Here is a 60948-nt window from a genome sequence, read left to right as displayed (position 1 = left end):
GTAAAAAAAATAAAATCATTAAATCACATACAGACATATTTATTTTTTTATATTTTAAGTATGATAGCTGGCTATCAACAATTGACAGATGGACACCTCCTGTTCTTTTTTTATTTATTGGTTTCTCAAAAAACATGTAATCGGGTGCTTTCCTCTCCATCTGTTTTTCTGTTCCGAGCCCATGTGGCGGGCTATTATTGGTAGGTGTAAAAGAGCTGGTTTACACTACGACCTAATGAGAAATGCTAGACTTTTCAACATTTATTAAAATAATAAATCATATGAGATTGTGACACACCATTTGAAAACCAAATTTTATTTTATTATTATTATTTTTTTTAAATGTGTAGCATTCTTCCTTCCCAATAAAGTTAAAACTCTTAGGTAAATGCATCCGATGAAAACATTATTTAACTGATTTACTAAGCAGACCAGCAAAGTGAGTGGCAATTCCTTTCTCCAATAATCTTAAAATTATTATAAATTTTGATCTAATTTTAAGTGCTACATCAATTTTGAGGATAAAAGAATGGCACAAAGATGATATGGGAGAGAAAGAGAAAGACCTTTTATTGGGTCTCATGGGTACTCTTGGGCTCATGTGTCTATGGGGCCTTATTCAAGGCTTCCTTCGGCTTCTGTTGGGCTTTTCCGGGCCTTTGGTGATTGTAGGCTTTGTATTTTGACCGGTTCTGTATCGTGGCTGTGCAAGGGTGACTGAGGGTGGTTATTCTGCTGCTTTGTGCTGTGTGCAGGGGTGGGGGTGGTGTGGCCGTGCGAAGAGCGGTACGGTAGTTGAATGGCGTTTTCGTCTCCGGTGGTGGTGAGCGGCCGTGGGAGGCGTTTGCCGTGCGCTAAGGTGCTGAAAGTTGTTGCGATGGCAGTGGGCCGGGCGTGGGGGAGCGAAATGTGACCGGTGAATCAGCATCCGTGCGAAGCTGACCGGCGCTGTGGAAGGCCGTGTGTGGCGGCGCAAGGTAGGGAGCTGTTCAGCAAGGTGATATGCGGTTTTGTGAGAATTTGGAGGAGAAGACAAGTGGTGTTTGGCTACAGGTTTGAGTTCTTACCCTTGTTCCAGTTTGAGGATAGCCTATTCTAGTTTTTTTTTTATATATATATATATATATATATATATATATATATATTTTTTTTTTTTTCACTTTCTCTTAAAAAAAAAAAAACATCTCCTTCAAAACATTATAATTTTTTTTCATTTTTTACATCACACCAACAATTTTTTATTATTATTTAAATAAAAAATCCACTACAATACATTATTATTATTATTATTTTTTTTTCATTTTTCTATATAAATTCTTTCACTTTATATCACATCTATCACTTTTTACTATTGCTAAAAAAAAATAAAAAAATAAAAAAATTTCTCCTCCTACTTGAGGGGAAGGAGTTGCCAACAAGGCCCTGATTTTGATTTGTGGTGATACTTGGGGTTGTTTGGCTACAGGATTAAGACGGTTGTTATTTAGGTTTTCCTGAAAATTAGGAGTGAGATGTGTTGTTTGTGAGGAATTCGGCATGTCACATAGATGTTCATCAAGTGTCCATTAAATAAGAGTAATGATTCACTACCACCTAAATATACAACTTTTCACCACCTTGTCTATGTGGCAAGGTGGTCCCCCACTTTAATTTATTTTTAAAAAATAAAAAAACTCAAAAAGTAGTGGGGGACCACCTTGCCACATAGGCAAGGTGGTGAAAAGTTGTATATTTAGGTGGCATTGAATCATTACTCATTAAATAATGATGTGGCTTTTAAAATCATCGTTTGATCATTTGATTAATCACATGCCCAATATTGATTTTAAAAGCCACATAATTATTTGATGGACACTTGATTGACATTTATATGACATGTAGAATTACTCGTTATTTATACACAACACATTTTTTTGTACACACTTACATTTGGTGTGAGATTCATGCATGTGAGATGGGTCTCACATGCATGAGTCCCAAACCAAATGTGAGTGTGTATAAAATGTGTACAAATTTCATTTGCCTTTGCCATTAGGAATAGCTTTGTTTTTGTGAAGGAAAAAAAGGAGAGAGAGAGAGAGAGAGAGAGAGAGAGAGAGAGAGAGAGAGAGAGAAAGCTTCACTCAAGTTGTGAATTAGCTTGAAATATATTGAACAACTAAAGGAATTGATTGATGACTCCATTAAACGAGCCATCTACTGATCCCTTGACCGTCAAGGGATGGGAGCGAGTTTTGGGACAGTCGGGCATCTAGTTTCACCAGAAGTACGATGGCGAGAAGAGCAAGAATACAAAGTTTCACATGTAAAAGTGGAGTTCCCATGTTGTGATGGTAGAGATCCCTCTGGTTGGGTATCGCAAGCATAACACTATTTTTGATTTTATCAGACGTCAAAAATATCAAAGGTTGACATTGCAGCTAATAATCTTGAATGGAAGGTATTAGAGTGGTTTGATTTGTTGGTAGCATGCCATGGAGAGTCAAGTTGGAAGGTATTAGAGTGATGATAAATTGTTTTCCTTAATGAGTGTAGGGTGCACAGTTAATGAAAAACTAGTTGAGTTACCGCCTCTACAATCTGATGAAGAAGCATCTTATGATGGGATTTGGCAAGGATTTATTGGAAGGGAATTGCTACAACAAAGTCCAATGACTACAAAGAAGTGCTTGCTCCAAATTGTGAGAGTCGATTACGTGTATAGATTCTTCTATGGTTCTCCTGATAAAACAAGAAATATTAAAAAAAATTCCTTTGGTTCCTCTTCAATGGCGCTTCATTCCTGAGATGATGCATTTAATGAAGACATGGTGGCCGCCATGGGATCGAGGACAGGATCGGAGACATGTTTAATTAATAATCAACATTGAGAGCAATGTTGTTTTCAAGGGTGGGGGAATGTTAAGATTATTTCCTTAATAAGTTGTATTAGTATATTTGATTTTATTTCCCTAATAGGCTAAACCCTAGATTTTCTTACCTAAATACGTCCTGCTTTATTCTATAAATTCAGTGCAGATGCCATATGGCAAATCAATCAATAAAAACATCAATTACTTTATGCAACAATTGGAGGTTGATCCCCTCAAAGTGATCAATTGGAGGTTCGATACCCTCGAATCCTTTAATTTCTATATTTTCTTATTTTCAATTGATAGAAACTCTTGGGTTCCTATAACCACAGCACCCTATACATGGTTCTTACTGGGTTTAGTGTGGAAAAAAAATCAGTGTGAGTGATATCCTAATTTCGAATAAAGAACCCTTAATTGAGAGAAAATGGCATTTAGAATTTTGTTTGTCATCAATGAAATGTGAGAGGAAATGATACATTGAATAAAAAGAACTTGATTGGGTGATTTTGTATGAGATCAGAATAGATAAAGAACCCTTCACTCTATATAATTTAAAAGATGTTGAATTTCTAATTACTTCTACATTGGAAATGACACATTGAATAAAAAGAACTTGATTGGGTGATTTTGCATGAGATCAGAATAGAAGAACCCCTCACTCTATATAATTTAAAAGATGTTGAATTTCTAATTACTTCTACATTCTTAGCGTGTCTTTAATGTGCTTAATAATTGGCAGATGGGGGAGCTTGTAGCTGAGAAACATGTTCAATACATTTTATCCGTAGAAAAGGTTTGCTTCATATATTTACTTTGTTTTTCAGTTATTTAAGTACATCTTGAATTGCTCACATGACTCTGTTATCATTTATACCTAAAATTCTTATTTTTTTTTTACTCAGAGAAAGGATGATTTAGTATCTGTTGTGATGGAACATCTGAGAATGAATGGGACATATTGGGGTTTGACAACTCTGGATCTTCTAGGAAAGCTTGACACCGTAGATGTTGATGAGGTTGTTTCATGGGTCATGGAATGCCAGCACGAGTCAGGTTTTATATGGGTGCCTTTTTTTTTTGATGAATGAATTTCTATTAACAACAAAACAAAGTACACAACACACTCCAGCAGAAAACCTGCTAGAACTCTAGATGCCAACTAGGCACCTTGCAAACCAACGTCAAAATTCCAATACAGACACCAAATGAACCATTCAGCTAACAATCAGCCTACAAAAAAAGGTCACCAGCAGCCATACAACTCTGCAACTACGAACCAATTACAATTAGAAAACATACAATTCATTAACAACTCGACATATCAACAGAGAGCAAAATTCAAAAAACTGCAACTAATCTTCACATCAGCTGAAAGGCTAAACTGCACAGTAGCACATTCTGATGCCTCTGCATATTTTGATTTGCCAAGCAACAACTCTGCACAGCAACATTCTGCTTCCTCTACAGTTTCTGCAGCCACTTGAATCTTCATCAGCAACCAGACAGAGACCATCAAACAATCCTCTAACAATCAGAAAAGACAGGATAGCTTAATAAAAAAAAAAAAAAGCAACATGCAACAGCTACAAAAGACTAGCTATTACACAGGTTCCAGAAACCAGATCCAGCAGAGGCCATCCCTGCCTCAAATTCCAGAAATCAGCTACAACAGAAACCAACAGCAAATCAAAACCTCTTGTTAACTCAGAATAGTTGATGGAATACTCCAACTACTACAAATGGCCACATTCTCCTCTTTCATCTTGAATTTACCCTTTCCCATAATTCTAATTCTAACTTCCCAAAAAAATTTCTTTTAAAATTTTTCTTCCGAGTTCAAATGATTTCCAAATTTCACATCATTTTGATGTCTCCATGTGCTGTACACTGCGGAGCCCCATGCCAATTTACACACCACAGCCTTCAACTTTTTACCTAGCCATTCTCCAATGCCTTTCCTTAAAATATCCTCCCAATTTATAGGAATATTAACCTGTAGGCATCTCTGCATTACTGCCCTCCATATCCTCCTACTAAAACCATAACAAAAACATAAATGATCACGGCATTCAATAATATTTCTACAAATCAGACAATTGACATCAACTTTTGCTCCCCATTTTAGCAATCTATCCCCAGTTATAAGTCCATCTCTTATTGCCACCCACAGAATGAATGCATGCTTATGTATTGCCATTGAGAACCATACCAGTTTCCACCAATCTTCACCCTTAACTCTTCCCACGTCCTCGTGCTAGTGCATTTAGTTGATTTTGAAGCTAACCATATAGGGATATCATTATTTACCCTCCTTACCATGGTTAACTTGCTTTTAATGTAACAAAATTTTCAGATTTAGCCAGCAACCAATCCCATTCTTCCCCTTTAATAACACTTGACAATTTGTCAAGTTGTGTTCTGTTGCATGTTTCATGAGTTAGAATTCGTTGTCCGATGGTTCCCCCTTAAGATTTCTCTTCTTCCTATATGAGAATTTTGATATCGCTATAACCATTCAATAAGTGGAACTAATCATTAAATTACAAGCTTTCTAAAGCCTGTAAACAAAAAAAAAGAAAGAAAAGAAAAATGTAGATGATTATAGTGATGAAGCAGATGATGACACTTAGCTTTGCTGGTGGGTTTGGTGGTAACATTGGACATGACCCTCACATACTGTATACTCTAAGTGCCGTACAGATTTTGGCCCTTTTTGGCAAGCTAAATGTTCTTGACGTTGATAAGGTGACTAATTGTATCCTCTGGCATACTGATCGGTGGACTTTAAAATTGTTCAAACTTGACGAGAGAACTTCTATATAATATCATATCATATTAAATAGTGCTTTGTTTTTATTTTTTTGAAAGTTTGTTGTAGCTGCAGTTTTTATAACTTTTGCAACTCTTTGTACATCCAGATATCCATGCTAGTTAACTGTTAGTTTCAATTTGTGTATCTTGTTGATATTTAATGTTGGGTGGAATTTCCAGTTTTACTGCTCAGGTGTGAAACAGAGACATAGATAGGCTCTATATAAGAGATTTTAAGCATTGACAATACTTACTATTTATACCAACAATATAAAGCATTGTATATCTACTGTTTCTTGTGGTTCTTAATATTTAAGTCAGATATTGCTGGGCTGCAAAATGAAGATGGATCTTTTTCAGGGGACATGTGGGGTGAAGTTGATACACGGTATTCATTGTAGTTTGGGAGATATTCCCTTCTGCTTCGTTATTTGGCATGTCATTGTTTTGGAAGTTAGCATCTTTGCAATTATATTTTACCAAACCAATTCTTTTTCCTACAGGTTCTCTTATATTTCTCTTTGTTGTCTCTCAATATTACGTTGTTTAAATAAAATCAATGTGGAGAAGGCTGTGAGCTACATCGTAAGCTGTAAAAATTTGTATGGTGGATTTGGAAGCACGCCTGGTGGGGAGTCCCATTTAGGGCAAAGTATGTTAGACATTTAATGCATAATCTGTGTGAAGTTTAACTTTCTGACTAGTACTAGATGAATCAAGTGTGTTGTGTCAGTCTTTATTTCTTTGTTGGTCGTATCAGGGTGGAACAACTGTTCAGATTTTGCATCTATTTGAAAGAGTGTTTGTAGCTTTTGCTCAGAAGATTCTTACTGGTTTCTCAGATTCAATCACTGACAATCAATTTTAAATTTTGCATCTTGTTAGTGCAAACCTCCATGCTTGATGGGAAGCCATTTCCTCTATTTTTTCTTTTCTTTTCTTTTTTTTTGGTCCAACAGTAATCTACAATAACTCATGCTTCTGTCTGAATAAATTAAAAGTGGAGGTTGCTTAGGCTCACATTATTCTGCCTATAGATTACTAGTATTGCAGAAAGCTCTGTGAAGTGGAGGTTGCTGTAAAACGGTTTCTTATTGTGTAGGGATGTACATGAGCTGTCTGCTCAAGCCACTTGTTTATCTCACGAGCAATGTTGAGTTAGCTGCTTCTTGAGCTAGTTATGGTAGAGCTGACTACCTTATCTTTTTAAGATTTGAAATTAAGTTCAGTTCTTTAGGTCAGAGGTCAGTACGTAAGTTATTTTAGTGCTCCATGCCAAACTGAGATTGTGTGAAGTTTGAGTAGCTTGGTTTGTTTTATAACCCTGTCCCACATACATCACACAGTAATTCAGTAGCTGGTGCTATAATCGAAAGTATAAGTAATGAAATAGAAGAAACACTAGAAAACATGTGATTTCTCTCTGCGTGACACCATTCACAGATAAATCTCAACTGAGCTTGCACTATAACTTTAAGCTGCAACTTTGAAATAATGGACATTTTTCCTCTTTTCCTTTACCAAGTGCCTCACTTTTCATTGGAGTTGGATATTTGAGATTCAATCAAAATGCTTGAAACTCTTCATGTCATTTCGGCCTGTGTTCTTAAAACTTTTTAAACTAAATAAGTAGACTTAACAGTGTTGAACATCAGTCAATTCAAGCTGAAGTTGATACATAGGTGGTAGTTATTAGTGTTCTCCTGCATAAGCTGTGTAAATGTAAAAATTGAACGGTTATTTTTTAAGTTTTCTGCATGTCAAATTTAGACTTGAAATTATGCCCTATATTGTCTGCACATCAAACCTAAGAGGTAATTTGCCATATCTATAGTGTTAGGTTCTTAATATCCTGTGTACAATTATGCTTTTTTTTTGTCTGGATGTCAAATCTAGTACTTGGACTCTAATGAAATTCTTCTCACTGTAGTTTTCTGTTGTGTGGGTGCACTTGCATTAACGGGATTGTTGCATCATATTGACAAGGACCTTCTTGGATGGTGGTTATGCGAGCGGCAAGTTAAATCTGGAGGTCTGAATGGCCGTCCTGAGAAACTTCCTGATCTGGGTTTATTTTGTATTTATTTATTATTTATAATAATTATCCTTTTGATTGAGACTTAATTTTCCAAACATAGGACATTTTAGTAGTCTTCCTCATTGATTCTGTTGCACCAATTCAGGTCTGCTACTCGTGGTGGGTTCTTTCTAGCTTGATCATGATAGACAGGGTTCATTGGATCAATAAAGAAAAGCTTGTTCAGTTCATCATAGACTGCCAGGTCTGAATGGGCTACTCTGTAGATTCAGATTGTACCTGTTCGGAACTCTGGGCTGTTAGTCCTGTGTTTTATTTCTGCATGTTTGTTTGAATGCTTTTAAGTTCTCTGAGATGTTGTACTTTGTCAAAAATCTCAGGATACGGAAAATGGGGGTATATCTGATAGACCGGATGATGCCGTGGATGTCTACCATACTTACTTTGGGTTGGCTGGTAACTAAATGCTGCCTTACTGCCTTTTGGGCCTCTCATTTTCTGTTTCTGACCTATGCATATGGCATGTGTTGAATCTTTGAAAATGTTTGTGATGCTCATTTTGAATTTTTTGTTTTTGTTTTTTAAGTATGTTGAACTTTGAGTTGAATCACCATTTCATGTTCCCGCTCATTCATTCATTAAGGACTAATAGAACCTGCTTAAAAATGGGAGATCTTTACGGCTAGAAACTGATACAGTTTCTTACTATTTAATCTATAGGGAGGGTTGGGGTAGGAGACTACAGAGGTGTTTCCAAATCCTTCATAGATTCATTATGTACAACTGTTCTGTATCCATTTTTCCTTTCACATGATGTTTGGCTTTTTTATTAGAGGTTGCTAGTTTCTGTAGTCACAAGGTTTTAGGTGTCATTTAAAAACGCACTCCTTTACGTGCGATTAGAAAATGTAGATTTTTCAACGTTTTCAAACCGCTATTTTTTAAAAACATACTCTCAAATGAGACACTTTTTGCGATTTTGTTTAAAAATACACTTTTGGCCTACGAAATTGCAAGGCCAAAAAACTCTCAAGTCGTTTCAAGTTGTCTATTTATCAAATCTAGAGTCATTCAATTTATCAAATCTAAAGTTGTTCATCTTTGTTGTTGCAGGACTTTCACTTCTCCAATATCCAGGATTGAAAGCCATAGATCCAGCTTATGCATTGCCTGTTGATGTTGTAAACAGAATTTTCTTTGGCAAATAACTCTTAGTCACTTGAAGCAATTTGGTACCTTTTTGTTTCTCTGATAACATTAAGGACATTAAGATTTTATTGCTACATATTATATAAAGCTTCTCCTGTGCTGTTTTCAGTATATTCACATGTAGATGGGCCTGAAACTATGGTTTTCGCTGCTTCTTTCTAGCGCTTGGCTCTTGAAAGATAACTGGTTCATGTCTGTGTTATATATATTGATGGTTTTCAAACCAATGTAAACACTTCTCACCTTAAATATCACGTTAAAACACTTTTTCAAATGAAAAGTTCTTTCTAATAAGCTTTATTTTTCAACGCAGTTCCAAACAGGTTCTTAACATTTACGGGCTTCAAATTAGAAAGCTTAGAACATAGCTAATCATACCATAAAATAAGGCTAGTTTGAGGTCAATTTTTGCATGACTATACACTCTGAATATACAATGAGTAGATGCAATTTTTAGGAATTAGGTTTTCAAGGAGAATCAAATTCTTATTACTAGTATTGATAGTAATTGTTCCTAATATCACTATTATAGAATTATTGTTATTTTTTGGCGTGCTCTTGCCTCACAACTACAACGGTATGGGGCAGCAACTCCTGCCAACAATTATATTCTCCAAACCAAACAAAAGGAGAACTCATTATTTCTAAGTTTTAATTAATTGACATGATATTCAAATTCAGCCATTCAAGCCAACATTTTTCTCATCTTATTTAGCATACTAAGTTCACAAATATTACTTATGTGAATAAAAACTTAATCATTATTGAGTGTTGTTAAGGGATTGCAATTTTTATTACAAGTTCTTTGCAATCTGACGTGGTAGTCCACGTGGCACTACCATGTCAACCATAGTCAAATTAATACAACAGATATTAAAGCAACAATCTTGGAGAGAAAACTTACTTGAAATAATTGATCTTTATTGGTGGAGAATAAAGTTCATTATACAATACTTGAAAAATTACAAACAAAAGGAAAGGATTTTTTATATACTACAGAGGAGAAAGATTGAGACAAGGTTTGAAGGCTTTGGATCTCTAAATATTTGAATTCGTGCTTCTTTTATAATTGTAAAAAGTGTTAGATAATTGAGCTCACATGACAAACAATAATTTGATACGTAAATAATTGTAGAGGATCTTGATCCAATTGATTTTGTCTTTAAAAGCAAAGATGCTTCATAATTGGTTTGAAAATGTAGATTTCTTGATAATTGCGGAGAATAATTATCTGAAAAGCAACGGTAATTGCTTGAGGACTGAAAGGAAAAGAATTGCCTGAAAATTGGAGATTTTTTATTTTATTTCCATAATTATTGGCGGAGACTTTTATCCCATATTTGCTTCATTGCATCTAATTCAAATGATGATAATCTTCTATTGCCAGTAATAATCCTCATATGGGTCTTGGAAGTATTGGAATAAATGAATAATTGCAGAATTAAAGAAGCTGTTGAGGCCATGGTGATTTCTTCATCTCTTGAAAATTGTGACACATCCTTGAGTAATTGTCTTTTGTATTCTCTTTTGGCATTGCATAATGCATAGGTACATTCTAATTCAACTCTTTGAATAACGTGATAAATTTGATTTTGACAAACGTGCTAATTTTACATGGACTGTCACATCAATTTATAAACAGTTATAGTAAAAACTGTATTATTCCAAGTATTACATTCTAAATCAACTCTTTGAATAACGTAATAAATTTGATTCTCCTGGACGCACTAATCTCACATATATAAACTGCCACATCAATTTGTAAAGAGTTATAGTAAAAACTATAGTATCCCAAATATTTTTTTACGTGAAAAGATTTTTTTTTTTTAAAAAAGATAAAAAAACATATGATTAAAAGAAAAATTATGACTTTTTAAAGTTTTAATTTAATTCAATTTCAAATTTTTTTTAACTCTAATTTCTCGTTGTCAATGAAATCATAAAAGAATTTTGCCTCAAACAAACAATTGAATATAAAGTTATGGTCTTGGAAATTGTTTTACTATTTTTTTTTCTCAGCCTAAAAAAAAAAAAAAAACTTAATTAATTTTGCAGTTTAAACCCACTGGTCCAAAAACCCTAAAAATGGTATGCTATAAAACCCCAACACACTCTACTCCCACCTCTCTCTCTCGTTTGCCCTACTACGCTACGCCTCACCCACACAAACCCTAATAAACCGAAAATGGGTCGAGTAATCCGAGCACAGCGTAAGGGTGCCGGGTCGGTCTTCCGGTCCCACACCCACCACCGCAAGGGTCCGGCCCGGTTCCGATCCCTCGACTTCGGCGAGCGCAACGGCTACCTTCGCGGCGTGGTCACCGAGGTCATCCACGACCCGGGTCGGGGCGCCCCTCTGGCCCGGGTCCAGTTCCGCCACCCCTTCCGGTACAAGCTCCAGAAGGAGCTCTTCGTGGCCGCCGAGGGCATGTACACCGGCCAGTTCGTGTACTGCGGCAAGAAGGCCAACCTAATGGTCGGCAATGTGCTGCCCCTCGCGTCCATCCCAGAAGGTGCGGTGGTGTGCAACGTCGAGCACCATGTGGGCGACCGTGGGGTCTTGGCTAGGGCCTCTGGAGACTATGCCATTGTGATCAGTCACAACCCTGATAATGGGACTACCAGGTATATGCGATTTCCTCTCGCTTTTTGAATCTGATTTTTTGGGTTTTTGTTGTTTCGGTTTGATGGGTTCGAATCTGGTGATTTGCTGTGGGCAATGTTTACTCATGATTATTTGGATTTGTGATTTTTTCTTGTTAGTGGGTTTTGGTTTGTACGTATATTTTTGGTTGATGGTTGGGATTAATAATGTGATCAGGTTGTTATGACTTTGCTCGGTTTTCTCTGTTTAAAAGCTATGCCTCAATGTACAATCACGGGGGCAGAGGATTTTGGGATTACAGATGGAATTTTAGTCCTTAATTGTTGCTTGATGCTTATCTTATGTGAGGCAGAGGTCGTTATTGAAGAACTGAGAACGTCACTTTTAAATATTATAAATTTTTACAGTCAAAGGCTCTGAATTTTAATGACTCTTTGATAGATTCCAAAATGAATCAAAAGTTGAAAAATCCTGTAAGTGCAGGTTGGTGGGTCCTAAGTTTGATAAGGCAGTATTTGAGTTTTTGGTTTTGTGAGTTAGCTATGTAGCTGGTAAGCTTTCATATCAACTTGTGGAATGATTTGCTGTTCTAATGCAGATTTTGCTGTGTAACATTCATTCTATATTGAGTAATTGATGCCTGAGAAAAAATTGACGACATTCTTTGTTTGTAGTTGGCTAGTTAGGATTGTATTTGGGAATGCATCAGTCGGTAACTCTAGTTAGAGTTGGGAACATGTATACTCTGTTCTTATAAGCAATTAGCTGTTACTGACATTCTATGCGTTTCGTTTGCATCACAGTTATCTCACAATCTGTTTTAAGCCTTTTTACTCTAGTGTTGGATAAATTGGCATATCAAATAAGATGGGATTTGTTGGTGTTGATTGTTAAAGACACCATACTACTATTTCTTTTTGATGGTTCTTGATTTATTTTATTTTTTATTTTTGGGTATTCCTCTAGAATCAAGCTTCCTTCCGGCTCGAAGAAGATTGTTCCAAGTAATTGCCGAGCTATGGTTGGTCAGGTTGCTGGTGGAGGCAGGACTGAGAAGCCCATGTTGAAGGCTGGAAATGCCTATCACAAATTCAGGGTGAAGAGGAACTGCTGGCCCAAGGTTCGTGGTGTTGCCATGAATCCTGTGGAGCATCCTCATGGTGGTGGTAACCATCAGCATATTGGGCATGCAAGTACCGTTCGCCGAGATGCTCCTCCCGGGCAAAAGGTTGGTCTTATTGCAGCAAGGAGGACTGGTCGGCTCCGTGGACAAGCTGCTGCCACGGCTGCTAAAGCTGACAAGGCTTAGAGAATGTCATTTTCTAGACTTCTTTTTCATCTTATCAAAACCTTTACAAATGTTGCGAAGTTTATGTTTCCAGTTTTGAGAGTCACATTTATGTTGTGGTATTGGGTCCATCATTTTTGATAAAGGATTTATTTCAAACTGGTTGCTTTTGTTAGTTTGTTCTGAAGGGAATGATTTCGTGTTTATTTTATAGGTTTTAAGGGAACTATACCTTATAGATTATGAGGAACTTAAATATTTTCAAACATAAGGTTTGTGATTAATTCTGCTTAACTCTTTATTAATTGATGATGATTACATGATTTAAACTAAAAGGCTTGGAGATAAACTCCTACAAGGACTTATAGATCAACTCCTACAAGGACTCAATTAAAGATTGCATGGCAGTACTATAAATAATAGATAATTAAAAGACTTTGACTTAAATAGGTAACTATAACTGTCATAATTTAATTAAGGAAAAAATTGTAGTTTAGGTTCTCAAACTGTCGGCTGTTTTGCAAGTAGCCCAACGAATTACTAACGTTTGGACTCTGGCCCTCCAAACTACCAAAATGTTTCAAAAAATGCTCATTTTGTCAAAATATGCACATAATACTCATGCCATGTGTTATTTTTCAATTAAAACTATTAAAAAACAAAAAAACTAAAAAAAAAAAATTAAAAAAAATTAAAAGACTAAAAAAAACTAAAACTTTATTTTATTTTATTTTTTTAAAAAAATAGGTGTTTGGGGGTGGCCTGCGAGCCACCCCAGAGGTTATTTCACCCTAAACCCTAAAGAACAAAAAACACCCTTGAGTCTCATCTCATTCTCTTATTCCATCTAACTCTCAACCTCTCTCTCACGTCGCCAGCATCGAACTCATTTCTCTCTCTCTCTTTCTCTCGTCGCCGCATTGCCTCCTCTCCCTCGCCGAACTGCGCATCCCTGCATCCAAGTATCAACTGATTGCATATCTTTTAAGTTCAAGGCTGAATCTCCATTCTCTCTCTGTTTCCTCTCTTGGGTTAGTTGGGTTTTTATGCTTTAATGTTAAGTTTTGAAGAAGATCTATCTGGGTTTTGTATGTTGACGAGCTTAATTGATTTTTTGAAGACTATATGATGTTTCGTTTATTTATTTATTATTTTTGATGTTTCGTTTAATTTGATTGTTGAGGAATGGTTGTTTGAATCTTTTGGGTTGAGCTTAAATGGATGATTTTGATGTACCCATTTTATGATGAAGTTAATTGCTAATAGATTATGGAAATTGTCCCTATCTTTTTGGATGTTACGAATTGGTCCCAAGTTATGGTTAGAATATGGATAATAGTTTCGGATTGATTCTTTTTGGTGTGGCCGATCGAAAGAAAAATGGTAGAGAGTTGGGTGTACGTAATTGTTGTGGGTATTGGGATTGTGAACTTGGGTCGGTTTGATTGTTTGTGTTTGGTGCTAAATTGGAGTTTTGGGGGGCTTTAAGATTAAAGCTTTTGGGGTTGATTTCTGTATCAAAATGCTGTCTTTTGGGTCTGCATGGTGTAGTTACTTGTCATCGAGACTAATTCACTTGTCAGTAGCATGTGGACTGCAGGAAATTTAGCCAAGTGGTGCACTTTATTTAGCAATTTCAGTTTAAGTCAATTCTTTGCGTCGATTTATGGTGCTTACTTGTAAGTAACACTAGTTCTAAGTTGATTTTGTACTCACTTAAGATAATCACATGTTAATTAAGGATATTTAATTTAGCATAGTTCCTGCACCCTCTTAGCCGATTGCAGTTCTAGTCAATTCTTTGGGTCTATTTGAGGTGTTTACTCGTCATGACTAATTTACTTATTGGTAATATTAATTCTTGGTAACATGTGTGTGTATGTGCACGCTGGCCTTTTCTCTTTGCTTTAATTATAACTCCAGGTTGTACCCATTTGATATGGTTATACAGTAAGTCCAAAACTATGTTAACCAAATTTATCCTAGTCGATTCTGTGGTAATACTAATTTGACATAATTTCTTTAACTTTTTTGGTCTTTGATCTTGCTTTACTTTCTTTCAGTATTTTTGAATTGATATGTGGACTATAAAACAAAACTACCTGTCTTGAAAAATGCAGAAATTAGGACTTTATTATTAGAATAGATTGTATCTAATATGTTTTTCTGGTTGATTGTTAAATATATTTTTGGGGTAATTACCTTTTCCCCCTATGAACTACCAAAAAATGCGCTATGCCCCTATGAACTACCAACTCGATCAAAATAGAGCATTCAACTACCAAAGACAACCATTTTTCCTCTTTCCGTCAGTCAAAGGGGTTAAAACAAATGGTCAACGGGTCATGTGCCGTTTTACATGGGGGCATGTTGGAAGATGGTGGTAGTTTATGGGAGGAAAAGGTAATTATCCCTATATTTTATTATCTATCTAATAACATTGGAGGACACTTTAGTTATGCAACCAATCCTGTTATGGTAGAGGACAATCCTGAAACACATTTTTCTGTAAATGTTGGAATCCCCGTATCTTCCCTCCAGTATAACAGTTACAATATAAAAACCACCTGTGAATCAATTCATTGTATGGAATCACTTCAAAAGAGTGGAATCAGTAGACAAGGAGAACCTTAAAGTTATGTGCAATCACTGCAATAGGTTGATAGGGTGTCACTGTAAGAGAAATGACACTTCACCCATGATGACCCACCTTACCTCTAATTGCCCAAACATTATTGCAAATGTCATTTAAGAAAACGGTAGAAGGCACTAGTGGTAACCAAATGGGATTCATGAAGTATGATTCGAACAATTTAAGAAATTTGGTTGTTCAGTATTGGATCCCTTTAGGAGTTTATTGTCTCTACTTACCGTTGATGCCTTGATTTGCACACAAGATTGGTTAAAGAACCATTCAATCAACAATGAGGAAGAGTTGGAAGACTTTATGGAAAGATATGATGAGCATGGTAAATGTTTATGGATTAATTAATTATAAATTCATTTCACTTCATTTTCATTATTTATTTAACTCAAACTTTTTCTATTGTAGATGAGCTTCACAATCAACCTTCAAATTCAAGGACTGAAACATCTAATGTCTAGAGGAAGGTTATCATTTTTTGACTTTTCATGTTATTTATATTACAATACAATTGCTTAGTTTGTCAATTTTTTTAAGTTTATAATATTTCTTGTTGTTATCTCTATAGGATTTTGCTAGAAGGCCAAATGAGAGTCATATCGTCGTTTTTTTTTTTTTTTTTGTTATTGTCTTATTGATTAAATTTCTCTACTAAACTTTATTTGTTTGTATTTGTTTGAATCCACTTGAGTGGAAGTGGAAGTGGAAGTGAAAGTGGATGGAAGTGGAAGTGGAAGTGGAAGTGAAAGTGTTTATGTTGGGTTTGATTATTTTTTCATTTATATGTTGAGTGTGGGTGTGGACTATAGATATAATTGTTTTGGGTTGTTGATTTTTTGATGTTCTGAATTTTCATGGATTATGAATTTTCATTTATATGATTGTCAAGTAAATAAACTAATATTACCACTCATAATATATAGACATTTTGACACCAACAAAAAAAATATGTATCATACATTTAAAGCTTTGAAAACTGAAAACTAAAAAAAAAAAATAGGGCCAAAAAAAGTCCAAAACAGATCCAACACAAAAGGCCAAAAAAAAGAAAAAGAAAAAGAAAAAGAAAAAAAGGGTTAGCGGTTATAACCTCCAACCGGTGGTTGTTAACTTTTGATAACCGCTTTTTCACCCCTAGTTTGTCCCTCTCAAACCTTCTACGAGTAAATGACAATCGTTTTGTCCACTCCAAACCTTTGTTCTACATAAACTCTCATTTTGAACTCTTAAGGCGTGCCTTGCAAAGATTTTTACCTTTACTTTTACTTTTACTTTTACTCTCTTTCTTTTTTTTTCTTTTTTTAACTTTAGAATATTATAATTTTTTTATTTTTAATATCACAACAATCACTTTTTATTTTTATTCAAACAAAAATACTCGTTACAAAATAAAGCTGGTAAATTATGTATAGCCAGTGAGAGAATGAATATACTTTATGCATTACTTGACAATAATGGATTTACATGATGAGGAGGCATACACAAAAATCCTAGGTTTAATAATTAACCTAGTACATATGTTCCCTATAGGACATTCACTCACAAATTATTGAGGTCCTACAGATATATAGATCGAGCTTCACGCCTTCCTATGGAAATCATAAGCAAATTATATCTTAAGCTTCATGTCACTAATCCACCTATTCCCCTTATCCCACAATTTCTCCTTGCCTCATAATTTTCCAAAATATCCCATTACAAAGAAGAGACCTCTTCTTCTCCACCACAAATGTGGGCATCACTACTTCCGATGCTTTGCCACTATACCAACTTCCCATTTACAAGTTTATCAAAGAAAATCCACCAATTACCAGCCAAGCTTATGGAGTTATGATTTTGTGCAGTCCTTGAAGAATGATTATGCGGTAATTAACCATGCACATTTCTCAAACCCCCCCTCCCTTTATTTCTCCTTCTAAAGTCGAAAAATGTTTGTCTATAACTACTAAGAGACTATATTTGAACAATAATAAGATGAAAAAAATCACCAACGTCGTACGCTATATATAAATATTTATCTCAAATTGTGATTATGCAGGATGAACGATACAAAGATAGGGCAAAGAAGCTGGAGGAGGATGTGAGAAGTATGATTACTAATGAAAATGCGGACCTATTGGAAACACTTGAACTGATTGATGATATTCAACGATTAGGTTTGGGATACCGATTTGTGAGGGACATAACAAGAGCCCTTGACAACTTCGCATCTTCAAAATGCTGTAATGAAGGAATTGAGAAGAGTCTCCATGCTACTGCTCTAAGCTTTAGGCTCCTTAGACAACAAGGATATCATGTCTCTCAAGGTAATATATATATATACCTTCTATGATATCATATATGCTAATTCTCTAAGTTTTTTTTTTTTTTTTGGATGAATTAAAATGATTTCATTTCCCATGTTGATGGTACGAATGGTCATCTTAATTATAACATATTTGTATGAATTAAACACAGATGTATTTAACAGTTTCAAGGACCATAATGGCAATTTCAAGGAATGCCTTAGAAAGGATGTCAAAGGAATGTTGGGTCTATATGAAGCTTCTTATCTTGCTTTTGAAGGAGAAAACGTCTTGGAAGAGGCCATGGCATTCACAAGAATGCATCTCAAGGAACTCAAAGGAGATGTGAGCAAAAGCATGGCAGAACAAGTTAATCATGCATTGGAGGTTCCATTGCACCGTAGAATGCTAAGGCTAGAAGCTCGGTGGTATATTGAGGCATACAATAAGAGGGAAGGTGCAAATTCTCTTCTACTTGAACTTGCAAAGTTGGATTTTAACATAGTGCAGTCGGTGTTTCAAAGAGAACTTCAAGATATGTCAAGGTAAGAACTGTTTGATGTATTTATTCACATCACTAAGGCAGTCTTCTGTTAAAAGATGAAAATTGACTTTGCCATGGCTTGAATGTTAAGCCGAAACTTATTTGGCTTCACCTGGCCTATGCCATTTAGGTGGTGGGAAGAAATGGGTCTGGCAAACAACTTGAGCTTCACTAGAGATAGACTGGTGGAATGCTTCTTTTGGACAGTTGGAATAGCCTCTGAACCTCAATTAAGTAATCTTCGTAAAGGGTTAACAAAAGTGGCTGCTCTTGTAACCACCATTGACGATGTCTATGATATTTATGGTACCTTGGACGAACTAGAGCTGTTTACAGATGCTGTTGAAAGGTTAATACTTAATAGCTAGCTCTTCCCCTTCCCCTTCCGATCCCCATCCCCCTCCCGAAAAAAGAAGAAGAAAAGAACAATATTTTGTAATGACATGGAATCCCTTTTCTTTAATTGGATGAATTGACATGGAATCTCTTACTTCTTTTATGTTATGCAATTAAGCAAATCATAATTTTAATTTCCTGATTGTGTTTTCAGATGGGATGTTAGTGCCTTGAAAAATCTTCCACACTATATGAAGTTATGCTTCTTAGCTCTCTACAACACTGTTAATGAGATGGTATATGACACTCTTAAGGAGAAAGGAGAAAACATCCTTCCATACCTAACAAAAGCGGTAAAAGTAGCCATTCTATATTTTTCTTTTTCTTTTTTTACATGAATTGCATTTTGTTTGAAATATTAAATCTAATAATTTTGGAGTTTCTTCTTTTATGTTAGTGGGCTGATCTTTGCAAAGCATTCCTACAAGAAGCAAAGTGGTGTCACAACAAAGATATGCCAATCTTTAAAGACTATATTGACAATGGCTGGGTATCCGTTTCGGGGGTGGTCTTCCTTGTTCATGCTTATTTTTTCTTGAATCAAAAGTTCACAAAGGAAGCACTTGAGGGCTTAGAAAAACACCACGACCTTTTGTGTTGGCCATCAATTATTTTTCGACTTTGCAATGATTTGAGTACTTCAGCGGTATTTCTTTTTTACAGCATTTCATAGTGTCTTTTGTGTCAAATGAATTTTAAGGTCTATATCATCATTATATATTGGAACAACCACTTCACACTAACATATTTAGTTGTTTATTTGAAATACAGGGAGAGTTGAAGAGAGGTGAAACTGCAAATTCAATCCATTGCTACATGCGTGAAACTGGTGTTTCTGAGGAAGTTGCTGAGAAACACATCCGTAACATGATTGATAGGACTTGGAAAAAGATGAATGAAGAGCGAGTAGTTGATTCTCCATTTGGAGAAGGTTTAGTGGTAACAGCAATCAACCTTGCTCGGATTGCCCAATGCACATACCAATACGGCGATGGGCACGGAGCCCCAGACGTTAAAGCAAAAAATCGAATCGTATTAGTGATAATAGAGCCTGTTTAATTCAATGAGAGATAGACCCTTCTCTATCAATTACAAACATGAATGTGTGGCGAAGATGTGAGATGTCAATGAAAAACTTGTTTCCATATGCGCGTGCACATATCACATATGAAACTCAGAACATGTAGAAAAAACGTCCATAGAAATGTTGGGCACAAGTTTAATTTGCCCGAGCATTAATATTTCCGTAAGTGTAAGACATGAGTTTTAATCACATTCTAGTTTCTGTGAAAACTAGGAGCCAGCACTACAAAAAACCAAGAGTTTTGAGTCGTTTGTGGGCATAAAAATGACTCAACATGTTGCATATTAATTCTAGGTTAGATTCGTTTTAGACCTAAAATGACTCCAATTAGGTCTAAAACGACTCCAACTGCTTGGATTCATTTTAAACCAAAACAACTCTAATATGTTGGAGTCGTTTTGTAATAAAAATGACACCGAATATTTGGAGTCGTTTTCATTTAAAACGACTCTAAACAATTTGTATCATTTTGGTAAAACGACTCTAACAGTTGGAGTCGTTTTAGGGATAAAACGACTCCAAAAGTTAGAGTTGTTTTATATGAAAACTCGACTCTAAATATAAAATAAATAAATAAATAAAAATTAATTTCATTAATTTTGTTTTCCTAGTTATTTTTACTGGCATACCGATGCGAGTTAGTTCCTCCAAATACTGGCATACGCATATTTAAGGAAACAGACGTTCATAATTTACATAGTCACTAAAACTCAAAAAGAAAACACCAACAACTAGCCTCCTCATCAAAGGATATGATACTTTAACACCAATTCCTAGACGGTAAGATGAGTAATATAATGCAGAAAATAGCATTCTTATAAATGACCAAAATGGATGTTATAAGGAAATCTAAAGCTCAATCAAAGAAGAAAGCACTTTCAAATTGTGTTCACATTATAAGCACCTTAAATAATTGAAGAACAATGAACAAAAAAAATTTCATTTTCAGCTAAAACCCTTGACATCAAAATCTAAAAAACAAGAAAACTACAACATTTCAACTGTTAAAAACAAAGAAAAAAGATTTCATAAGAGAATGTGTGTAGTTGCTGTTACCACCACTGATGAACAAGAACCCCACTTTGCCTCAAAGAAGTGAAAAGCTCCAAGCATTAGCCATAGGTTTTCTCATACTTGGGACTTCTCTCATCAGGGCAACATTTCTGCCACCTATTGTAATGAGATTATAGAAATATCTCGTTGATCAAACAAATTGCCCTGGTCTCAAACAACCTTGGAGTCAAATCAAATTCAGTCCCTTCTACATCCATCTTCATCACCATAAATAAACGAAGGCTAAACACCAAGTAGCCTGAAAATATCATATGAAGTTTCCTGCATGTGATACAGTATATTTTTAAATGACATGACAAAACTTAAACAAATCAATTTGTGTGATGCTGCATAAAAGCGCTACTTAATTACAGTATTGAAATCCACTTCCTTCAGAATTTCAACAACTACAACATGCATCTCCTGACCTTCAGAATTTCAAAATACATTACATGACCCAAAGAGCACCCACAACTGCTACTGCAATAATTACCCATACAACTTCTTTATGTACCATTGGCCAAAGCACCTAGAATGTCATGAGCATAAAAACAATGGCATTGCTAAATACTTGTAACATGGTCCCAATTATTGGAGCTGCTATTTAAGTCTACCATGCTATTACATAACCATGCTTAAACCACCTAGAAACCTCAAACAATACGAACATAGGATCTTCATCAAGCAAAATTCATGGGTTTAGCACAAAATTTAGTGATTTTTGTTTCAAAATGCTTTAGGTTTTGATACCATACCACTCCGAACAAGCAAATTTTTTGAAAGATATAATTAAATACATCTAACAAATCAAAAGTTTATGCGTGTCTAAATCAACCACTAGAGGCATGGACCTCCAGTGAAGTAGTAAGCCATAAAACAAACTATTGGAGTCTCACTAGCTCACAGGAAAAAGGGGGTAAAATATAAAATAGATTTTATTTTATTGTATTTTATTTTTTTGGGTTAAATACCCCAGAGGTACCTGAGTTTTACGTGTTTTTAAATTTAGTACTTTAGTTTCATTTCGTATCACAGGTAGTACCTGAATTTGGAAGAAAAAAACCCTAGGTAGTACCTGTCAGATTTCTCGTCCAAATTTCAACTTCTCGCCACGTGTCAACCGCTGAGGTTGACAAGTGGCACCACATAAAAAAAAATTTAAAAATTAAAAATTACAAAATTAAAAAAATGATTAAAATTAAAAAAAATGAAAAAAAAAGAGAAAAAGAAAAAAAAAAAAGAGGGACCACCCCCATTTTGGCCAAGGAGGTGGCCCGGCCACTCCCTTGGCCGGTCTGGCCGGTCTGGGGTGGCCGAACCACCCCCTAGGGCCATGGGGGTGGTTCGGCCACCCCCAGACCGGGGCTGGGCCACCTCCTTGGCCAAAATGGGGGTGGCCGGCCACCCCCATGGTGGCCAAGGGGGGTGGCTCAGCCACCCCTCTTTTTTTTTTTTTTTTTTTTTTTTTTTTTAATTTTAATCATTTTTTTAATTTTGTACTTTTTAATTTTTAATTTTTAATTTTTAATTTTTTTTTATGTGGTGCCACGTGTCAACCTCAGCGGTTGACACGTGGCGAGAAGTTGAAATTTGGACGAGAAATCTGACAGGTACTACCTAGGGTTTTTTTCTTCCAAATTCAGGTACTACCTGTGATACGAAATGAAACTGAGGTACTAAATTTAAAAACACGTAAAACTCAGGTATCTCTGGGGTATTTAACCCTATTTTTTTTTAAGCGCATCAAGCGCTTTCCTATGATTGCATAACTTCAGCATATTTCCTTCAAATTAAATATTGTTGGATACAGCCACTAAAAGACTGTGCCAGAGAATAGAATAGGACCTTTTTTTAAGGTCTCTAACCACTTGCAAAAAAGAAAAAGAAATAATGTACCCTAGATTTTATGGTTGATAGGCTCGATGATATAGCTCAGCAACACAACTCATTATCACTACAAGAAATTGGCTTAAAATAGTTGATATTATTGGTTCCAAATATTATTGAAAAAATGAGAGAGAGAGAGAGAGAGAGAGAGAGAGAGAGAGAGAGAGAGAGAGAGAGAGAGAGAGAGAGAGAGAGAGAGAGAGAGAGAGAGAGAGAGAGAGAGAGAGAGAGAGAGAGAGAGAAAATCTGTCCATCTACAAATCTAGTCTAATGGTCAGATGCATTAAGAGGTGCTCATACTAAAATTCTAATCTAACTGGCTTTAGAGGATATGCCCTTGATACATTCAAAAAATAAATAAATCAAGTGACAGCAGTAGAATAAAGGGTAAAACCAGACGGGTAGTGATACATGCATTATGAGTGAACAACTCCAAGACATATTGAGGTGGAGTCCATACATGTGAATTCCTTTCAATGTGCCTTAAAGTTGTACACTTGTAGTGCACTTAGGCCATCTCCAGCAGTTGGAGTTAAAATAGCTACTCAAAAAGTATCAATCTCTACTTTAACCACTGGCTATCTTAAAAACACTCCAACAATAATCTCTATTCCATTCTTCATTTTCTTAAAATATTATTTTTTATTTTTTATTTTTTTATTTTTTATTTTTTATTTTTTATTTTTTATTTTTTATTTTATTTTTTTTTTTTTTCACTTTTCCCTCTCACTCTCCGGTCTCCCCCAACCCCCAAGTGCAGTTGCCAAAGGGCAACCCTTCCCAAATCTGAAATCCAAACCCTTCCCAACAAAAAAGCTGCAGAAATCAAAAAATCAAACAAAACCCATTGATGCGATGAGAGATCCTTCCCTCAGTTTCACCAAAACCCACTTCTCATAACCCCCCATAAAAAACCTGCCACTTCTCCTTCTTCTCTCTATGATTTTCTGTACCAATCTTGACCCCTCAGTTTCACCAAAACCCACTTCTCATAACCCCCCATAAAAAACCTGCCACTTCTCCTTCTTCTCTCTCTGATTTTCTGTACCAATCTTGACCGAAAGTCTGTGCAAAACCATAGCCGCGAGAGTCCAGCTCTTTGGCTGCTCCATTCTCTATGAGGTTTCTGGGTTTACTCAGATTTTAGGCATGGAGTTGCTCTACAAGCTGACATGCGGGGCAACAACCGTGGCCGGAAGTGGGTTTGAGGAGAGGAGGGACACTGCGCTTTCGGTGCTGGAAAAATGGGAGAGTGAGAACTTGGGGGTTGTAGTGTTGGGACGAACAAGGAGAGTGAGAAAATATTAATAAAAAATGTTTGTAGTGTTGAACAGTGAATAGCCATTGTTGGCTATTTACTGTTCACTGTTAAGAAAAAATGGTTAAAGTAACTAATCTGCTGGAGAAGAAAAAATGTCAAAAATAGTTAAATTTAACTTTTTGGCTAAAGTAAAGCATCTGTTGGAGATGCCCTTATTATAATTCTAGCATTTTCCAAAATCAGACAAGCTCGAATCCCAATTATTTCACGCTAAATTTGTTGGATTCGGATCCTCTCCAGCTCATTAGAACTGGAGAGCAGCCGGTTTCTAAGCCCAAAAATAAGCCACGTGGCTTTTGCTTTTTTATTTTTTTCTTTGAAAACAAAAAATCTCTTCCTCTGAAATTTCTCACTTCCCTGAAAATGGCCGGCCGGCCGTTTTCTTCTTCTAGCTGTTCCTCTCTCCCACCGGTGCCGTCTCTCTCTCCTGCCGGCTCTCTCTCTCTCTCTTTCTCATTCTTCTCTCTCCCCGGCTGGATCCGAGTGTGAAGGTTGGTGACCAGTTTAAATTTCCTCTCTGTGTTTCTCTCTCTATCTCTTTGAAGAACAAGAAGACTCACTCTGTGACTCAAGTTCAAAGATTGTGTGTTGTGGTGCTATAAAAACCCAAAAAAGGAAGGAAGGAACGAACAAACACACGTAGGCACAATAGAGAAAGTTAATAATTGATAGTTTGTGTTTGAAGACGACAGGGATTCATGGGGCTATGGGATCATCGATCTCCGTGACTGGGGGTCTGGAGGCCCGAACGACGCCGTCCCAGGTGAGCGCGGTGGGGAAGTCCGCATCGGAGAAGAAGATGGCGCTATTTTCAAGGTTAAGATCTCTATGGCAAAACACAAAGAGGACAAAGCAGATTCTTTGAAAAATAAAAAATAAAAAAAAATTAAAAAAAAGAAAAAAGAAAAAAGAAAAAAGAAAAAAGAAAAAAGAAAGAAAAATAGGAAAACCCAGATTGAAATATGCAGCAAAAAAAGGAAGTGAATGGAAAAGAGAAGAAAACCCACTGGAAATTGAAGCAAACAGAAAATGACCCAAAATGGGATTTGGTACAGAAAAATGACAGGGAAAAATGGGCGACAGGGAGAAACGGTTGGCTGACCGCTCCTTTCTTCCGGCCATTTCTTTACCTGGATTCGTTGCGTTATCTTGCTGCAAGACAACACAAGGTAAGCTTCGCACCTCATCCTTCAAGTTTTCTTTTGATTTCGCATTCAATTTCTTGGGGGTTTTGTTTTCTCATTTATATTCGAATAATTTTCTTAGCTTTGTTCCTTTGGAGTCTAATTATTCAGTTTTAGGTTTTTCTTTTACAGCTGGCCGGCCTCAGGGAAGAGAGAGATTTTCAGGAAGAGAAAAATGAAAACTAAGTTTTACTTTGATTTTTTATTTATTTATTTTATTATATATATATATATATATATATATATATATATATATATATATATATATATATATATATTGATGACATGTCTTATTTTAAGGCTTTGATCTCTTTAAAGAGATCCCAGCCATAAATCAGCTGCTCTCCAGTTCTAATGAACCGGAGAGGATCCGGATCCAAATTTGTTAGTTTAGCGTGATAAACATTGCTGAATCGCAGCTCTGCTTCGTTGTTTGGAAAAGATTTAAGGCCATTGGAACTAAAATAATGATTCAATGCCACCCAAATATACAACTTTTCACCACCTTGCCTATGTGGCAAGGTGGTCCCCTACTACTTTTTGAGTTTTTTTATTTTTTAAAAATAAATTAAGATGGGGGACCACCTTGCCACATAGACAAGGTGGTGAAAAGTTGTATATTTAGGTGGTAGTGAATCGTTACTCTTGGAACTAGCACGAGGTGAACCACTTTTTGATACAAAGATCTAAACCAACATGACGTTTTACTACAGATGAAGTATTCAGTGACAGCAATTAGACAAAGTGACTTTTGATTTGACGTATCACCAATCACCATCCTTGCATCACTGTGGCCATATGACAAAATTCATCCAGAAAAAAAAATTATAGATAATGTAGTTGCTTGTTCTTCTAAGTGCGATGTTTAACAATATCAACTTCTTTAATAGTATTCATACTTCCAAGAAGAGAAGGAGAAAAGTGAAATATTTCGCTGCTAATATTGGCCAAAAATATATTGTGATGTCTTGAATATTATTTGTCGTTTTAAGAATAAAATTTAATAGAATAAACAACTAAAACCAATTAGACGATTGAAAAATACAATGGGACGCGCAAATAATATTTTATGGGCCAAAAAAATAAGCTATGTAAAAGGAAATAAGAGAAAATGAGTTGGAAATCGAATAGATGAGAAAATGAAGAATTAAATTCGGCACGTCTGGACGTGAATTGTTGCGTTCGGACGCCTGCTTTAATGCGTCTGGACGGTGTGCAATGAGTAGCGTGTGTCCACTTAAACGACGCGCGTCCGGACGGTAGTAGGTGTCCGTCCGGACAGCCTTCTATGCGGCGCACGCCTTCTTAAATGGCGTATGTCTAGACAGTCTGCCTAAAATGACGCGCGTCCGGACGGTTTGTGATGCCCGTCTAGACGGGGTTCGAATTAAAGTGGGCAGAACACCCATTTCTTTTTGTCTCTTCGGTTTTTCTCTCCGTTTTCTATGGTTTTTCACCTTTCTATCCAATCTTAAATCCGACTTCGATAACGTAATCCTCGAAGTCCGATCTACGTTTTGACCGAACGTTTTAAGGTAAATAGCTAAACTCGCATTTTTTGAGATTTTTGTTAAATCTTGTAGAAATGAGTTTAACTTGGCATTTTCTTTAGGTTTGGTGTGGTTTGGAGTTGCTAGGAGCTTCCTGAGCATTTGGTCATGGCTTGGTGAATTTTTAGTAAGTTTTTCATAGACGTTAGTTTTTGGGTATTTTGTTAAAATGTTATATTATTGTGATTAACCCTAAGTAATGCTTATAAGTTTGCAATATTGGGTTTAATAAAGTGATTAGGAACTTTGGATGAATATTTTAGGATTTTAGGGTTTTATGGGTAAATTAGCAATGTGGCTTTTTTAAGCGATTCTAAAAGCTACCTAATGTGATTATTAGTTAGAATGCTAACTAATGTAATATATTGTATTTTTAGCGGCACTTTACTGTTGAACTTAGAGTCGTTTGAATATTTGGGAGTACAAGCGACCTGAGGTGGGTATTCTACTCACTGAGAAAAATATATATTTTTATGTATAATTGATTGATAAAAATATATACATTATTTATGAAACCGAACCGACCATATGATGAATTATATGTTTTGAGGTAATTTAATTAGTTTCGATTATGTTTAAATTATATCAATGATGTTTAAAAAATGATACAGGAATAAAATGTGTTGAATTGATTTAAAGTGTTTGAGTATGTTCTGCGGTTGTGATTTATATTATGTACATTATTGAGAACATGTCATGTTGAAATTGTTTATGTTTTATAAAACTAAGTTTTGAGTTTTAGAACATGTCATGTTGAAACTGTTTAGATTTTATGAAGAAACTATGTTTTGAATGTTTTCAAGTGTATAATGAAACGTTGGATTTGTTTAGTTTTAATGGAATTTGATTAAGTAACAACATGATTTTATAGCATGATACAGTAGTGAAAATATACTGGTCAAGCACAGAATATAAAGCATGTAGTATAGAGCATACATACCAGCAGTATCAGTATATTAGTATCAGCAGCATATCAATATCAGTATATCAGTATCAACAGTATCAGCAGCATATCAGTATCAGCAGTATCAGTAGCCCCAGTTCATGCATATCATGTATAGCATTGTTTTATGAGTAATGTTTTTATGTTATGAGTAGTTTTTACTAGACGTGTTGATATGCATAAGTGTCTTAAATGGAAAACGATTATGTATATTTCTATCGGATGGTTGCATGTGTTAAGATGTCATACATTGAACTTGAAAGTACATGGATACATGACTGCCTAGGTTCGAGTAATGGCATGTCTATGAGTAAGAAGGTTGACTGTTATTGTTCTTCAGGAAAGATATGTTAGCATGATTGAGTTTAGCTCTAGTGCTCACATGATCTACTGACGTTCAATGCACAAAGCTGGAATATGATTAGAGATGGTGTTACAAGTGTTTTATTGAAGGATGTTATCCTAGTATGAAAGAGTAAGATGTCATGTTTCTTACTTGAGACTTATGTGTATACATGATATCTGTGATGGAGTGATCGTGTGCACATATGTTTGAGCGATCGATGAAAAGTATTATTATAGATGAGTCTATATGTAGAAACTTCCAAGGAGGGATGACTGGAACTTCTACATATGTTCACAGTTATATAGTATGTTTTAAATGTTTTCTGGATAACCGGTGTTTGCTGCATTAGCTATTGGTAAATTGTGGCTAATATAGTGTTCGCGCGACTAAAAATAAAATAAAGGTTGGTTCTTTATGAAAACTTAGTTTTATACTACTGAGGTGTTAGTATGTTTTATACTAAGGCGGTGAACTCATTATTTCACTTATGCTGATGTGGATACCACCACAACCGTGTAGATGTTATTCCTGTGATTATAGGTACTCCTGAGGCGGATGATGATCCGGTAGCATATTATTTGGGTTATTACGATTGCAGCCCGTAGCTACAATCGTAGTGGGATAGGACTGTGATGTCTTTATTTTGAGTACTTTAGTATATGGCTTGTGACGTGTGTGTCACATATTATTTTGTATAAGCCATTCTTTTGTAATAGTTATGCGTAGTTAAACTTTAAATAGATAGACTTGTGTTATGGCTCACTTTTGTATAAATAATCGGTTAATTTATAGTTATGCTTTTTCGCTATATGTAATGGTATCATGATTTATTCCGTTGTAGATGTAACTCTGTATATCAGGTACATGTTATGGGGCATGTGTCTATGTTGACTGAACGACACGCAGTCGTGCCACTGTGATGACTCGTTTCATGTTTTATATGTATATTAAAAAAAAACAGGTCATCACATACATGACAGAAAAAAATAAAAATAAATCGGACTATTTTATAAGCATAGTCCATCAATATTACCTAAATACTCAATGAACTCAACTAAGTATCTAAAGCAAAATAGGATTTTGACCTCATCAGCTGATAGTGTTTGCTTTAATTATTCCTGTTTATGCTTTACTAATGCAGTCCAATGACCCTCATATTCCTTTTTTGGTATAAGTTTCAAAATGTAAGCTGAACACTTGCCTAGGCATAATACAAGGGTTTTTGTATCCTTAAATGTACGTCACTAAATTTGTTTTAGTCCTATGATGCATGATACTCAAACTCATGATATCCAATATGCCTACTATGAACAACATAAGAGTAGAGCAAAATCCCAAAAGTCCTGGAAGAAACAAACTCCAAAGTCTCAGATTCTGTTTAGATCACAGGAAAAATGATGGAAAGGAAAGAAAAATTGTTAAAATGCTAATGAAAGCAAGCTCATTTCTCAACAAGCAATAAGAGAAGTAAAACCTTGGAAACAATGATTTACTTAATCTACTAAAGATTAAGGAATTATACCCCAGATACAAGGATCTCAATCGCAGATAACAAATTTGAACTAGGACTGATTCCGTCCTGCCCAGAAATATGCAAAATATGAGTCCCAACAACCAATAACTGGGAAAAATTAATAATCAACATTCAGACACAGACATATGACATGCAAACCTTTGTGACTTCAGAAAAAAAACTTTAACACTTCAACTACATCCAAAGACCTTGTTTTGCTGCTGATTTTCAACTTCTCAATATCTGTTACAAATGCTCTTCCCACAACAAAAGAGAAAATGTGTGTTTCAACTAACCTGTGATTCATCCAGACTTTCAAAGTTAGTCAACAAGCTCAATAAGCAAAGATCTACAATGCTGATAAGTTTTTTACATCCAACAAGATTGAATTGCAAAGTTGAAACAGCTAAAAGAAAAAAGAACATGGAAGGAAGAAAATTGAAGCAATAGAAGTATGAATTCAACTGTTTTGTGTGCAAGGACCATCATATAGCTTAATTCAAAGCAGGAAGACTATGTAATACTTTTCAATGAGCATCTGGCGTCTTAAGAAGCTGTTTTGTGCGCAAGGACCATCATATAGAATAAGAAATAAGGTTTAAATGACAAATTCAGAGCAATTACAAAGAATTCCAGGAATTACAAATTTTTTCGCTTGTTTATCTACATTAAGTTTAACCCAATTTCTAAAAACAAAACAGTCCTAACAGTACAACTCTTTAAGTTATTTTACAGCATTCCAATTCATGCATGTATCAAACTCATAATACAGCAAGCAAGGTAAACAAAGCACTCTTAAGATAAAATCTCAAACAACCAATAACAAAAATGATCATTCATATAACAAGATAGGAAAAGACGTAGAATTCTCAAAACCACCAAAATAACTAAGGAGCTATCCTTGTTAGAAGAATTAATATATTTCTTATTAATATAAGAAATATATTATATTGATATTGTACTGTATTTCCCTTGAATTTATTTCCTATATTGAAAGGAAATATATTATACGGTACTTCATTTTTATAAGTGTGATTGTAATTAGGTTTGACGGTAATCAAATCAATCAAAATTGAATGCTATTCTTACCTAGCTATCTCAATTCCCTTATAAATAGGAGTATTCTATATTGTAAATCAATTAATGAATAAAAGTATAATGTAACCCATTGAGCTTTATCTTGTGGACATAGGTCATAGACTGAACCACGTAAAATTCCTTGTATTTTTTTTTTCCTGCATTTTATCTTTAGTTTCCATTCAATTATATTTTCTTTCATGGTATCAGAGTTATAGGTTAACGCAAGTGTTCGATCCAATGGTCGTGTGAATTTAATTTTTGTTTCCTTTCATCTCCGTTGCTTCTTTTATCTTTATGTTTCTTTAGATTCAAAATTGTCCTTCGTAATTTTCTTCTTTATTTTTGTTCTATTATTTTTCCTTCATTTTCACGTTTCTGTTTTCTTTTTGTTTTTTACCATCACTATTTTCTTTCTCTATTTCCTTATATTTCTCTTGTTCTTTCATTGTTTTGTCTATGATTTTAACCATTATATCATACGACAAGTTAATATGAAAGAGTCCATTATTTTCTTTGATAATGGTGTGTGTGTGTGTGTGTATGTGTGTGTGTGTGTTTTTTTTTTTGTTAAAAAAAAAAAAAATTCTTGTTGTGTTATGTTTGTTAGAGAACAAAAAGAAAAAAAGAAAAAGAGATCATCATCATACATGATGATACCGGCACATTAGTAGCAGGTTCAGTTCCACCAAGCCCATCTTCTCTGTCAGTTTGCCGCCATACAAGGCTGCCCCGCTTCAGCCACCGTCCACCGCAGATCCATCCACCACCGATCGACTCATCCACGGCATAGCTTTGAATTTCGCCCCTCCCAGCCGCCTCTGTTTTAAGGTCTTTCTTTGATCCTACAAGTCCCTTGTTTTTCTGTTAAACCAATAATAAAAAAAAAAACGGAAAGAAGAAGAAACCCTTAGTTTTCTTTTATTCCTGTTGTGTTATGTCTGTTCAAAAAAAAAAAAAAAAAAAAAGGAGAAGGAGAATAAGAATAAGAAGAAAGAACAAAAAATAAAAAAATAAAAAAGAAGAAGAAGATTTGGGTTATACCCGACCTAGAGGAGGAACAAGGAGACAGAAGAAGAAGAAGATGAAGAATATGAAGAAGAAGAAGATTTGAGTCATACTTGTTTTTAAATTAATCCGGATCAGCTCGAATGGCATTCTCAATGTGCTCGTCCGAGTTTAAACGAGCCGATCTTGAACACACATTCCATAGATCGGCTCTAATTCGAGATTAACTATTTAATTAAGTTCAACTTATAAACAAACCAATCTTGAAATTTTAAATCCTAGGATTAAGGTTATTATAAATAGAGTTGTTTTTATTTTTAAAAATGACTCAACTTTCAAAATGGTTCCAAGTGGAGTCGTTTTAAAATGACTCAAATTTGAGTTGTTTTAACAAAAATGCTCGAATCGGAGGTGTTTTAACAAAAAGAGTCCCAATTGGAGGTGTTTTTAAAACGGCTCCAATTGGAGCCACTTTCAATAAACCGGCTCAATTAAATTGGAGCCGCCTTAGAAAAATGGCTCCAATTCGAGCTGTTTCTCATAAAGCAGCTCCAATTTGAGTCATTTTGAAATGGCTCCAATTTGAGACGCCTTAGAAAAACGGTCCAATTTGAGCCATTTTTATTAAGCAGCTCCATGTTGAACTGTTTTTGTTAAAACGGCTCCAATTGGAATTGATTACATATTTTCAAAGGGTCCGTTTGAGTTTATGATTTTAAAAAGTAGAATTTAAAATAACGATTTTAAAATGTGCGATTTAAAAAAGTGATTTTTAAAAACGTAGTAAAGCGTATGGCAAAATCATAAAATTTAATTTTTAAAATCACAAATTAACTTTTAAAATTCTGTGTTTTCAAAAAAACATAATTTTACATGCGATTTGAAAAAACAAATCTTCTTCATTTTCAAATCGCAATTTTTAACAACGTAGTTACTAAACTATTTATGTTATGCGATTTGGTTTAAAATCACTATTATTATTTATGAAACTTCAATCTCAAACGCACCAAAAGAAGGTGAGCCTTGGGTCCCTTTCCCTTATTCGATGGGAAAAATGTTAGATTTACAACACCAATACAACAACTGTACAACAATCCCTCACATGAGGGTGGGCCCCAGATACTGGGGCCCACCCTAATGTGAGTGATTGTTGTACAGTTGTTATATTGGTGTTGTACAAAAATCAAATCTCATTCGATGGTGCCCTCATACACCTTGGGACCACTCACTTGCTCTGGTTCAACCTCTCGCCAAATCTTTGGACCCTTCACGTACTATTTCAACGTGTGTTTTTTGGGAGTGATGCAACATTTTCTTCGTCTTAATTTTGTCTCTACTCCAAACTTGCCGCCTACATAAACTCTGCTTTCGAAGTCATTAATAATTTAATATCTCTGCCCAAGCATACCTTCCACCTTTTTATATGCATACACAAAAATACTCATCACAGCTACCTAGGTTAACAATAAATCTACGTCTCCTCCTCCATAGGCTGTGATTGACATATAGTCAAGTCTACATAGTGCTTCTTGCAACAAGTCTTATGGCGTCAAATCATTAATTACTTATATAAAAGCAAACTTTAAAAGGTGAATAATAACAATAAGATTTAAACTCGTGATTTTTATTTTGATATTATGTTAAACTAATAATAAAAAATAAATTTAATTATTTATTTAATATTTTAACACATTACTTTACATATGGGTGAGGACATGATACGCTTGATAAATTTTGAGGCCTAGCTAAGACGACAAGTTTAAGTAATGTCATTTTTTTTATACATAAATATTAATTAAAATAAATTTATTTTAATATTTATATTATATTTTTTATTTAATATGTCAATTATATAGGGCACTTTCTTTTATTTGCAAAATCTATTTTAGTACTTTTATTTTTTTAATTTTTTTATAACTTACTATATATAGAATGACTTATTACTTGATTCAAAAACATGCAATAATAAAATTTAAAGAAAAATAAAGATAGAAATGGAAATAAGTTATATGAAGATTTTTTTTTTTTTTTAAATTTTTTGTGAGTAAGTTATATAAAGATTGATTTGTAATAGAATGTACATAATGCAGAAAGAATTGTTAGACATTGAAGACTATTATGCATAACAAATAATGAGAATTTATGCACTTAAAGGCTTTTCATATTTTTTTATACATTCAATTCAAATCAACGTTAGAGAAAAAATTATGCAGGTTGGACTAATTTCATGAATGTAAAAATAAGGCTTTTAAAAAGAGTAAATAAGTGAAACTTTTCAATAATTTATAGATGCTTTTTTTTTGAATGTGAATAATAAGACTTTCAATTTGTAATTACTTTTATGATGATTGAGGGCCTTCATTAGAAACTATTTATTAGATTTTTACCAAGTTCTTAAAATTTGTTTTGAAAATAACCTGTATTGTACAATTACTAAGTGGGAACCTTAATTAAAGAGTATTTTATTAACTTTTTGTCATATATATTTATTATATAATTATTATTTACAAGTCATATTCAATTGGGCCCAAGGCTCGAGTTGCCCATGGGTGAGGAGATCGGAACATGAGAATCTTGAAGAATTTGTGAACCTAGCTTATATAAACGGTTCGTAAACTCTGCTTTCAAACTCATTAGCTAGCTCCACCCATACGTTTCACGGTCTCTTGACAAGACATACACAAAAATCATAAGCAAATATTTCCCCGAAGGCCCTTGAACCCCAAATTATTGAGGTACTATACTCCTATATATATATATAAATATATATAGCTTCACGCCTTCCTATGGAAATCACAAGCAAATCAATTATGCCATAAGCGGAATGGCACTAATCCACGTACTCCCCTTATCCCAGAATTTCTCCTTGCCTCATAACTTATCTAAATGTCCCATAAAGAGATCTCCTCTTCCCCACCACAAATATGGGCAGTTCCGTCGACGCTTTGCGAGTATACCAACTTTCCATTTACAAGTTGAAAGACAATCCGCCAATTACCACCCAAGCTTCTGTAGTAACAATTTTTTGCAGTCCTTAAACAGTAATTATGCGGTAACCATTCACATTTCTTTAACGTACACCAACGAGCTTTATTTCCCCTCAACCCCCCTCCCTTGATTTCTCTTTTTTAAAGTCGAAAAACGTTTGTCTAACTCATGACAAAACGGAAGAGACATTTGAACAATAATAAGATGAAAAAGAATCACCTACGTACGAACGCTATACACATTAATCTCACATTGTGATCATGCAGGATCAACGATACAAAGATAGGGCAAAGAATTGAAGCTGGAGGAGGATGTGATCAGGAGTATGATTACTAATGAAAATGCAGACTTATTGGCAACTCTTGAACTGATTGATGATCTTCAAAGATTAGGTTTGGGATACCTATTTGAGAGGGGCCTAATAAGAGCTCTTGACAACTTTGCATCTTCAAAATGCTGTGATGAAAGAATACAGAAGAGTCTCCATGCTACTGCTCTAAGCTTTAGGCTCCTCAGGCAACAAGGCTATCAGGTCTCTCAAGGTAAAACTTCTATGATGTCATGCTGATTCTCTATTTTATACAGTCGAACCTAAAACTTCATGATTTCATTTCCATGTTGATCTCACTATCTTCTTATAACATATTTTGTATGAAACACAGACGTATTTAACAGTTTCAAGGAGCATAGTGGCGACTTCAAGGAATGCCTTAGAAAGGATGTCAAAGGAATGTTGAGTTTATATGAAGCTCCTTATCTTGCTTTTGAAGGAGAAAACATCTTGGAAGAGGCCAGGGCATTCACAAGAATGCATCTCAAGGACCTTAAAGGAGATGTGAGCAAAAGCATGGTAGAACAAGTTAGTCATGCTTTGGAGGTTCCATTGCACCGTAGAATGCTAAGGCTAGAAGCTCGGTGGTATATTGAGGCATACAATAAGAGAGAATGTAGCGCCCCAGATTTTAAGACATAAATTATAATGGTTTAAATTAATTTTAAAACATTTTTAATAAGGCAAAAAAATAATTACGATTATTTATGAAAATAAATGTGTATTTTTGTTTTTAGAAACGTTTATAGATGCAATTTGATAAAAACTCAAAACAGACCTTAAACTTTGGAATAACGAAAATAGGGTCAAACGAACTCCATTTTGGTCGATTCAAAAACTGAGACGCTCGTTTTGGAGTCCTCTAGCTACCCTCCAAATTTCATAATTTTTGAACGTTGTTAAGGCCACGAAAACACCCATAAAAAATACCACCCCTGTTCTGTACAGAAATTCACATTATTCATTAATGAGCAATTTTTGAACTTAACCCAACCCATTCCAATTGCTATCCACAAACCCAACCTACCTACCACATGTTATCTTCCTATGATCATAATTATTACATGAGTCATCACCTAACTCAACATGTGAAAGAACCATTTTATGCCTTAAGAATGCCATTAATTAATGTGTGCTTAATCATCCTAGTTAGATGATTAAATATGATAGTGGAAAATATGATGATTCAACACCTAGTGCAACCTTCCACTACATTTATTCCCTCCCCCTCTTATGATGAAATAATAAAAGATGTCTAGAATAGAATCAAGAGTAATTATGAAAAGAAAGTAGTCTAAAGATATTTGGGTTTAACTTGTCAAAGTAAAACAGAAACTTTGATTGACCAAAACTAAGTCATAACTAACTTGGATTGAGTTGAACCAAAAAGAGAAAGTGTTCCTCTTGACGTCATCTATCTACCCTCAAAATTTCACAGCAATCGGAGTAGATTTGACCATCAAAACGTTGCTTGGAGTAAGCTGGTCTCTATTTGGACGAAAATTCATATATAGCATTACTTAATACTTCATTTGATTGGACAACTCATCACCCACTTCCTCTAATGTGTGCATTCATCACCACAAATGTTGCCCACATCCCACATCTAGAATGCACCACCTTAATAATGATGAAACCCATGTGCCTTGGAGAAAAGGCTAAGATGCATCAATTCCCATCCATTGGATCAAAATGTGTCTACTTGATCCTAACAATTCATTCTCTTATAAAATAGAACCAAGGTGGAAGATGCAATCCCCATTAAGCTTCACTCACACACACACACCTAAGGCCAAGAGAGAAAATTGTGGGATTTGTGTAGTTTTGTGTGGTTCAAGGCTTGAAGTGTGTGCTAGGAAGTATTTTGGTAAGCTTCCAATCATTAGTTTCATTAATTTGATGATATAGGTTTTGATTTCATTACTTGTTTTATGAATTGTTTAAAGACCCAATAAGCTTATGAGATAAAAAAAATTAAAATAAAAAGTAATATAAACTACTTTTATATGTCATTGTCCTCATAACTTCATGAGTTGATCATATTTATATTTCCTTTTTACATTTCATTGTCCTCATGACTTCATGAGTTCATCGTATTTATATTTCCTTTTACATTTTATGTCCTCATGACTTTCATGAGTTGATTGTATTTATATTTCCTTTTATATTTCATTGTCCTCATGACTTTCATGAGTTGATCTATTTTACTTTTATTGTTCTTATGATATATTTTAATCCTTCAAGTTCATGTTTGGTGGTATTGGTCATATAGCCTCGTCATCAAATTATGAACTAATGTTTTAAGATTATTATAAGTAATCGTCTCAAACATAATGAAATGATGAATAATAATAAATATAAAGAGATGATGGTCTATAAACAATGATTTGTTTGATAGATAATTAATATACATATTATTGTGTGGATGGATTTATTTCAGAGTTAAGAGACTGCGGAGAATAACGGTGAGTATTCCTTACTCACTCAGAATGATATGTGTGGCTTTCCATAATGTTGTGGTTTTTGCTTTATTTAATCGTTTGCGCATGTGGAGTTTGCATATTTTGTTATTTTAATTAATGAATTTATAAAAGAGTTGGGAGTGACGTCTCCTAGCGGACCAGGGAGTGATGTCTCCTAGCGGACCAGGGAGTGATGTCTACCTGTGCCAAAATTATTAATAAAGAACAGAGTAGGGAGTGACGTCTGCCTACGGAACAGGGAGTGACGTCTGCCTATGCCAAAAAGATAATAAATTATTAGAGGAGTGACGTCTCCTTAGAACTCGCTAAACGGGAATGACGTTTCCTATTATTCGCTAAACGGGAGTGACGTCTCCTATAACACGTTAGACAAAAGTTACGTCTCCTAATACTCATTGGATGGAGTTACGTCTCCTAGTGGATCGAGTTACGTCTCCTATAACACGTTAGATAAGAGTTATGTCTCCTAATACTCATTGGATGGAGTTACGTCTCCTCGTGGAGCTATGTCTCCTAGATTTTTATATATTGGGGTTACGTCTCCATTCGATGAATGCAAGAAGGAAATTATTATATAAATAAATAAGACTGTGCATATAAAACTGTCATTACTTTATATTATTACATTGTGATGTATTTACTTAATTAAATCAGTAATCTTATCATTGTTGAAAGTAGTTGACTAACCCATATATTTATATATGGGCAGAATAGCCTATTAATACAGGTTACGAAGAAGGGGAGTGTCAGGATTGTCCAGACCTTTAGGTGATCTTGATAGCAGTGTTTGAGGCTAGGATGCCTCCCACTTTTGTGGACTACTATGTCTAGTCCACTATTATTATTATATTTGGAAAACTATATTTATATATTTATTGACATGTAATAATGATACTCTGAGTGATTTGATTGTAAATCATTTGTGTCATACATGGCACAAATAATATTTTTAATGTGTAATTATTCAATTACACTCTTTCTATTTATTTAAAGTATTTTTCTTAGAAGTTTTGATGTGTTATTATATAGAAAAATATTCCACTGCCAATTTATAACTTTGATATTGTAGTAATGTCACGTGAAAATTTAAAAATTTTCACTTACGCCTCTTTGTAAAAGGCGGGGCGTTACAGGGAAGGTGCAAATTCTCTTATACTTGAACTTGCAAAGTTGGATTTTAACATAGTACAGTCAGTGTTTCAAAGAGAACTTCAAGATATGTCAAGGTAAGAAATTTTTGAAGTATTTATTCACGTCACCAAGGCAGTCTTCTGTTAAAGGATGAAATTAAATTGACTTTGCCATGGCTTGAATGTTAAGTTGAAACTTATTTTGCTTCTCCTATGCCATTTAGGTGGTGGGAAGAAATGGGTTTGGCAAACAACTTGAGCTTCACTAGAGATAGACTGAAGGAATGCTTCTTTTGGACAGTTGGAATAGCCTTCGGACCTCAATTAAGTAATCTTCGTCAGGGGTTAACAAAAGTGGCTGCTCTTGTAACCACCATTGATGATGTCTATGATATTTATGGTACCTTGGATGAACTAGAGCTGTTCACAGATGCTGTTGAAAGGTTGATGGTTGATAAGTCTTCCCTTTATATGCCACTAAAAAGAAAAAAAAGAAAAAGGGAAGAACTTCACTTGATATCTCATGAACTTTCACCCATTTTGAAAGAAAGTATTTAAACTTTAAAATATCTCAATTTAGGGTATCCATTTTTCAGAAAGTTTCAATCTCAGTCCTCCGATAGAATTTTCCGTTAAATTTTGTCAAAATTTTTAAAATACCCATCTTTTTTTTTTTTTTTTTATTTAAAAAAAAAGAAAAATTGTTAAGATTTAAGTATTGGTTAAAATTTAATGGAATTGGCAAAAATACCATGCATGAATCTTTGAAAATTTTTATAATTTTTTTTTAATAAAATAAACACATGTATATTTGAAAATTTTGATAGGATTTAACGGAAAATTCTAACGGATGACTGAGATTGAAACTTTTTGAAAAATGGATACCCTAAATTGAGACATTTTAAAGTTTATATACTTTCTTTCAAACGGGGTGAAAGTTCAGGGGTTATAAGTGAAGTTCTTAACAAAAATAAAAAAAAATAAAAATAAAAATAAAAAAAAAAAAAAGAAAAAAGAAAAAGGAGAAGGAAACATTTGCAATGTAATGGAATCCCTTAGTTATAACTTTTATGTTATACAATTAAACATATCATACTTTAAATTCTTGATTGTGTTTTCAGATGGGATGTCAATGCCGTGAAAAATCTTCCTCACCATATGAAGTTATGCTTCTTAGCTCTCTACAACACTGTTAATGAGATGGTATATGACACTCTTAAGGAGAAAGGAGAAAACATCCTTCCATACCTAACAAAAGCGGTAAATGTAACCATTCTATAGTTTTCTATTTTTTACATGAATCACATTTCGTTTGAAATATTAAATCTAATAATTTTGGAGTTTCTTCTCTTATGTTAGTGGGCTGATCTGTGCAAAGCATTCCTACAAGAAGCAAACTGGTGTTACAACAAAGATATGCCAATCTTCAAGGACTATCTTGACAATGGTTGGGTATCCGTTTCGGGGCGGTCTTCCTTGTTCATGCTTATTTTTTCTTGAATCAAAAGTTCACAAAGCAAGCACTTGAGGGCTTAGAAAAATACCACGACCTTTTGCGTTGGCCATCAATTATTTTTCGACTTTGCAATGATTTGAGTACTTCGGCGGTATTCTTTTTTACAACATTCTATAGTGTCTTTTGTGTCAAATGAATTTTAAGGTCTATATCATCATTATATATTGGAGCAACCACTTCACACTAACATATTTAGTTGTTTATTTGAAATACAGGGAGAGTTAAAGAGAGGTGAAATTGTTAATTCAATCCATTGCTACATGCCTGAAACTGGTGTTTCTGAGGAAGTTGCTAAGAAACACATCCGTAACATGATTGATAGGATTTGGAAAAAGATGAATGAAGAGCGAGTAGCTGATTCTCCATTTGGAGAAGGTTTAGTGGTAACAGCAATCAACCTTGCTTGGATTGCCCAATGCACGTACCAATACGGCGATGGGCACGGAGCCCCAGACATTAAAGCAAAAAATCGAATCGTGTTAGTGATAATAGAGCCTGTTTAATTCAATGAGAGATTGACCCCTGTCTATCAATTACAAACATGAATGTGTGGCAGAGATGTGAGATGCGAATGAAAAACTTGTTTCCATATGTGCGTGCACATATCACATATGAAACTCAGAACATGTAGAAAAAACGTCCATAGAAATGTTGGGCACAAGTTTAATTTGCCCGAGCATTAATATTTCCCTAAGTGTAAGATATGAATTTTAATCACATTCTAGTTTCTATGAAAACTAGGAGCAAGCACTACAAAAAACCAAGTATTTTGAGCCATTTGTGAGCATAAAAACAACTCAACATATAGCATATTAATTCTAGGTTAAAGTCATTTCAAACTTAAAATGACTCTAATTAGAGTCGTTTCAGACCTAAAACGACTCTAATTAAAGTCGTTTTTGCCAAAACGATTCAAACAGTTTTAAGCTGTTTTAGCAAAAAACGACTCCAAACTATTATAGTCGTTTTAGGTCTAAAACAACTCCAATTACTTGGATTTGTTTTAAACCAAAACGACTCCAATATGTTGGAGTCGTTTTGTAATAAAAATGACTCCAAATTCATTTAAAACGATTCCAAACAATTTGAATCGTTTTGATAAAAACGACTCTAATAATTGGAGTCGTTTTAGGGATAAAACGACTCTAACAGTTAGAGTCGTTTTTTATGAAAGCTCGACTCTAAAATAAATAAATAAAATTAATTTCATTAATTTTTTTTCCTAGTTATTTTTACTGGCATACCGAAGCCAGTTAGTTGTCCAAATACTGGCATACACATATTTAAGGAAACAGACATTCATAATTTACATACAGTCACTAAAACTAAAAAAGAAAACACCAACAACTAGCCTCCTCATCAAAGGATATGATACTTCAACCCCAATTCCTAGACAGTAAGATGAGTAATATAATGCAGAAAATAGCATTCTTGTAAATGACCAAAATGGATGTTATAAGGAAATCTAAAGCTCGATTGAAGAAGAAAGCACTTTCAAATTGTGTTCACCTTATAAGCACCTTTAAATAATTGAAGAGCAATGAATAAATAAAATTTCATTTTCAACTACAACCCTTGACATCAAAATTTAAAAAACAAAAAAAAACTACAATATTTCAACCGTCAAAAACAAAGAAAAAAGATGTCATAAGAGAATGTGTGTAGTTGCTGTTAATTACCACCATTGATGAATTAGAACCCCACTTTGCCTCAAAGAAGTGAAAAGCTCTAAGCATTGGCCATAAGTTTTCTCATACATATTGGGACTCCTCTCACGAGGGCAACACACTACAAAAATTTTAAAAATTCTGGACGGTTTCAAACCGTCCAAAAATTGCAAAAAATCGTATAGAAAAAGGTCTAGACGGTTTTTTCTGGACGGTTTCAAACCGTCTAGGAAAATGTGTCGCTAATTTGGATTGCAGACGGTTTGGGCCAAGCCGTCTGCAATTCCAGACGGTTTTGCCCAAACCGTCCAGAAGTAGTTCTAGACGGTTTTGGGCAAAACCGTCTAGATATTTTTATTTATTTATTTTTTAAATTATAATCATTATAATTTTTAATATAATAATAATAATTATTATTTTTGTCCAAACATTCTACCGGAGTAGCCACAGATCCGACTGGATCCAGCTGAAAACCAACGTACCCTTGAAAGGCCATCGCATAAGGAAAGCTCAGAAGCGCCGGCGCCGGCGCCGCAATAGATGTCGTTCAATGGAAATCATAGTGCAGCCATGACCCTAATCACAATCGAAACCCAAAAAACAAACAAAGATCCGTCCGACAAACCCAATCCAAACCCAAAAAACAAACAAAATCCATCCGACAAACTCTCTCTGTATTCCGGCCACAGATCCGGATGAGCGTGGGTTTTGGTCGGATCCGACTTGATCTGTCAAACCCACGCATGTAAATCGGCGTAGGTTTGATAGTTTCGGCCGGATCTGTCAAACCCATGCATGTAAATCGGTGTAGGTTTGATAGTTTCGGCCGGATCTGTCAAACCCACGCACATACACCGGCTTAGTTTTGATAGATTCGGCCGAAAACCGTCGCGCTTCCCGTTCTCGCGGACCGTCCAGATCCCGTTGCGCGTCTCGTTCTCGCCGACCGTCCAGATCCCGTCGACGTCCGTCTTCAATAGCCAGCCGGAGATATAGGAAGAAGAACGAAGATAGCTCTGAGAGAGTGAAGGTTTTTTTTTTTTTTTTTTTTTTTTTTTTTTTTTTCGAATAGAGGATGAAGATTGAACGATGTCTTTTAAAAACAAACAAACAGAAAAAAAAAAAAAAAAAAAAAGAAAAAAAAGAAAAAGAAAAAGAAAATGAAAATTACAGACGGTTTGAAAAAAAGGGTCTCCAAATTTATTTGAATATTAATTTTTAGACGGTTTTATAAAACCGTTTGAGTTTTGATAGATTCGGCCGAAAACCGTTGCGCTTCCCGTTCTCGCGGACCGTCCAGATCCCGTTGCGCGTCTCGTTCTCGCCGACCGTCCAGATCCCGTCGACGTCCGTCTTCAATAGCCAGCCGGAGATATAGGAAGAAGAACGAAGATAGCTCTGAGAGAGTGAAGGTTTTTTTTTTTTTTTTTTTTTTTTTTTTTTTTTTTTTTTTTTCGAATAGAGGATGAAGATTGAACGATGTCTTTTAAAAAGAAAGAAACAGAAAAAAAAAAAAAAAAAAGAAAAAGAAAAAGAAAATGAAAATTACAGACGGTTTGAAAAAAAGGGTCTCCAAATTTATTTGAATATTAATTTTTAGACGGTTTTATAAAACCGTTTGAGTTTTGATAGATTCGGCCGAAAACCGTCGCGCTTCCCGTTCTCGCGGACCGTCCAGATCCCGTTGCGCGTCTCATTCTCGCCGACCGTCCAGATCCCGTCGACGTCCGTCTTCAATAGCCAGCCGGAGATATAGGAAGAAGAACGAAGATAGCTCTGAGAGAGTGAAGGGTTTTTTTTTTTTTTTTTTTTTTTTTTTTTTTTTTTTTTTTTTTTTTTTTCGAATAGAGGATGAAGATTGAACGATGTCTTTTAAAAAGAAAGAAACAGAAAAAAAAAAAAAAAAAGAAAAAGAAAAAGAAAATGAAAATTACAGACGGTTTGAAAAAAAGGGTCTCCAAATTTATTTGAATATTAATTTTTAGACGGTTTTATAAAACCGTTTGGAAATTAAAATATACAGACGGTTTTAAATAAAACCGTCTGAAAATTAATTTTCAGACGGTTTTATAAAACCGTATGTAAAACTATAATTCTAGACGGTTTTGAAAATCATCTAAAAAAAAAAACCATCAAGAAATTGTGATTTTTTTGTAGTGACATCTTTGCCACCTATTGTAATGACACTATGGAAATATCTCGTTAATCAAACAAATTGCCCCAGTCTCAAACAACCTTGGAATCAAATCGAACTCAGTCCCTTCTACATCCATCTTCATCACCACAAATAAATGAAAGCTAACCATACCAAGTTGCCTGAGAATATCAGATGAAGTTGCTTGCATGTGACACAGTATATTTTAGAATGACATGACAAAACTTAAATAAATCAATCTATGTGATGCGCATAAAAGTGCTACTTACATTATTGAAGTCCACTTCCTTCAGAATTTCAACAACTACAGCATGCATCTCCTTCAGAATTTCTAAACACATTACATGACCCAAAGAACATCCACAGCTGCTACAGCAATAATTATCCATACAACTTCTTTACCATTGGCCAAAGCACCTAGAATGTCATCAGCATAAAAACAATGGCATTGCTAAATACTTGTAACTTGGTCCCGACAACTACTAGAGCTGATATATAAGTCTACTATGCTATTTCATAACCATGCTTAAACCACCTAGAAGCCTCAAACAATATAAACATGAATCTTCATCAAGCAAAATCCATGGTTTTAGCACAAAATTTAATGATTTTTTTTTTTTTTTTTTTTTTTTTTTTTTTTTTTTTTTTTCCAAAATGCTTCAGGTTTTGATACCATACCACTCTGAACAGGCAAATTTTTTTTGAAAGATACAAGTAAATACATCTAACAAATCAAAAGTTCATGCGGGTCTAAATCAACCACCAGAGGCATGAACCTCACAGTAAAAAAGGGGGGAAATATAAAATAGATTTTTATTTTATTATTATTACTATCCCTTTAAGCGCATCAAGCGCTTTCCGATGATTTCAGAACTTCAGCATATCTCCTTCAAATTAAATATTGTTGGATACAGCCGCTAAAAGACTGCCAGAGAACTGAATGGGACTTTTTAAGGTCTCTAACCACTTACAAAAAAGAAAAAGAAATAATCTACACCAGATTTTATGGTTGAGATAGACTCGATGATATAGCTCAGCAACACAACTCATTATCACTACAAGAAATTGGCTTAAAATAGTTGATATTATTGGTTATTAATAGTTAGAGACTAACTATTAATAACTAATTAATTGAACACACATTTCAAAGATCAGCTCTAGTTTGAGATCAACTATTTAAGTTCAACTCATCAACGAGCTAGTCTTAAAATTTTAAAGCTCAGCCCATCTCAATAACAGCTCTAAATACAACTTATGTAGTGCTATAAATAGTATACTATATATATAATGGGTTTATACATATAATATATATATACTAAATATAATTATAACTTATATATATATATATATATATATATATATATATATATATATATATATATATATATTGAAAATTATTGGACTTCTGATTAACTGTGTGTGTGAATAGTGTGCAACAAAATATTAAATACGAAATTTAAAGGAAACAAATATTTTGTTGACGAAGTGAAAACTCAATTAAAAGAAAGACCACTTAAAGGCAACCAAATCCAGGATATGCACTATTCAGAAGACAAAGTTAATTACAAAGCAGTAGCACTCACATACCCCTGATGCAGTGGTCGTACCTTGAACTTTGATGTGTAGCCCAACACGAACGCCTCCCAACTAGGTCTCTTACCTGAATGGGTCTTTAATAGAATTCTTTACCTTAGGGCTAATCCCTAAGATGGACTTCATAACTGATCAAATCATACACTGGCAACACTGCAACAGTTAGAGAGCTAGCAGATCTTTAATATCTCCCTAAACACACTCTTTAAGCTTACAAAGAATTCACTATCGAATTCATACAAACAACATGCCTAGGAGCCTCTTATTTATAGGTTATAGGAATTCAAATTCGCATATGACTTGAATTACCTAGGCGGCGTTCGGACGGTAGTTGAGGGCATCCAGACGGACAACTGTGCGATCGGCTTTCCAAATTCGCTTGAATTTCTTTCCTGAATAGAGCTGTGTCCAGATTGTCTCACTTTAGTTACACGCAATTTCCATATCAAGGCTTGGTGCGTTTAGACCATAACAGCTCTCGTCCGGAAGGTTGATCTGATGCACGCAATTTCTATATATGAAGCTTGAGCGTCCAGACCATGAAGAATGACGTCCGGACGGTTGAACTTTTGAATGCACGACTTGCCTTATGAAGGAGAGCGTTTGGACGGGAACACACATCGTTTGGACAATTGCAACTGTCTTCCCTTATCTGTATCTGCAAAGGAAAACCTAATTCTCCTTGAGCTTTGACTGGCGTCCTGGCTGAATAACCACGTCGTCCGGGCAGATTCACTGGAACACTAAAATCTTCTCATACTCTAAATAGCGGCCGGACGATTTGCCATTATGTCCGGACGGATGCAACCTTGAACAGTTCGAAACTTTTGAACATAGATGGTTGTCCGGACGGTATTACCACGTCTCCCAGACGGATGTTGCTGACTGATGAGCGTCCGAATGTTATACTGAGTCGTCTGGAAGGAAGCTTGAGATTCGACTTCTCTGAGTTGGAATCTACATAGAATCTTCTTTGAACACTGAAATAGCTTTTTTTGAAGCTTGTGATACTTGCAACTTGTTATAATGAGGCTCTTTCCATATTAGAGAAATAAACTCTGAATATTTGAAGACTCTGAAATAAACGACATCCCTGTGAAAGCAGCAACATTACATAATAGTGATTTTGTCAACAGAATGCAGCCGATCAAAAGCTAACATATATATATATATATATATATATATATATATATATATATATATATATACACACACTAAAAATAATAGGTCGGGTAGGGGTGTACATGTCTAATCGCCAATTAAAAACCACTAATTGAATAACCAGAAAACTAGAAATAGCCGCAATCGGATAACTGGTAGGGTTTTTAGGAAATCGGTTAAAAATAAAAATACTTAAAATGGAGTCGTTTTAGAGATCTAAAATGACTCCAAGTAAAGTCATTTTTAAAACGATTCCACTTGGAGCTGTTTTGTTAAAATGATACTACTAAAAATGACTCAAAAACCTTAGTTTTTTGTAGTGCTAAAAAGCCTTAATAAATTTGAAAAAACAAAATCAAAAAAAAAATGTTTGAAAAAATAAAATAAAATGATCACCTTGGTTTTTCATTTTTATTTTTATTTTTGATATTTTTTTTTTCAGTTGTAGAAAAAAAAAAAAAACATAAAAAAGAGAAAAAAAATTAATGATGATTTTAATGACCATGTTATTTTAAAATCTCAAAATAATGATTTTAAAATGTACGATGTAAAAAAGTAATTTTTAAAAACGTAGTGAAGTATTTGGCAAAATCGTAATTTAACGTTTAAAATTTTACGTTTTCAAAAAAATATTATCTTATACGTGATTTGAAAAAGTAAATTTTTAAAATTTTTAAACCGCAAATTTTAAAAACGTAAATTTTAAACTATTTACGTTCTGCGATTTAGTTTAAAATCGTTATTATTATCGACAAAATCATAATTTCAAATGCACCAGAGGAATATAAGCCTCTCCGGTCTCCTCATCCGATGGTGCCCTGAGACACCTTGGGACCATTCACATGCGTCGACTCTGACTTAACCTGCCTCGAAATCGATCTTAATTTGGACCATTCATGTACTAACAATTCAACGTTTGTTTTTTTGGAGTGGTGCAACGTACATTTTCTTCGTCCAAATTAATTTTGTCTACTCCAAAATAGCTTGAGGGCTACATAAAATTGTGCTTTCGAAGTCATTGATAATTTTGTCTCTACCCAAGCATACCTTCCACGTTTTTATATGCATACACAAAAATACTCATCAAAGCTAGCTAGGTTAACAATAAACCTACGTCTCCCGGCCGCCTCCATAGGCTGTAGTCAAGTCTACATTGTGCTTCTTGCAACAAGTCTTATAGCTAGCGTCAAATCGTTATTTATCTGAAAAAACAAAATTTAAAAGGTGAATAATAAAAGTAAGATTTATACACGTGAGCTTTATTTTGATAATATGTTAAACTAATAATAAAGAATAAATTTAATCATTTATTTGATATTTTAACATATCATTTTACATTCGCTGTGTGTCTACAGTAGCCACGCGGCTAAATAGCCACGTGTCTTCGTAACAACGTGGCTATTTGTACATGGAAAACGAGTGGCCACGTGTATTTATTACACATGGCCACTTGGACACGTATATGTATACACGCGTCCAGTTGGCCACGTGTATTAATACACGTGTCCAGTTGGTCACGTGTAATCCAAATACACGTGGCCAACTGTTTTTAGAAATTTGTACACTATAAGTTATATATATAAAATAAAAAATATATTTAAAATATACAATCAGGGATTTGGCCACGTGGCCAAAATTAGTGCAGGTAGGCGCGCGGGACAATTCCCGCGCACCCACCTGCCCATTACTTTGAAATATATATATATATATATATATATATATATATATATATATATATATATATATATATATATATATATATATATATATTTGGTTTAAAAAGTTATTTCTCTCAGTGTTCTCTCTCTCTCTCTGTGCACCAACGGCTAGCTCCCTGACCACCTCGTGGCCGGCCTTCCCTCCGGTGACACGCCATCTCTCAAATATCTCGCTCGATCGCTCTCTCTCTCTCTCTCTCTGTGTATCTCTCTCTCTTTCTCTCTCTATCTCTCCAAACTCTGGCCGGCCAGTAAGACAATAGTACCCTCTCACTCTCTCTCTCTCTCTCTCTCTCTCTTTGTATCTCTCTCTGTATCTCTCTCTGTCTCTCCGTCTCTCTCTCTCTCTATCTATCTCTCCAAACTCCGGCCAGCTAGTATATCACCGGTTAGGGTTCAGTAGTGAAATGAAGGTATGAACACTGTGGTTGCACAGCAAGCACCAAAGATATATGTCCATGTTCGTTTGTCCAAATTAAAAAAGAATTTAACAAAAATAAGAAACAAGAAAAAAAAATTAAATTAAAAAGGAATTTAACAAAAAAAATTAATTAAATTAAAAAGAAATTAACAAAAATAAAAATAAAAATAAATTTTAATTTAAAAAAAAAATAAATTTCTAAAATTTTGCCACGTGTATATTAGTACACGTGGCTGACAGTTAGTCACGTGTATTTATATACATGTGGCCAATTGTCAACCACGTGTATAGTAAAACACGTGGCCAATTGTATAATTAGCTACACTTGGATCTAGCACGCACTGAACATGTGACCATTTACACGTGTCTAACTGTTCGCCATGTGTACAATGTCCATACACGTGGCGAAATGCAAGTGGCAAATTGCAGAAATTTTTGTAGTGAGGACACGTTTGATAAATTTTGAGGTCTAAGGTGACAAATTTAAGTGAGACAATTTTCTTATACTTAAATATTAATTAAATTAAATTTATTTTAATATTTATATTATATTTTTTATTTAATATGTCATAAATGTAAAAATGAGGCTTTTAAAAAAAGTAAATAAGTAAGACTTTTCAAGAATTTATGATTTTTTTTTTTTAAATGTGAATAATGAAACTTTCAATTTATAATTACTTTTACCATGATTGAGGGCCTTAACTAGAAACTATTTATAAGATTTTTACCAAATTCTTAAAATTTGTTTTGAAAATAACCTTCATTGTATGTACAATTATTAAGTGGGGACTTAATTAAAGAGCATTTTATTAACTTTTTACCATGTTATAGCCTTAAGATGTTTTTTTGAGCTTTATTCTTTTTTAATATATATATATTATTTAGAAGTCTTATTAAAATGGGGCCCAAGGCTCGCGCTGCGCATATATGGTTGAGAGATCGGACATGTGAATCTCGAATAATTTGTGAACCTTAAACTCTGCTTTCAAACTCATCAGCTCCGCCGGCCCATACGTTTCACGTTCGATCTCTTGACAAGTCATACACAAAATCATAAGCAAATTATCGAGGTACTCCTATATATACATATAGCTTCACGCCTTCCTATGAAAATCACAAGCAAATCAATTATACCATAAGCGGAATGGCACTAATCCACGTATTCCCCTTATCCCAGAATTTCTCCTTGCCTCATAACTTACCTAAATATCCCATAAAGAGATCTCCTCTTCCCGACCACAAATATGGGCAGTTCCGACGCTTTGCGAGTATACCAACTTCCTATTTACAAGTTGAAAGACAATCCGCCAATTACCAGCCCAGCTTATGGAGTTACGATTTTTTGCAGTCCTTAAACAGTGATTATGCGGTAACCATGCACATTTCTTTAACACCAACGTGCTTTATTTCCCCTCAACTCTCCTCCCTTGATTTCTCTTTTTTAAAGTCGAAAAACGTTTGTCTAACTGTTACATAACTCATGACAAAACGGAAGAGAAATTTGAACAATAATAAGATGAAAAAGAATCACCTACGTACGCTATACGTATTTATCTCAAATTGTGATCGATCATGCAGGATCAACGATACAAAGATAGGGCAAAGAAGCTGGAGGAGGATGTGAGGAGTATGATTACTAATGAAAATGCGGACTTATTGGCAACTCTTGAACTGATTGATGATCTTCAAAGATTAGGTTTGGGATACAGATTTGAGCGGGACATAATAAGAGCTCTTGACAACTTTGCATCTTCAAAATTCTGCGATGAAAGAATACAAAAGAGTCTCCATGCTACTGCTCTAAGCTTTAGGCTCCTCAGACAACAAGGCTATCAGGTCTCTCAAGGTAATATATATATATATATATACCTTCTATGATATCATGCTGATTCTCTCTTCTGATACAGTCGATCCTAAAACTTCTTGATTTCATTTCTATGTTGATCTTACTATCTTCTTATACCATATTTTGTATGAAACACAGACGTATTTAACAGTTTCGAGGACCATAGTGGCAATTTCAAGGAATGCCTTAGAAAGGATGTCAAAGGAATGTTGAGTTTATATGAAGCTTCTTATCTTGCTTTTGAAGGAGAAAACATCTTGGAAGAGGCCAGGGCATTCACAAGAATGCATCTCAAGGACCTCAAAGGAGATGTGAGCAAAAGCATGGCAGAACAAGTTAGTCATGCATTGGAGGTTCCATTGCACCGTAGAATGCAAAGGCTAGAAGCTCGGTGGTATATTGAGGCATACAATAAGAGGGAAGGTGCAAATTCTCTTATACTTGAACTTGCAAAGTTGGATTTTAACATAGTACAGTCGGTGTTTCAAAGAGAACTTAAAGATATGTCAAGGTAAGAAATATATATTTGAAGTATTTATTCACATCACTAAGGCAGTCTTCTGTTAAAAGATGAAAATTGACTTTGCCATGGCTTGAATGTTAAGGTGAAACTTATTTGGCTTCTCCTATGCCATTTAGGTGGTGGGAAGAAATGGGTTTGGCAAACAACTTGAGCTTCACTAGAGATAGACTGATGGAATGCTTCTTTTGGACGGTTGGAATAGCCTTCGAACCTCAATTAAGTAATTTTCGTAAAGGGTTAACAAAAGTGGCTGCTCTTGTAACCACCATTGATGATGTTTATGATGTTTATGGTACCTTGGAGGAACTAGAGCTGTTCACATATGCTGTTGAAAGGTTAATGCTTGATAGGTCTTCCCTTTATATGCCACTAAAAAGAAAAAAATAAAAAAGGGAAGAACTTCACTTGGTAACTCCCGAACTTTTACCCATTTGAAATATTTTATCTAAACTTTAAAATGTTTCAATTTAGAGTATTAATTTTTCAAAAAGTTTTAATTTCAGTCATCCGTTAGAATTTTCCGTTAAATCCTGTCAAAAGTTTTAAAATACCCTTCCTCTTTTTTTTCTTTTTTTTTTAGAAAAAAAAGAATAAAAATGTTAGAATTTAGGTGTTGGTTAAAATTTCACGGAATTGGCAAAAATACCATGCATGAATCTTTGAAAATTTTTATAATTTTATTTTTTATAAAATAATTAAACACATGTGTATTTTGAAAATTTTGATAGGATTTAACGGAAAATTCTAACAAATGACTGAGATTGAAATTTTTTGAAAAATGAATACTCTAAATTGAGACATTTTAAAGTTTATGTACTTTCTTTCAAAAATGGGTAAAAGTTCAGGGGTTATAAATGAAGTTCTTAAAAAAAAAAAAAAAAAGAACAAAAAAAAGAAAAAGGAAACATTTGCAATGTAATGGAATCCCTTAGTTATAACTTTTATGTTATACAATTAAACATATCATACTTTAAATTTCTTGATTGTGTTTTCAGATGGGATGTCAATGCCGTGAAAAATCTTCCTCACCATATGAAGTTATGCTTCTTAGCTCTCTACAACACTATTAATGAGATGGTATATGACACTCTTAAGGAGAAAGGAGAAAACATCCTTCCATACCTAACAAAAGCGGTATATGCAGTCATTCTATAGTTTTCTGTTTTTTACATGAGTCACATTTCGTTTGAAATATTAAATCTAATAATTTTGGAGTTTCTTCTCTTACGTTAGTGGGCTGATCTGTGCAAAGCATTCCTACAAGAAGCAAAGTGGTGTTACAACAAAGATATGCCAATCTTCAAGGACTATCTTGACAATGGTTGGGTATCCGTTTCGGGGGCGGTCTTCATTGTTCATGCTTATTTTTTCTTGAATCAAAAGTTCACAAAGCAAGCACTTGAGGGCTTGGAAAAATACGACGACCTTTTGCGTTGGCCATCAGTTATTTTTCGACTTTGCAATGATTTGAGTACTTCGGCGGTAATCTTTTTTACAACATTCTATAGTGTCTTTTGTGTGAAATGAATTTTAAGGTCTATATCATCAATATATATTGGAACCCTACTTCACATATTTAGTTGTTTATTTGAAATACAGGGAGAGTTGAAGAGAGGTGAAACTGCAAATTCAATCCATTGCTACATGCGTGAAACTGGTGTTTCTGAGGAAGTTGCTGAGAAACACATCCATAACATGATTGATAGGACTTGGAAAAAGATGAATGAAGAGCGAGTAGTTGATTCTCCATTTGGAGAAGGTTTAGCGGTAAGAGCAATCAACCTTGCTCGGATTGCCCAATGCACGTACCAATATGGAGATGGACACGGAGCACCAGACACTAGAGCAAAAAATCGAGTCCTTTCATTGATAATAGAGCCTGTTTCACTCATTGAGAGATAGATTATTCTCTATCAATTACGAACATGTATGCTCAAAAAATAATAATAATAATAAATTACGAACATATACGTGTGGCAGAGACGCGAGCTGATAATGAAAAACTTGGATCCAAAACTACAATACAAAAGTATGGGCTTCACAATTGGTCTAATTATTGGTAGGTGCTAACCATTGTCGAGGCAGGTCAAAAATTTATTGGTACTACATTTACAAATAATTCAAATATGAACAGTGTCTCTCTCTCTCAACGAGTAATAATGCACGGGTGAGGATAGCATTCCGTCATGCACCTAAATTTAAGCTAAAGCCTCCCTTGCTTTTACGATCATGGCATCTAATCGCCAAATTAACGTTGCATCATTAAGGTAGGGCACCCAGTTTAATTGGCTCTTGTCGCTCGTGAACTGTATACGATAATCCCTGTCCACTTTGGCTAGATTGTCAATAGCGAGTGGGGCTCAACATGGTCTAACCACTTGATTCGATAGCGGGTGCCAGTTGTCAGGGAAGAATCACTTCGGTGTCTTAAGTGATCACATGCATGTACCGTTGTGATTTGTGGAAACACCACTCTTCAAAAAAAGTATCCAAATCTTTTGATTAATTTAAAGAGAAAAGAAATATTCATTTAAAATAAATTTATTAAAATTAATTATTCTTTAGTTTCTAGCCGGAGCAATTTAATAAGAATTACTAAAATAATTATGTACATGACGAAAGGATGGGAGGGCCCTTGGTCCCGTTGCGAGAGTTGTTGCATTAAAATTTGGTTTTGCTATGTGAACAGGTCCATCTTCTGGTCGAAAAATTGTAGGTGGATGTCCAACGTGGAGATTCGTTGGTTTGAGGGTTGGTTATTGCGAGGTCCTTAGGCCGTAGTCTCCATGATTTTTCTTCTTAATTACTCTCATTGATCTAGTTTACACCAGTTGATCTTTTATCAAAAATAGTAATAAACTTTTACACAAATTGCTCCAACTGATGATGCAGTTGATCGCACAGTCAAATTCTGAAAGTAGACTCTTGCAAAGGAGTAGGAATAAGGATAATCGAAGAATTGCTGGGGGGGGGGGGGGGGGGGGGGAGGGTGTCAACGGGAGAAATTTCTGACGCTTAAGTTAGCAAGGGTAAAAAGTAAAATTTCTTTAAAGGAGAGAGTTAAGGTTAATCGTAATTTTGATAGTTATGTGAAGTACCTGAAAATGGATGCCCGTCCGTCTTTATGTCGAGTGTCTTCTAACAGGGTCCAGTGTAGGCCAAGCCTTGACGAGTACTAAACATGAGACTGAAGCGGAAGGAATCAAACAAGCAACTATTGATTGGCATTGTAATGTTACATCAAAATAATTGAGGGTGGAAGCGTAAATAGAGGCTTTGGGATCTAAAAAAGATTGAAGAACTAGATTTAGTAAAAAACCCAGGCAACCAAATCCGGCTCAACTTCACTTGAATTTATTCTTGTATGTGAATAACACTGTTCAAATCCACCGCCCATTCAAAAAATAAAAAAAGAGAAGAAGAAAGAAAGAAAGAAAAGAAAAATATTGCGCTTGAATCAAAAGTGATTATATTCAAACTTGAACTAGAAAAAGAAGAGTGACCAAAATGGTACGTTGCAGGTTATGAGCTATCTTACATATAGGTTACTTCCCAGTGACTGAAACAGAATAGCAAAAGAAATTACAATCATCTCCAAATACAGGTGCCATGCATAGATAAGTGCTAATCCAACCTTCTTATTTATAGAAACCAATGTTTTGTCCACTAGAACCTTTGCAAAAAGAAATCAGTGACAACCAAAAAAAAAAAAAAGAAAGAAAGTTTGAAACACTCACATAACCTACAGGGCTCATTGCCAGTTATGACTCGTAATATTCTAAATAGAGTTAATCTTGAGTCAGCTTTCACAATTACGTTGTCCACTGTCCACCATAAACTTACTAATAGAGTTGGCAATTTTTGACACGATCCGCGAACCAGACAAGAAAAAATAGGGTTTGGGTTTAATATAATCGGGTTCGGGTCGAAATCAGGTCAACCCGATTCTGACTCGGCTGTATTGAAAAAAAAAAAAAAGAAAAAAAAAAAAAGAGAACTTACTTGTCTATTCGTCTAAGTTCTAACCGGAAAAATTAATACGAATTTCGAAATGCCCAAATCACTGAATCTGTGAATGTGAACCCTAGCCCATTGCACAGAAGCCTGCCGCTCGCCCTCCCGCACGCCGCCCACCCGCACTCCGCTCGCCTGACCGCCAACCATCCGGGGATTTTGGCCTTTTCCGGTCCCCTCTCTTTGCGTCAAACTTTTCCCTCCCCCGTCTCTTACCCACCGGCCACCATCGTCAGTGTCGCTGCCCACCATCCCTCCGATCTCGCTGAGCCTCGCGCGGTTTGGTCACCTCTGCGGCTCCGCCCCCCGAACGATGCCACAACTGGACCAACTGGTCTGTTTTACTTTCTCAGTTGAGTCAACAATGAAGTACCCGCCCATAGTCCGCAGTTCGCACTCCCACATGACCGCACTTCTCGTCGTTCTCGAGTTCTCATCTTCTCTTGAATCTCTTCCTGATTTTCACTTCAGTGTTTCAGTTTCACCCTTCGATAGTTCGGTCCCGTGCCGATTTAGGTGAATTTTCTATTAGATTTGTTATCGCTTGTATTGATTTTGTTTTGATAAACATTGGGTTCTCAGTTCTCTGCTTCTCTGATCAATCAGGGATTCAGATTTTAGGGTTTGGTTGAAAGTAAACGTGTTACCCCCGGGTCGTGTTCAGGCAACATGGCTTGTAGGCGAGTCGTGTTTGGGTTCAAAATTTCAACTCGATTAATAATCGGGTCGGCTTCGTGTCTGACCCGATTGTGTAATCAGGTCAGCCGGGCCAACACGAACCCGACCTGCCAACCCGAATTGCAAAGTCTATTTACTAAGTTCCAACTACTTAAGTTGTGTTTGCCTCCATTTCTTTACTTTGAACAATCCTTGTTAAGGCAATATCAGATATTTTGGGGTTATCTCCTCGCACATTTAAAAGAATGTTTGATGGTTTTCAGATCTCTATGGATGATCCTCAATCTAGAGTCATGTTGAAGATAAACAAGTTCACGAGCTATTCCCAAACTGATTTTGAAGCACATCTCTCAGTCCAAAGACATGCTTAGCTTTTGATCTTGCAAGTTTTCCATTTTCCATTCAAAGAATAGTTTCAGCGACATTAACAAATCAGTTTTTACTCTAACAAGATATATATAGTCTATCAAGCATTGCAAGAGATTAGGAATTCAGTTTAGAGACCAACCAAATATAAATGAGTCTAAGCTTTTGTTGGGCACGTACTTATAGAGTAAAATCTTTTCATGTCTTTTTATGCAATATCCCCAAAGTTTAACAAGATTTCAATGTTGAGGTTTTGCAATATTCAATACCACCACATTTTTAAATTTCTGTAAGCTTTGTCTTGAAACACTTGAGAGCCTCTTTACCGCAATTTCTTGAGCTTATGGAAATGTGCATTAAAACACCGTAGTCATAGCGTTACCAATAAACAAAAACTAGTTTACATGAATACTAACACCAATTAATGTTGATGAAATTACCTTGTAAATACGTCCATAGCCCCTAATTGTAACTGATAGAATGCTTTCCAAATAACAAAAAGGTAATATATATGTCTATGCCTTTCTCATCTGTTTCTCTGAACTCACCTGAGCCCATCAAGTCTTGAGATGTCTTTCACTGTCTACTGTGGGAAGTACTCTATTTCTTTCATCACTTCTTTTTTCTAATTAAGTTTTTATATATATATATATATATATATATATCACTTACACTTACATGACAATTAATTAGATGAAAGAGCTAAAAAATGGCTGTATTTTGATTCAAATGGAAATTCTACAGATCGTGCACCTTGCGAGAACAAAAACCACTATTAGAGGTATCATAACAATTAGAGTCAACGACATCTTTCCTTTTGAAGGCTGATGAAAATCACCATCTACAAGAAAGAAAGAGGACTCCTCTGGCATAAATATTTAAAATATTAAACGACTCTCCATCATAATTTTTTTTGACAGGTAACAAGCTCGGTTGATAGAAAAATCAAAATGATATATTTTAGTATATTACGGTACTCTATATATCGAAGGATTTGATTTAATTCTTATTAATTGTAATTAATTATAATCAAATCAGATTTTTGAATACTTTCAATTCTGATTTTATTATGTTCTTTCTACATACCATTTTATATTCTCACTATATCCTTATAAATAGGGATCATTTGTATTGTAAATTAATCAAGTAATAAAAGCATAGTGTAGCCCTTTGGGCTTTACCTTGTAGAGCGTAGGTTATAGACTGAATTACGTAAAATTTCTCGTCTATTTTATTTTATTATTCCTCATTCTATTTTTTTAGATTTTAGATTTCTTTCATGGTATCAAAACTTTAGGCAAATGCCAATTTCGATCATGTGGAATTTCAGTTTTAATTTTTTTTTTCAACGATTTGTGTCTGATCGATCTTCACATATATCAGACTACAAATCCATGAATGAGTCTACATATTTTTGTGTTTTTGACTACAGTAGTTCTTGTTGTGGGCTTGGTGTGTGAATTTTTGTGTCTCACCCACGATTTCTTGTGTGAGTTCGTTCTCCGTTGCAAACCCACGATTTGTGTCTGATCGTGTGAAGAATGGTGTGTGAATTTTTTTGTGGGCTTTCACCTTCTTTGTTCCAGCAACCAGGGAACTGCAAGTCTGGATCTCAAAGCCTAAGAAAGACGTTCCCGTTGGGTATGCTTCCAGATCTTATAACAAAAAAGAAAAAAAAAAAAAAAAAAAAAAGTTAAATACCTTTTTAGTCCCTGAATTTTTACAACTTATTTTTTAGTCTTTGAGTTTTAAATTGCTTTACAGATGATACTTCAATTTTGAAAAAAAACCGAATTGGTATCTCTGTTAAGTTTCCGTCTAAAAATTAAAGGTCTGCTACGTGTCAACCTTTGACACGGGGCACTATGTAAAAAATTAAAAATTAATTAAAAAAATAATAAAATTTTAAAAAAAATTGAAAAAAAAGGGGTGGCCTTGGCCACCATGGGGTGATTCGGCCACCCCTGGACAAATAAAAAAAAAATTGTGAAGATCGATTTTGCCCTCGGGGGTGGCCGAACCACCCCCAAGGGCTACGTGGGTGGTTTGGCCACCCCAAGGACAAAATGGAAAAAACAAAATTTGAAAGGTTTGGCCTTTGAGGGTGGCTGAACCACCCCTAAGGGCCAAAACGATCTTGAAATTTTTTTTTTTTTTTGGGTCAAGGGGTGGGGGTGGTTCGGCCACACCAGACCGGCCAAGGGGGTAGCCAAGAGCCACCCCCTTGTTTGTTTGTTTGTTTTTTTTAATTTATATATATATATATATATATATATATATATATATATAATTTTATTATTTTTTAATTAATTTTTTTTATATAGTGACACGTGTCAACCTTAGAGATGACATGTAGCGAGCCGTTAGTTTTTAAATGAAAAACTTAACTGAGGTATTAATTTGGTCTTTTTTTAAAATTGAGGTATCATCTATGATGCAAATTGAAATTCAAGGACTAAAAAATAAAGTCTTCAAAACTTAGAAACCATACCAGCATTTAATCCAAAAAAAAAAAAAAATCCCAACAGGCACCGCATGAAAGGAGGAGAGCTCCCCTCCCTTTCCACAATTTGGCGTCTTCCCCACCATTCTTCCAAATAAAAAAAATAAAAAATAAAAAATAAAATTCCTTGTGTTTTCACGGTGCATGGTTCTCAGTGAGTGTTTGTAGATTGGCTCTTTGTCGATCCTAGGTGGTGTCACTGACAAGTTCTCATCCGCTTCGGCAGTTTCAGATCGTTTGAGGCGGCGTCTGGTTGTCTCCGTCGAGTTTCCGGCGGTTATGTTGTGTTCATTGGCGACGTTTGGCCATTAATGGTGGCTTTCTTGGTTGTCATCTTCTTTTGTGGTGTTTTCCACCAACTTTTGAGTTGTTCGGCGACGTTCTTGGCGATCTTTGGTGTTCTCCGGCAAGATTTAGTTGTGCCGGCAAATTTTCGGCAGGTTCTGTCGGTCTCAGGCAAGCTATTGGAGACGAAGGTCTCCGTTTGGTTGCAATGGAATTTGGTAAGCGTGATTTATTGTTTGTTGCAGTGCACTGATTTTCTTTGTATGACGATTTCTCAAAAAAAAAAAAAAAAAGAGAGAGAAAAGAAATCAAAGAAAATTCAATTGAAAAAAGAAAGAAAGAAAGAAAAAACCGAGAAAAAAAACATGGGTAAAAATAATAATAATAATAATAATAATAATAATAATAAAAACAAATAAAAAATCAAGAGGCCAAGTTGCCCATTTCAGCCTAAAGTTGGCTCATTTTCTTTGGCCCATAGATGACCTCATCTTTCTTTTGGCATTTGAGGTATTTTCTAAAGAGTAATGCTACACATCATCCCCTTGTCCTCCTTTTGTCACCCCAAAATTGATGTGGCTCTTAAAATCACCATTGAATTTTTGATATATCACTCTTGGATTTTGATCCAATGGTGATTTTAAGAACCACATCAATTTTGGGGTGATAAAAGGAGGACAAGGGGATGATGTGTAGCATTACTCTTTTCTAAAACTCCTGCTCATTTCAGCCCATAGTAAGCTCATTTTCTTTAGTCCATAGATGACCCATTATGTGTTCAGCCTTTGAGGTACTACCCGAAACCTCGTTACCCAAGCTTATTTAGCTCACGGTTGGCTCGAAGAAGAAGAAGAAGATGTAAAAGAAGGAGAAGAAGAAGAAGAAGAAGAAAAAGAAAATTTATCCCATAGTTGGCTTGAAGAAGATGAAGAAGAAAAAGAAGAAGGAAGACGAAGAAGAAGAAAATTGTTCTCCAAACTGGGTTATATCCGACCCAACATAAAATAAAAATAAAAAATAAAAACTCAAACTCAAGATTTCAGAATCTTTTACCTTGAGTTTGCGGGGGGATGTTAGAGAATATATTGATACCGTATATTACGGTATTCTCTATATATTGGAGAATTTGATTTAATCCTCATTAATTGTAATTGATTATAATCAAATTAGATTTGAATACATTCAATTTTGATTTAGTATTCAAATCTGATTTTATTATATTCTCTCTACATACCATTTTGTATTCTCTTTATATTCCTATAAATAGGGATCATTTGTATTGTAAATTAATCAAGTAATAAGAACATAATATAACCTTTTGGACTTTACCTTGTGAACGTAGGTCATAGACCGAACCACGTAAAATCTCTTTTCTATTTTATTTTATTATTCCTGATTCTATTTCTTTTAGATTTCAGATTTCTTTCAATATATAAGTCAATTTCCACAGATATTCTATTTAGGTTCATTGTAGCAATTATAATGTCTATTGTTAGTACAAGGTAAGCATGATATTGCTAAAGAGGATTTGAAAGTTCTACCAAAAACCTACCAATTTGTAACATACAATTAGAATTGATTATGCATGAAGGAAAAGAAAACTTTTAGAAAGCTGCACAAATCCTCAGTTGAACAGGGCAAAATTTTCTAAGCACCGATGAAATGCAATGTAGAAAGAGGCTTGGGGTTTGATTACCACACCTAATTTAAACAAGAAAAAAAAAATATCAGTAGGACAGGATCCTCCTTCTTAGTGTTCTAATTCTTTCCTCACTAATAGATTAATCTTATTATTATTATTTTTTTGGTCCTCTGGTGTGTAATTCCTGGTTGTCTGGGCTTTAAAAGTTTTCAGCTATCATTACTGCCTCAGAAAGAAGTTAACAGAGCTAGGATTTGGCTATGCATATCGCAAGGCACTTCATCTGG

General features: G+C 34.9%; 5 protein-coding genes and 1 long non-coding RNA gene across 7 annotated transcripts; 5 read left to right on the top strand and 1 right to left on the bottom strand.

Annotated features, from left to right (window-relative positions):
- Positions 1-641: 641 nt before the first annotated feature.
- Positions 642-9024, top strand: LOC133859433 (geranylgeranyl transferase type-2 subunit beta 1-like). The gene is made up of 10 exons (XM_062294838.1): positions 642-1053; positions 3595-3648; positions 3758-3910; positions 5496-5610; positions 5988-6054; positions 6170-6318; positions 7597-7730; positions 7850-7948; positions 8085-8160; positions 8818-9024. The coding sequence occupies exons 1-10, from the start codon at positions 1003-1005 to the stop codon at positions 8910-8912; spliced, it is 993 nt and encodes a 330-aa protein (XP_062150822.1). The 5' UTR covers positions 642-1002; the 3' UTR covers positions 8913-9024.
- Positions 9025-11027: 2003 nt separating this feature from the next.
- On the top strand, positions 11028-13012 carry LOC133861762 (large ribosomal subunit protein uL2-like). The gene is made up of 2 exons (XM_062297561.1): positions 11028-11538; positions 12485-13012. Exons 1-2 carry the CDS (start codon positions 11099-11101, stop codon positions 12825-12827), a joined length of 783 nt encoding a protein of 260 aa, XP_062153545.1. The 5' UTR covers positions 11028-11098; the 3' UTR covers positions 12828-13012.
- A 502-nt stretch (positions 13013-13514) lies between these two features.
- Positions 13515-19847, top strand: LOC133861345 (tricyclene synthase TPS4, chloroplastic-like). The gene is made up of 9 exons (XM_062297102.1): positions 13515-13837; positions 15704-15775; positions 15859-15917; positions 17489-17756; positions 17908-18280; positions 18410-18628; positions 18830-18968; positions 19073-19321; positions 19447-19847. The coding sequence occupies exons 4-9, from the start codon at positions 17540-17542 to the stop codon at positions 19732-19734; spliced, it is 1485 nt and encodes a 494-aa protein (XP_062153086.1). The 5' UTR covers positions 13515-13837; positions 15704-15775; positions 15859-15917; positions 17489-17539; the 3' UTR covers positions 19735-19847.
- A 749-nt stretch (positions 19848-20596) lies between these two features.
- Positions 20597-31493, bottom strand: LOC133861606 (uncharacterized). The gene is made up of 4 exons (XR_009899042.1): positions 31284-31493; positions 29716-29852; positions 29566-29622; positions 20597-21094 (listed from the first exon to the last, which is right to left on the bottom strand). It is a non-coding gene; the product is annotated as an uncharacterized LOC133861606 (long non-coding RNA).
- A 3822-nt stretch (positions 31494-35315) lies between these two features.
- On the top strand, positions 35316-40597 carry LOC133861346 (probable terpene synthase 12). The gene is given in 7 exon segments (XM_062297103.1): positions 35316-35576; positions 38582-38669; positions 38798-39016; positions 39695-39833; positions 39933-40038; positions 40041-40180; positions 40305-40597. Coding segments are annotated over 7 exon segments (1197 nt in total). The 5' UTR covers positions 35316-35359; the 3' UTR covers positions 40593-40597.
- Positions 40598-49928: 9331 nt separating this feature from the next.
- On the top strand, positions 49929-53128 carry LOC133861344 (tricyclene synthase TPS4, chloroplastic-like). Of its 2 annotated transcripts, XM_062297100.1 has the most exons (7): positions 49929-50173; positions 50383-50650; positions 50789-51161; positions 51290-51508; positions 52169-52307; positions 52407-52655; positions 52773-53128. In XM_062297100.1, the coding sequence occupies exons 1-7, from the start codon at positions 49949-49951 to the stop codon at positions 53073-53075; spliced, it is 1776 nt and encodes a 591-aa protein (XP_062153084.1). In that variant the 5' UTR covers positions 49929-49948; the 3' UTR covers positions 53076-53128. The 2 variants fall into 2 exon arrangements, with proteins under 2 accessions (XP_062153084.1, XP_062153085.1); XM_062297101.1 differs by lacking the exon at positions 51290-51508.
- The last annotated feature ends 7820 nt before the right edge of the window (positions 53129-60948 follow it).

This window comes from Alnus glutinosa, chromosome 2 (assembly GCF_958979055.1).
Source record: "Alnus glutinosa chromosome 2, dhAlnGlut1.1, whole genome shotgun sequence".
NCBI classification, from domain to species: domain Eukaryota; kingdom Viridiplantae; phylum Streptophyta; class Magnoliopsida; order Fagales; family Betulaceae; genus Alnus; species Alnus glutinosa.
The sequence above is the reverse complement of the archived record's forward strand: the minus strand, read 5'-3'. Positions and strand labels throughout refer to the sequence as shown.

Coding starts and splice junctions, on each gene's coding strand:
- LOC133859433 (XM_062294838.1), top strand. CDS start 1,003: ATGCGGTTTTGTGAGAATTTGGAGGAGAAGACAAGTGGTGTTTGGCTA. Junction 3,649..3,757: donor ACATTTTATCCGTAGAAAAG/GTTTGCTTCATA, acceptor TTTTTTACTCAG/AGAAAGGATGATTTAGTATC. Junction 7,731..7,849: donor GTCCTGAGAAACTTCCTGAT/CTGGGTTTATTT, acceptor GCACCAATTCAG/GTCTGCTACTCGTGGTGGGT.
- LOC133861762 (XM_062297561.1), top strand. CDS start 11,099: ATGGGTCGAGTAATCCGAGCACAGCGTAAGGGTGCCGGGTCGGTCTTC. Junction 11,539..12,484: donor CCTGATAATGGGACTACCAG/GTATATGCGATT, acceptor GTATTCCTCTAG/AATCAAGCTTCCTTCCGGCT.
- LOC133861345 (XM_062297102.1), top strand. CDS start 17,540: ATGATTACTAATGAAAATGCGGACCTATTGGAAACACTTGAACTGATT. Junction 18,281..18,409: donor GAACTTCAAGATATGTCAAG/GTAAGAACTGTT, acceptor TATGCCATTTAG/GTGGTGGGAAGAAATGGGTC. Junction 18,629..18,829: donor TTTACAGATGCTGTTGAAAG/GTTAATACTTAA, acceptor TTGTGTTTTCAG/ATGGGATGTTAGTGCCTTGA.
- LOC133861344 (XM_062297100.1), top strand. CDS start 49,949: ATGGCACTAATCCACGTATTCCCCTTATCCCAGAATTTCTCCTTGCCT. Junction 50,651..50,788: donor AGGCTATCAGGTCTCTCAAG/GTAATATATATA, acceptor TATGAAACACAG/ACGTATTTAACAGTTTCGAG. Junction 51,509..52,168: donor TTCACATATGCTGTTGAAAG/GTTAATGCTTGA, acceptor TTGTGTTTTCAG/ATGGGATGTCAATGCCGTGA.